The sequence below is a fragment of the Podarcis raffonei genome, chromosome 17 (assembly GCF_027172205.1).
Source record: "Podarcis raffonei isolate rPodRaf1 chromosome 17, rPodRaf1.pri, whole genome shotgun sequence".
NCBI classification, from domain to species: Eukaryota; Metazoa; Chordata; class Lepidosauria; order Squamata; family Lacertidae; genus Podarcis; species Podarcis raffonei.
In genome coordinates this window covers 28,885,265-28,943,200 of record NC_070618.1, presented here as the reverse complement: position 1 = coordinate 28,943,200, position 57,936 = coordinate 28,885,265, and the positions used below count along the sequence as shown (strand labels likewise).

Sequence of the window (57,936 nt, the reverse complement as noted above, 5' to 3'; positions counted from 1 at the left end):
GCCTGGAGTGCCTTCCATCAGCTTCATCTGGTGTTCCAGCTGCGCCCCAATCTGGACAGGGACAGACTAACTTCTGTTGTCTATGCTCTGGTAACTCTAGGTTAGATTACTGCAGTGCATTGTACACAGGGCTGCCTCTGAAGACGGTTCGGAAACTTCAGCTAATACAGAATTCGGCAGCCAGGCTGCTCACCTGGGCAAGCTGGTTTGAGCATACAGAATTAAATATACTCGGAGCGGCGTAGTGATTTCATGCTTTTTATTGCAGCTCGTAAAAGCCTCAGCGCCTATTGCTTGCCGATCTAAAGGTCGGCGGTTCGAATCCCCGCTGTGGGGTGCGCTCCCGCTGCTCGGTCCCAGCGCCTGCCAACCTAGCAGTTCGAAAGCACCCCCGGGTGCAAGTAGATAAATAGGGACCGCTTACTGGCGGGAAGGTAAACGCCGTTTCCATGTGCTGCGCTGGCTCACCAGATGCAGCTTTGTCACGCTGGCCACGTGACCTGGAAGTGTCTCCGGACAGCGCTGGCCCTCGGCCTCTTGAGTGAGATGGGCGCACAACCCCAGAGTCTGTCAAGACTGGCCCGTACGGGCAGGGGTACCTTTACCTTTACCTTTACTAAAACAGTGAATGAATCCCCCCCCCCACAACCCTCAGGCTTTATATACATTATTTACACAACGAGTTGCGTTTAATTGGCTGATTCTGCTTCCCTCCTGGAGCCTGAATGGTTGTTGCATTCTAGGACCCTACCTGCCTATTGTTCTAGGATCCAAGCTTAATACATAACACTGCACTAACTGAGCCCAGCTGCACGGGCTACCGATTCGTTTGCCGGTGCAATTCAAAGTGCTGGTTTTGACCTGTAAAGCCTTAAATGGCTAAGGACCACAATACCTCAAGGACCACCTCTTTCCATATGGTCCTACCCAGACCCTGAGATCATCATCTGAGGCCCTTCTTCATGTGTCTTCTCTGTGAGAGATATGGAGGGTGGCAACACAGAAAGGGGCCTTTTCTGTGGTGGCTCCCCATTTGTGTGATGTTCTCCCCAGGGAGGCTTGCCTGACGCCTTCATTCCATATCTGAAGGTGCCAGATGCTTCTCCCAGGCCTTTGACTAATATAACCATCTGTGGCCTTTTAAACTGGGGAGTGGGGTGGTTTTATTATTTTTGTTACTATGCTGTGTGTTTTTATATTGTAAACTGCCTTGTGATCCTTAGACAAATGGTGATATAGATATTTAATTAATTTATGATAAAATAGTGCTGTCTGTAAGCAATTTTGTTCAGCCAGGTCAGTCCGTTTGCTCAATTGCTGCCCCCTGCCCCTGATTTATGGAGACCCACATGATCCACTAAAGAAAGAGAGAAAATGTTATGTACTGAGTTGAATAGGATTCAGAATGCAGCAGTCTGATTGGCCCTAGAACAATAGGATTCAGAATGCAGCAGTCTGATTGGCCCTAGAACAATAGGATTCAGAATGCAGCAGTCTGATTGGCCCTAGAACAATAGGATTCAGAATGCAGCAGTCTGATTGGTACTAGAACAATAGGGTCCAGACTGCAGCAGTCTGATTGGTCCACAGGAGCCACCCAATCCAGCTCTAGGTGGAAGTGAATCCGCAACCTGATTGGCCTGCAGGAGAATCCCGGAAGTAGCCAATCACGTGGGGCCCATTGTGTAAATAATGTATATAAAGCAGATATTGTGGGGGAACTTCCATTCCTCCTCACCACTATGAGCTGAATAAAGAGCATGAAATCCATTCTCGACTCTGAGTATATTTCAGAAAAGTACGCGTCTAAGATAGAAACCAATTTGAAGGAGTGGAAAACATTTACTGAGCTATTATTTCAATGCACAAAATAACTCCTCCAGCCCCAGCCCTCTTAGTTTTCGCTGTTGCAGACTCTTCTGCCCAGGTCCTCATCTGGATGAAACAGAACTTCTTTTTGGTGCTACAGACCAACATTTTCGGGTTCCGCATAGCCCATGTGTTTGTGGAAAGACAAACAAAGAACCCTAAGGGTATTTACAAAAGGGGTGGGTGGGCATTTTCCTTTCTGTGTTTCATAATAGGATGGTGGCTCTTAACTGTGCAAAAAATGCCACACTCCATTTTATAAGGAGGCTCTCTCTAACCATCTTGTTTTCAGGAGGGATTCTGCCCTAACTAATGAACTGCGAAGAGAGGGGGGGGATTGCTTCTCCCTCTTAATTTGTTGTGCTGACTGTAAAGTTCAATTACATTAATGGTTTGCAGTGTTTCTGAGATCTGAAGTACTCCAGCTAATTAATCACCCTGGAGTTATATTGTGCACAGTGCAATGAAACACTTAATAGGTTGATGAGACCCAACATAGTCTTTTGCACTTGGCGGAATGAATGTGGTGAGATGAATGAATCGGGGGAGGGGATCTCAAAATCTCTCTGCCTTTGAGGAGTGGTAAAAAAAATAGTGAGATAATAAGGACGATTATGGCAGGGAATTCAGTGTCTGTATTGTGATTTAGAGTGCTCCAAGTACTTTTGCATATGTTTTCTTTTGCAGAATTGCCTTACCCCAAAAGAGCACACTCAATTGCATCAATTTGCAAAACTGGCACTGTTACGGGTGCACAAAATGTAGGCTTGAGCTTTTTCTGGCAAAGTTGTTGAGCTTTTTAGTCAAAATCTCCATTAAAAAATGAAGTTTCCCCCTATTTCTTAGGGAAATCACCCCAAAAATCAACACTTCCTATACGGGCTGCCATATGCCTGGGTTTCCCCGCACATTTTTGCTGCTTTTCAGAAATTCTGCCAGGATGCCATTTGTGACACCTACGCCTGGGAAATTCTGGACATAGGGCAGCCCTAACATAATGCTTGTTCCTTACTTGTAAGAAATTAGTATTTTAGTCTGACAGCAATTACCCTTTGGAACTCCCTACCTGTTGACACCAGGCAGGTGCCTTCGCTGTACTTTGCTGTTCCAGACATGTGGAAGTTGCATGGGTGTTCTTTCTTCCTTTTTTTTTACTGTTGATTGTAATAATCTTTTGTTGTTATCAGTTGTTGTTATCAATAATTTCAGTGTTTTGTTTCCTATTTTTGTAAACCGTTAGATGGTTACAATCTAGCGATATGTTGTTGTTGTTTAGTCGTTTAGTCGTGTCCAACTCTTCGTGACCCCATGGACCAGAGCACGCCAGGCACTCCTGTCTTCCACTGCCTCCCGCAGCTTGGTCAAATTCATGCTGGTAGCTTCGAGAACACTGTCCAACCATCTCGTCCTTTGTCGTCCCTTTGTGCCCTCCATCTTTCCCAACATCAGGGCCTTTTCCAGGGAGTCTTCTCTTCTCATGAGGTGGCCAAAGTATTGGAGCCTCAGCTTCAGGATCTGTCCTTCCAGTGAGCACTCAGGGCTGATTTCCTTCAGAATGGAGAGGTTTGATCTTCTTGCAGTCCATGGGACTCTCAAGAGTCTCCTCCAGCACCACAATTCAAAAGCATCAATTCTTCGGCGATCAGCCTTCTTTATGGTCCAGCTCTCACTTCCATACATCACTACTGGCTAATGATATGTAAAGTAACGGGCCAGTCTTGACAGACTCTAGGGTTGTGCGCCCATCTCACTCAAGAGGCCGGGGGCCAGCGCTGTCCGGAGACACTTCCGGGTCACGTGGCCAGCGTGACATCGCTGCTCTGGCGAGCCAGAGCCGCACACGGAAACGCCGTTTACCTTCCCGCTAGTAAGCGGTCCCTATTTATCTACTTGCACCCAGGGGTGCTTTCGAACTGCTAGGTTGGCAGGCGCTGGGACCGAGCAACGGGAGCGCACCCCTCCGCGGGGATTCGAACCGCCGACCTTTCGATCAGCAAGCCCTAGGCGCTGAGGCTTTTACCCACAGCGCCACCCGCGTTCCTTCGGCTAATGATATGTACATTTTGTTAAATAAAAACAAAATCTTCACAACCTCGTAAGGCAGATCGGGATTATTATCTGCATGCTGAAGCTGGTGGGGCTGAGTTGCAACAGATTTCCATGAAAGTGCATAAAGAATTGAAGGCAGAAGCAAGACGGGGGGTTTCCTGTCTCAGCGGGTGTTCATTCTGCACTGGACCATAAATGGAAGTCATGCCACATTCAGTGGGGCTTAGTCCTAGTTAAGCATGCAAAGAGTTGCAGCCTTAGTCACCGTGCTACACTATGGCTGAGTGTGACGGGTGTAACAATAAACCATAGTTTGTTGTGAGAAGCCTAGCCTCTCTTGGGGTTCATATGTGGAAAGGCAAAAGGTGGAGTTCAGAAGCTTCCATTTTTGCTTCCATTTTTGGTTAGTTGTAGCTTGTCATGTCACCCAACCTAGAAAGCGGAGGTTAGCATGTAACTATAAATCGAGCCAACTTCAAGCTGCAGTATAGAAAGCTGGCTTGTTTCACAAAATACAGTGGTACCTTGGGTTAAGAACTTAATTCATTCCGGAGGTCCGTTCTTAACCTGAAACTGTTCTTAACCTGAATAATGATAATAATGATAATAATAATAATAATAATAATAATAATAATAATAATAATAATAATAATAATTTATTATTTGTACCTCACCCATCTGGCTGGGTTTCCCCAGCCACTCTGGGCGGCTTCCACAAAGACCAAAAATACACTAAGATGTCACACATTAAAAACATTAAAAACTTCCCTGAACAGGGCTGCCTTAAGATGTCTTCTGAATGTCAGGTAGTTGTTTATCTCTTTGACATCTGATGGGAGAGCGTTCCACAGGGCGGGCGCCACTACCGAGAAGGCCCTCTGCCTGGTTCCCTATAGTTTTACTTCTCACATTGAGGGAACCGCCAGAAGGCCCTCGGCGCTGCACCTCAGCGTCCGGGCAGAACAATGGGGGTGGAGACGCTCCTTCAGGTATACTGGGCTGAGGCCGTTTAGGGCTTTAAATGGCTTTGAAGCACCAATTTAGCTAATGGGGTCTCCCGCTGCCACTGTGCCACTGCTGCACGATTTCTGTTCTCATCCTGAAGCAAAGTTCTTCACCCGAGGTATTATTTCTGGGTTAGCGGAGTCTGTAACCTGAAGCGTCTGTAACCTGAAGGATCTGTAACCCGAGGTACCACTGTATGGTCAAGCTCAACCACATTAAATGGTTCAGATGTAATGTTAACTGAAAGCAAAAGCTGACAGCAGGAGGGAGTTAGGCTTGTTCCTGTCACAATGAACCACAGCTCATCTTTGCAGCCACATGTCCACTGCCCTAATATCACAGAACGATCACTCCAATCCTTACTCCCACATCACAAAGTTGCATTGTAACTTTCAAATTAATATTTAAATAATAATAATAATAGGGACACAGGTGGCGCTGTGGGTTAAACCACAGAGCCTAGGACTTGCCAATCAGAAGGTTGTCAGTTCGAATCCCCGTGACGGGATAAGCTGCCGTTGCTCGGTCCCTGCTCCTGCCAACCTAGCAGTGCGAAAGCACGTCAAAGTGCAAGTAGATAAATAGGTACCGCTCCAGCAGGAAGGTAAACGGCGTTTCCGTGTGCTGCTCTGGTTTGCCAGAAGCGGCTTAGTCATGCTGTCCACATGACCCGGAAGCTGTACGCCGGCTCCCTCGGCCAATAAAGCGAGATGAGCGCCGCAACCCCAGAGTCGGTCATGACTGGACCTAATGGTCAGGGGTCCCTTTACCTAATAATAATAATAATAATAAACCATTCCAACTATAAGCAGCCCCTCCCTACAACTCCCAGAACCATAGGTGGCAGATCAGGGGAAAGCGTTCCGATCAAATACTGTAGAGTGATTGATCACAAGAGGTAGCTCACAGACACCCCATTGAAATGGCAGTGCCCATCAACGGGGGGGGGGGGCGCCTCGGTCTCCTCAAATATTTTATTGCGGGAGCGAAGGGTCCTTGGGTTCTATGGCTCAGGTCTGCCTCTGCTTCTGCTCGCGTGTATTCAGATATCTTCTTTCTTAGAACCACGCCCCCTCTTTAAACTGTCTATTTCCCATTTGAACATTTGAATAATTGTTTGCGCGTGTAGAATGGACATTTGTGATGGTGCATTCTCAGAGACCAAATCCCTCTCACTTTTCAGCCATCATCCCCCCCACCGCAACTTATTATGGAAAACTGCCATGATTTTGACCAGTACTTGGCATTCGTTATTGGCATGATATGCACAGACTATAGTAAGAGCACCTTGCTGTGCAATAGGTTTAATACCAGAGCTGTACAAATATTTATTTATGTCTCCAGCAGCACCAGAGTACGACCTTTAAACGGATTGATGGTTGACTGCAATGCTTTAAGGATAAGTAATAATGCTCTCACTTGTCAATATTTGCTCCATGACAAGTTATAGCTAACAGGGGTGAGGAAGGGTTCAGACGGGCTGTGCTGAAACATCAACATTAGCTAATAACAATAATCCTTGCAGAGGTTTTGGAACGTATATCGCGTCCAAAAGTTCTGCAAGCTATTTTTAGCTTATGTTAACCATCCTTTTAACGCTGCTTGTGTTTGGCAGGCCAGGTCTATTCACTAAATATATCTTCCCAAGTTTTTCATGCTGCTCCAGGAGCAGTGCGTTCTGTTTCACTGAGGCGAAACAGGAAGTGCCACCTGCTGCTGCCACTGCTGCCATACTTGCTGGCATTGGCCCTGGCACCAGTGCCAATTTCAGGCAACACGTCACCCAATTTGGGCAAGATCCTGTGCAATTTGGGGTGTGAATTTGGCCCAAATCTGTGCTGGAAGCTGCAGGGCTGCCGCCTTGGGAGCTTTTGCCACCTGAAGCAGCTGCCTCGGCCGGCCAGCTGTGGGCTACCCCTGTTTAACCACACATTCCTCCAGGTATTGGCATCTAATGTGTGTTTAAATCCTCTTGGCAGCTAATAGCACTGATGACTCAACTCCCATGGCCCAACAGAGCTCGACCTGGAGCAGAGTTGGCTTTCTGGGCTCTTTGCATCCTGATAGGTGGCAAGGAGAATTTCACAGGTGCAGGCAGCAGTTACCTGTGTCAGAGTCGGGGCACCTCGGGCCTCTCTGGGTGGGCTTTGGGACCCCACCTGGGAAAGTCAAGTAGCATCCAACATATGCTGACTTAGGAACAAATAGGCTGCAGATTACATTTTCCAGTGGCAGCTTGAAAACAGGGGCAGAGCAAGGTGGGGGCGGTGAGTGCAGACTGCCCTGGGTGCCATTTCCTTTTTTTAAAAAAATACATTTTTATTAATTTTGACATACAATTTATAAAACGTACCAGACAAATTATTACAAATACAGTCTTTTTGGACTTCCCTCAGCACCTCCGTCTTAATCTCTTTTTATGCATTACTTAATTTTATATTGTCTTTACCTCTCTTAACATATCATCTCCCCTTCTCCAATTTTACAATATTTCTAACAATACTCCTCACAGAACCTCTTGCAAACCTACAAACATCGTTTGATCATCACAAATACTTTTCATATAGTTCATAAATTTACTCCAGTCTTCGGTAAATTTCTGGTCCCGTCGGTTTCGGATCCTTCCTGTTAGTTTATCTAATTCTGCATAGTCTATCAACTTCATTCTCCATTCTTCGATCGTCGGCAATTCTTCTTGCTTCCATTTCTGGGCTAATAATATTCTAGTTGCTGTTACTGCATATTAAAAAAAGTTTACATTCTTTTCTGTTTATATCACTTCCCACCATTCCCAGTCGGAATGCTTCTGGTTTCTTTATAAATGTATATTTCAACATTTTTTTCAACTCATTGTATATCACCTTCCAGAAACATTTCACCTTTTTGCATTCCTGCCACATATGATTGAATGTTCCCTCTTTTTCTTTACATTTCCAACATTTACTGCTAGATTTATACATTTTCGCTAAATTAACCGGAGTGATACACCATCTATACATCATTTTCATTACATTTCCTGGGTGTCATTTCCGAGGGGCGTGACATTCAGCGATCCACCCGCCCGTGACTCCCTGCTACCCCAAGCCATCGGGGGAAGAGGGGGAGCTGCGCCGCTTTGCTGGCAGCCTTCCCCTCTTCAGTTTGACAGCCCCACGCTCCTGGGCTGCTGGAGGAGGTAGGTGGGGAGTGGACGGGAAGGAGGCAGGTGAGCAGACAAGCAGATGGTGGAGGGAAGGAGAGAAGCAGAAGCTTCCTCTACTCAGGACCCAAACCCTGCAACCCCAAAAAAGCTCAACAACTTTGGCCAACCCCCTCCCCTGAACAACTCCTGGCAATGACAATGGGTAGATCACAGCCAGTCATTTTATACTGTGAGTAGATCACAGTCTCTTGGGAGTCCAGCTAGATTTCAATGAGTGTGTGTGTGGGGGGGGATGACAAGAAATTTTCCGCCCCGGGTAACACCTGACCTTGCTACGCCACTGCTTGAAAAAGCAAGCGATGCCCAAAGTGAGGTCTAAACCGCTTGGAAAACTGCCTGGTCCTGCAAGGCCACTAAATGCCCTTTCTCTTCGCCAGCCAGTGAGCGGTCTGTTCTGCTGTCTCTGTCTTCCCATCACTATGCTCCCCTGGCATGTCTTGCCTCTTTCTACTCTAGCCATCACTCCACCAAGATGTTTCTATGGCAACGCTGTTGAGCCGCGGATGAGACATTTTTATTTAAACCCGAAAGATAACAGGAGACCATGCCAGACAAATTACCTCCAGGCAAGCTGCATCGCCTTGTCAGACGAGGAGGGCTTCCTCCCTTACGCCAGGGCTTTGCACACACCACACGCTGAAAGCATGTGACTTCTCCCGCAAAGAATCCTGGGACATGTAGTTGACACCTCAGCTCTGCAATTCCCAGCACCCTTAAGAAATGACAGTTTGCGAGAACAAGAAATATAACAGGTGATAACATAGTATTATGTACAAAGAGCAGAATGTAACATTTGATGTAATAAACCAGAAATGGAAGTTGGGCGAAGTTAACAGGGAGGGGGGAAATTGGAAAATGAATGTTAATGAGGCAAGAGTATTGTTAGCCGCCCAGAAATGGAAACAAGAAGAAATTCCGATGAAAGAAGAATGGCAGACGAAATTAATGGACTATGCAGAATTGGACAAAATGACAGGAAGGATTCGAAACCTGCGGGACCAGAGATTTACAGAAGATTGGAAGAAGTGTGTGAATTATTTGAAGAGCAACTGTAATCAACAAATTACGCTAGTAGGACTACAAGAAGTTTTGTAAGGAGTAATATACGAAGTGTTACAAAGTAGAAAAAGATAGAGATATTGGTTATGAGTTTGAAATGTAATAGGGAAGATAAGAAATGCATACTGAGAGATTAGGTTGGAAAATTTTCAGACAGGATTGATGGAAGTCAAAAATTTGAATAAGATGTAAAAGCATGTTTAGTTACTGTTGAAAATGATATGTTTAAAAAAACTAATAAGAAATTATATTTTAAAAAAAGGAAAATGAATGTTAAGTAATGATATTGGATATTTGTTCTGAGAAAAGAAAATCAATAAAAAATATTTTTAAAAAAGAAATGACAGTTCGCAGGATGCTTGAACTGGGCTTTAAATGTACAGTGTTGTTGCTTTCTTTAGTTTACAAATGTTGATTTTTGTGTGTTGTGTATTGTTATTTTTAGATATCTTTCATGTTGTTGTTGTGTGGAAAATACTAATAATTTTTTTTTTATTATTATAAAAAATGTACAGTGTTTATCAGCCCAAGTGCAGAGAGGTGGGAAACAGGGCTGGGCTACCCATGGAGACTGGGTGAAGCAGCCGCCTCAGGTGGCAGAAGCCGAAGAGGCAGTAAAGTCATGCCCACCCAGGGGCAGAGGAAGGGGGTGCGGTGGGGCCAGGCCACCCCAAGTGCCATCTCTGAGAGGGGTGACAAAATGCCCAGCGGCACTCACCGTGGGACACTCACCGTGGGACCTGAAGTGCGCCTGAGCCACGCATCTCTCCTGGGAGTGACGCGGTGGCTTGGGCACCTGCAGGCTCCATGCTGCCCCTTACGCTCCGCCCACCACCTCCCCTCAGCTGTATGGTGGCTGAGTGGGATGAGGAAGGCGAGTCTGCGGAGACCCCACATCTTGCCCTGGCTGACCCTGCCCCAGACGCCTGATCAGCTTGCTCCGCTGCTGCCCCCACTTGCCCCACCTGGCAGAGAAGAGGCACCAGCAGCACCACTGGTTTCTGGCAAGATTTCACTGGTGCGGCTTTGTGAGTGCCACCACACAACCCAGATAAGGGAGGCTCAAACTCGGCTCCGGTTTGTAAAATGGGGGAAAGCAGCAGAAACTAGCATGCAAAGGTCATCACTGGCACGGCTGATTGAAATTGCTACACGAACAGGATAAGTAAATTATTAGACTGTGTATAAGTACAGGATTATCTTTTGCTCCAGCTGTGTATGCACAGGGCTGCTTGGAAAGCACAGCTCGGATTGTGAAAAATATCTTTCTTCAGCTGGTCTTCACCCACCAGGGATAGAAATGGCATATTGTATTTTAATATTTTGTTGGAAGCTGCCCATCTGGCTGGGGAAACCCAGCCAGATGGGCGGGGTATAAATAATAAACTATTATTATTATTATTATTATTTGTTGAAGGTGTGCCTAATGCAAAGCTACTGTTTATGTATATAGTGAAAAATTCTGAAAATAAAAAAAAATAGATTTTATTTGTAATTAGTCATGACTAAACTTAAACTTTAATCCACTGAATATTGTCCTTAGCTTTTGCATGGAACAGAACAAAAAGAACAAAAGTTGATCCAGAATTTATTAATGGAAAGAATCAAAATTTGGAAACTTGCCAAGACAAACCAAACTAAATGAAACCCAGTCAGATGGGTAGGGAATAAATAATTTATTATTATTATTATTATTATTATTAATAATAATAATAAATTAAGCAAATCCTGAAAGAAAGAGCAAATCCTAAAAAACCCCCCACCTTGGCTTCCATTTATTCATTTTATGAATCTGAAATTCAACTTGGATGTTAATATAAATGTAATCTTTGATCTACTGTTCTAATTGTTTTGCTTTAAATAAAAAGAAGTACATTTCGTTTAGCTTCCCAGTGAATAAAGAACCTTCAAGCTAAATAAACTTGCTTATACGCTGCCCCATTTCTCAACTATACTGGAAGAGATTAAGAAACCTATATTCAGTGTTCTATAGGGAGTGATTTGGGGAAAAAACCTTAAAGTGTACTGAGAAATCCAGAAATCAGCTTGTGATTAGTGCTGTCTTCCATTGATTCCATTGATTAAATCTGAGATGCTAGAACAATAAACCAGAACAGCATTTTCAGCCTTGGAGGGCAACCCCTATGCCTCTTCCCCATGATTCCATCCCTGTTCTTCCAAGTCACTAACATCTCAAATGACATCTTTGTTTTCAGTGCCTTCAGGCAGATGGAAATTTCCTTCCTTCCTTTGAGAGTCAGTAGAGTAGGAGACTCCTCATCTCGGAATTGTGGGTTCAGCCCCACGTTGGGCAAAAGATTCCTGCACTGGACCAGATGACCTTCATGATCTCTTCCAACGCTACAATTCTATGAAATTCTAGGGAAATTTTATGTATGGTTCAGCTTTATAGATAAGGGCCTTAAAGCTTCAGTGATTTCCTAAACTCCTTTAATTGGTGCAAAAACCTATCAAATCAAGCAGATTAAATGGTTAGGCAATGAGCCTGATGTTCTCCAGACCTTTTAGAGTTGAATCTAGAATTGCCTGTTGTACAAGGTTGCATTGTACCCCACGCAGAACACTCAACCAAATTTCTTATAATTAAACAAGACAGGAAGTGCATGCTGTAAAATTTAAGTGACATTTTAATGACTCACTTTATAATATGAGGGAACAAAGAAGTCTATTCCAGAGGTCATGAGGATCTCATTTACATAATATAGCTCTTGTAGAAATTAAAGTATTACACAGCCCTTATATTACAGCAACACTAGAATGGTTCAAACTACATGGGGTGCGTTTAAAAAAAGTAATACTCTCTTCTAAGAAATACAATGGAATTACAAGCTGAATCTCAAAAGTCTATTTTGTGCAATTCACAACAATCACAGCAGAAATTAAACCTGGGAGCTGTTTCACATATTGCATTAAAAAAAATGCACACCTAAAAATTTATGTATAGATCTAAACCTATAAATTAGGTAAAGGTAAAGGGACCCCTGACCATTAGGTCCAGTCGTGGCCGACTCTGGGGTTGTGGCACTCATCTCGTTTTATTGGCCGAGGGAGCCGGCATACAGCTTCTGGGTCATGTGGCCAGCATGACTAAGCCGCTTCTGACGAACCAGAGCAGCGCACGGAAACGTCATTTACCTTCCCGCCGCAGCGGTACCTATTTATCTACTTGCACTTTGACGTGCTTTTGAACTGCTAGGTGGGCAGGAGTAGGGACCGAGCAACGGGAGCTCACCCCATCACGGGGATTCGAACTGCCAACCTTCTGATCGGCAAGTCCTAGGCTCTGTGGTTTAACCCACAGCACCACCCGTGTCCCTTCTTCTGCTTCTTACTGGACCACAATTCTGAGTCTTTGTTTTTTTAAGTGCTGCATACTCTAAAAAGCAAAGGTTGAGAGCTGCTATAGAGCCATCGCTGTGCACTTCTGTGAGTTTACAGAGGCACAAACAGAGGCATTTTGAAGAAAATGTGTGAAGGGAGAAAGGTCAGAGGGCAGCAATGAGATGGAGAGAGAGGAAGTGTCAATGATGATTGTGGAGGCTTCTTATAACAGATCAATGCTTTGGCCGAGATCCAAGAAACACGTGGACCCATCACATGGGAAGGAGATTGTCTTCAGGTTCTAAAACAAGAAACGAGCACAGCAAGGCATCCGAGACAGGAGACAGGAGACATGCTGAAAGATGAATGCAATACCTGCCAGTCAAAAGCTCTCAATATTTAATGCCAGCCTCTATTCCTCGTGATTTTAGAGCCCAAAGGAAGCCCAAGGCCAAGACTCTGTTGGCAGCTGCCGTCTTTGTCCAGCATGAGTATTTTGGTTGCCAACTAGGCTTCTCTTGAAGACTGAGGGAATGTCAGAAGATGCTTGATTTGGGCAGCAAAGCTTAAAATACAGCAAATACAGGTGACACTCGGAAAAGTAGAATATCGTTGAGAAGTTCATTTATTTTAGTAATTCAACTTAAAAGGTGAAACTAATATATGAGATAGACCCATGACTTGCAAAGCGAGATATGTCAAGCCTTTATTTGTTATAATTGTGATGATCATGGCGTACAGCTGATGACATGGCTCCCCAAATCTCTTTTCTGATGAGAGCAGCTTTTGCATCTCACTTGGAAACGAAGGACCCAGAGTCTGGAGGAAGAATGGGGAGGCACACAATGCCCGATGCTTGAAGTCCAGTGTGAAGTTTCCACAGTCTGTGTTGATTTGGGGAGCCATGTCATCAGCTGATGTTGGTCCACTGTGCTTCACTGAGTCCAGGGTCAACACAGCCGTCTACCAGGAGATTTTGGAGCACTTCATGCTTCCTTCCACAGACGAGATTTATGGGGATGCTGACTTCATTTTCCAGCAGGACTATGGCACCTGCCCACACTGCCAAAAGTATCAAAACCTGGTTCAGTGCCCATGGGATTACTGTGCTTGATTGGCCAGCAAACTCGCCTGACCTGAACCCCATAGAGAATCTATGGGGCATTGCCTAGAGACAGATGAGAGACATGAGACAGAGCAATGCCTTTCCAAGTTTCACCTGTAAGTTAGAATAATAGAGTTGTAAGGGACCCTGAGCACCATCCAGTCCAACCCCTTCCATGCAGAAATATGCAACTGTCGCATACAAGGTTTGAACCTGCAACCTTGGTAATATCAGCACCACACTCTGACCAACTGAGCTTGGGAGAATCATTTTTTAAAATGTAGTGAGCCTAACAACATTGCTTGTTCACTTAGATTCTTCGTTTTCATTGAAACCTTGTCTTACCAAGGGGTGAGGAATCATTTTTTGCTTCTCACTTTTAAAAGTTGTTCTTGTTTCTCATTAGATATTTTTCTCCTGCTGTTCCTACTTAACTTCCACCTTCCTTGACCATTGGTCCATGATGACTGGGGATGATGGGAGTCCAATGGGGCCATAGGTTCCCTATTGAAAGAAAAGGGGCCACTGGGTCCAGTCTCTTTCCCTGTGCACTCGCTAAATATATTCTGGCTTTTCTCAAACTCTACAAAGTGTGTGTGTGTGTGTGTGTGTGTGTGTGTGTGTGTGTGTGTAGGGATAGGCACACTTCTCTCTTCTCTTTAAGTTACTGGGTTGGTGAAAAACAGTGAGAAACAGTTTCTATCCAAATGCTATTTTGGTTTTAAACGCAGTGTAAGGAGTCTCTCCAGTAGTGATGTATGGAAGTGAGAGCTGGACCATAAAGAAGGCTGATCACCGAAGAATTGATGCTTTTGAATTATGATGCTGGAGGAGACTCTTGAGAGTCCCATGGACTGCAAGAAGATCAAACCTATCCATTCTGAAGGAAATCAGCCCTGAGTGCTCACTGGAAGGACAGATCCTGAAGTTGAGGCTCCAATACTTTGGCCACCTCATGAGAAGAGAAGACGCCCTGGAAAAGATCCTGATGTTGGGAAAGATGGAGGGCGCAAGGAGAAGGGGACGACAGAGGACAAGATGGTTGGACAGTGTTCTTGAAGCTACCAGCATGAGTTTGACCAAACTGCAGGAGGCAGTGGAAGACAGGAGTGCCTGGCGTGCTCTGGTCCATGGGGTCACAAAGAGTCAGACACGACTAAACGACTAAACAACAACAACAAGGAGTCTCTATGGGTGTATATTATATTTTTAAAATGGGGTATCAGAGTTTTTAGGGGGCTAACCAGGTTGGGATAGCTGGGATAGCAGGCTTGTTGGTTTTGAATGTCTTATGTAGATTTTTTTTTCAATTTTGTTGTTCTGTATGGGACAATGACAATAAAGATTATTGTATCGTATCGAGTAACAGCAGGTTCTCCAAGGTCAGAGCTAGCAGTCTTTCCCGTCATCTGTGATCAAAATTGGGGTGCAAAGCTCCACAAGTGAGCTCTGGCCCCCTACCCTAGTGCAACACAGTTTCTTTAAAAAACCCAACTGCCTTAAGAGTGCAGAATGCTGAATATTTTCTTGACGATTCCTTGCTGTTTCTTAGATCCTTAATGATTCACCCACGTTCATCGGAAATCTTAGAGACCTGCTGAAATGGTGCCGCTTGGGGGGATGGGAGGAAGGGAGCAGAAGAACCATGCAGGAAGAAACGATGAGCAGCTAAGAAGCAAAGCATGCCAGTGGGCTTATTTTAAAAAATAAAAGGGAAGTCTGCCAGGCAGCAGCAACCCTGTGGCTTCAGTCACTAGAGCGGCTCATGCAGGAAAAGGCGGCTATATTTAGCACAGCACCACAACCTTCTCAAGCCCAAATCCAGGCACGTCGTCAGCAACACAGCATTAGCAAAAGCCTGACAAATTCCTGCTGGTTTTAAAATACTGTCGCGCACTGTTTTCCTCCCCCCCCCCCAACCCGGTGGCAGATTTTGCTCTTTGCAGCCTCTTTTAATGTGGCAACAGATGGTCAGGTCGGTACAGTACATCCAGATTCAGTGCTGGCCTCCCTCTCTGTAAGTCGGCAAAGAGGTTCAGCCGGGTCTTGCTGCCCGCGGGATTTTACCAGGCACAAGGTCTGGGATGACAAAGGAACTGATTAGCCAGCACAGATTTCTGACCTCTGGAGGCTTCTGGGCACGAAGGATCACCCCTGCAATTGCTGGGGAGTTTCTGGATAGGCCCCCCAGAATTACCGTATTTTTCGCTCCAAAAGGCGCACCAGACCATAAGACTCACCTAGTTTTTAGAGAGGGAAATCAAGAAAAAAATATTATACGCAGCCTGTCCGCTTCTCCCAGAGCTTCTGGGGCTGCCAGAGGAAGCCCGGGTCCCCCCCCCCAGCCCCAAAGAGCAAAGAAGCCAAGACAGCGAGCAGGATCCACCCCCAAAGAGCAAAGAAGCCATAGCCGCATGCAGCCTCTCCCGGCCAGAGGGGCTGCGCGTGGCTATGGCAATACCCTCACCTCCTGCAAAAGCCCACAGGAGCTGCGCACCCTTTCAGGAGTGCACGGCTCCTGCAGGCTTTTCTACGAGAAGGGAGAAGGGACTGACTGGCCGCGTCAGTCCCTTCTCCCTCTTGGGGGCTTTTCCTGCCTGCCTCCCGCCTGCATTCGCTCCATAAGACGCACACAAATTTCCCCTTACTTTTTAGGAGGGAAGAAGTGTGTCTTATGGAGCAAAAAATACGGTACTTGGGCAAATCTCGCTACTTATCTGTGCTTTGTGACGCAGAAGGACCCCACATGTCACAAAGGCCTTGAGTGTGGAAACAGAGGGAGCTATGCAGTCCTTTGGATCTGCCAGTTTGTCTAATAAGGGCATTTTTGTGTGTGTTGAGTGCCCTATGGTACACTAAGGACGACTGTGGGTCTTTATGGGTCCTGCTGCTGAAATCCGAAAGTTCACTGCCGCAATATTCTGCTCCCAATGAAGGCATTTTTTGTTTTGTTTTGCTGCAGCAGCAGTGGCAACAACTTCCTGGCTGCTGCTGCCTAATGGCAGAATTAAAATGGTAGTTTCAAAAAGTACTACATATAGTGCTATTTTACCCTGCAGTCTGTTTTCCAAGGCCAAAATCCTTTTATTGTTCACTCGCAAATCCCATTTAACTAAGCCCCCCTGCAATGCTAATTAGTAGCTTTCTTATAGATTCTGCCCATTATTATTTTTTTGCTTTTAATTTAGTGCATTTGGGGGATTTATAATTTACCGCCCCTTAGTCAGCATCTGTTGCCAACATGCAGCTTTTATTACTTGCTTTCTCTTCCCCATCAATTTTTATTTGATAGCATTTCCCCCCCTCTTATAGCAAAATAAAACTTATCTGAAAGGAAACCAGTAACCAAAGCCACTTCTCCAATGAGGAACTCAAGTTGACTGACCAAGGAGCAATTGATCACTAATTCCTCAGCTGCATTGAACAAGAGAAAGCAGTAAAGAGGGAAGAGTGGGCAAGGAAGAAGCTTTTATCTAATCAAATTACAACTTTAATTTAAGTAGCCTTGAAAAGCCTCAGAGCACTGCCCATGTTGGAAAGGCAGGCACTGTAATGGCATTTTATTACTGAAAAATAGACATAAATCAGCTATTAAACATGACAGGAGACCACGCCAGAAAACCAGTGGATTGCAAACATTTGGCCACATCACCAGGATTCTCAGGAAAGTGGAGAAAGAATGACAGGGTCAAGGAAGACAGCTAGTCTTATAAAGAACACAAGTAATTTATTGCAATAGTGCTAGGATAATTCAGATAATAAATCTATCCTCCCCCAGCTGATTTTAACCGCACCATTTTCACCGACTGTAGAAGGTGCCATTGAAGTATGTGATGTTACATTAAATATGGACAAAGAACAGTGAGCATCTGGGCTTGGTTTTTAGGTTCAGGAATTGGACAAGAACCACAAACTGGTAGCCGGCCAGCCCTAAATCAATGCCCCCAGCAAGTTTAAGAAAACCACCACATCCATCTATGGAAGAAAAGACGAGTTGCAACTAGAGTCCACTACAAGGAAAAATAACCTAGGAGCAGATATGTCTTCTGTATAATAGCTACCAAGAACTTTATAAAATGAGCTGCAGAATGGAAAAAAAGTAGTAGTTTTAACCAATAAAGAAACTTGTATCAAAGTGAGTCAGTGAGACTGCATGCGAGAGAAGCAAACAGAAGCAATTTTTTGCAAAGAGGAAAGGATTTCCATTCTCAGAGCACACTGTGGACCGGGGTGTTTTGTTCCCTTGGACACTTGCACGTTTCAGAATATTCCTGGACCAGACATGTTCGTTTAAATGGGAAAGAATGAATTCCAGACATTGCCATACAACAGAGCAGGGCAGAACGCTGTCCTTCTCGATGAGAATACGTTTGATTAATAGTGAAGAGTGTGTGTCCATATGGTGCTCAATATCACTTGCCCTAGAACAGCTGTTTGTGAGATGCCACTTTACTCAGCCTCCTGCAGCTCAGAAGCCAGCAAGAGGCAGCGAGGTATTTTATTTCTGCTCTGCAGCACATCAGTATTGTTGAACGGATATCCATGAAATGCCAAAACAGAAATTCTCATGTTCTATGGAGTTATAGTTCCCCAAAAACAGATGGTGCCAACGTTTCAAATTAAATATCCCCCTAGACTACCCAGAAGAATTGTGGCAGTCTTTTTTTAAAAAAAAAACAACCATAAAAATATGTATGTCCCAAGCCTTTAATCTGCTGTTATTGCCCCCATTTCAGGAGGAATCTAAAATAATCCTCAATTCGGTCTGATGTTTTACTCTTCCATTATGCTGCACTTCACAATGCTGACCACAATGATGATTTTCTTCAGGTTAAAACCCAAGGAAAAATCTGTACCAGCTGCCTTGCGAAATATCGTTGGGAGAAGAAAAGGCTAAATCCTACACAGAGCAGAGTCCCTAAGGCAGTTTGATGGCACCTTGTAAGCCTCCTTCCCGCAGCCAAGCGGGTGCAGAACGTTTTGCTCTGCTTTCCTTTGGACCACGTCAGCAAGGCTGAGAGGAGGTCTTGTCATCTGGGCAGCTGAGGACCTCCAGACACACTGCCCAGACTTGCGCTCCAGAAAGGTCCCTTCAGGAAAAGCAATGCAGGAGGCAGCAGTTATGAGTTACCAGTCTCTGCAGCCACAGCAGGTGCTGTGATTCTCCAGCAGTTTGACTTCACCCTTGGAGGCGCACTCCATTGTCTCTCGAGACAGGCAGATGCCAACAAATGGTGATCTTCTACACAACATGAGATAATAGTCAAGTGTGTTCAAATCTCTGGTTTTAATTCTTTAGGTAGCCAAGCACATTGTTAATTTAAAAGTGCATAGCAATATCTTAATTTTAAGGCCTCTGACGTCGAAGCGCTGCAAGCATGTTGCCCCACCTACAGGAAATGAGAGTTACATTTTCTCTGCTGGAGACAAGAGTTCTCTTTGCCAGGGCGGAGGGGCACGTATCAGTTGGTAAGGGCAGCAAGCATGCCTTGCCAGTGTGCAACTGGGAGTGCGTTTGCTCCTGATTTTGTGTGAGCTGTCCTCTCTCCACAGACCCATCGATACCACGCATGATGCAAAGGTGGGAGGAAACGGCTTCATGGGATAAAAGTTCCCTTCCCTTGCTTGGTTCTGTACATATACTTAAACACCAAATAAAATAGCCAGCCCCCTCTACTGCAGAGCCCACCACTCCCAGAACTGTTTGCTAGGGGAAAGCAACAAACCCAAGGTGTGTTTTCTTTTCATTACAGCCTCCATGTTTCTAACCCATGCAAGTTAGAATACAGATTGCTATATGGTACTACTAAACACATATTTATGGAGGCAGCTGAGGCAGGTTTTGCTTCCAATATCTACATCTAACTAATCACTGTGCTTGGAGACAACACTTCCCTCTATCACATCAGATCGACTCTCAATGTCTTTTGCATCTTCTACATAGCTTTGGCTCAGCTGTTTTAAGCTTTTTAGGTTTGGCACAGGGCTCTCTTTGCAGTCGGCTTACAGAAGCCAAGATTCTGGAGGAAGACCCATTTATAAAGGCTTGACCAAGAACAATCCACTCTTAACACAAAGGAAATGTTGTCTGCCTACATCCTAACCCTAATAAAACACTTTCAACCATAAGGCTGCATTTTAATGTGTTGCAAACAACTTCTGTTATGGGCAATTCTTTGTTTACCTTGGTTGGCAAGATGTCAACAGATCAAGTATCAGGAGAGGGTGAAAGCATGTGTATCCCTCTGAAATTCGGCACTGGATAGAAAAAACTATTCCCTAAGGGGATGAGAAATTGCCACACTTGGCTCATAGCAGATGGCAAAAAGGCATTTGGAAACTAAGGAGGATAGAGGATACAACATGGAAGCAAGCGTCACAAAGACGTGCCAATATCATAACTGTGTCAGGCTGGTCATAATTCCCTTACAATTATAGAAGCTTTTGCAATGACAACAGGAAGGAGATTCTGCTGACTCAGAACATTGGTGATTTGTAGACATCTTTTGAGAGCAAAGTGAATTGAGAGCTTTCTTTTAGACATAGAATTGTGGGAAAAGGAGGGCAGTCTGGATTTAAAGCAGCAGAAAGGGCACTTCTGATACCTGATCTCAGTTGAGGAGAGTACTGTAGGAAATGGGGGATGGATCCTGCCAAACTTTAGACTGACAGGAGCAGGTGGAACTTGCACTCCTGCGATTGTGGGCAATTTGGATGAAAATGGCATACCTAGAGGTTGCCTGGTTCCTGATGTATCCCTTGAACACCCCTTCCAAAAACACCGTGACCAGAGAGCACTGGCAAGTTGTTTCCTGCCATAAGAAATCAGGACTTATCACAAGAGACAGCCTCTCCCTGGTGTTTTGCTTATGTGGAGGTGCTGTGCGGTAGAGAGAGACATTATTCCCAGACATGCTGCATCACCCACTAAAACCCACGTTCAGTCCTGTTGGGCAGATATACCAGCAGAAGCAGCTCATCCTTTGCTTCAATATCAGGTGTGACTAGGTTAGCCGTATCACTGCAACCCAGTCCCTCCCTTTGGAGCAGGGATTGGGACCCCAGGACCCTCCAGGCATTGCTGACCTACCGCCCCCATCATGCCTGACCACCAGCTGTGCTGGTTGGGACTGATGGGGAGTCGGAGTCCAACGATAGCTGGAGGGTCACGGGATTCAAAACAACACATCTAACAGGCAACTTGGGTTGTGGTGGGCCTACTGCTTAGAAGGAAAAGGGGCCACCACCCCAAACAAAAGTGGTTTCCACATACTGGGAGGAGGGGGTGGGTGGAACTGTATTATGTGCATGAAGGAGTGTCCCCAACCATATCGTTCTGCCTGGACGCTGAGGTCCAGCTCTGAGGGCCTTCTCGCGGTTCCCTCCCTGAGAGAAGTGAAGTTGCAGGGAACCAGGCAGAGGGCCTTCTCAGTGGTGGCACCCACCCTGTGGAATGCCCTCCCACCAGATGTCAAAGAAATAAGCAACTATCTGACTTTCAGAAGACATCTGAAGGCAGCCCTGTTTAGGGAAGCTTTTAATATTTGATGGATTATTGTATTTTAATATTTTGCTGGAAGCTGCAGAGAGTGGCTGGGGAAGCCTAGCCAGATGGATGGGGTATAAATAAAAAAATATTTATTATTATTATATTCAGCTGCTTATAAATCAAGTACTCAATTGGCACCGTAAGCACCTCTGACATCCAAGGACTGCCTCTTGAGAGTAGCTGAGAGAGAAATTGAAGGCATCGGGCAGACTCAGCAAAGCAACAGCTGAAGCCAAGTGTTAGGATATTAACTGGGGGAGAGAGAAGTGAGGGCTGTGTGAACTGGGCTGTCCAACCCTGCAGAGCTTCTGACAAGAGCTACACCATTCGCATGCAGCCCTGCCGTTCAGATTTCCGTGTGCTCCCTTCATTCCAAGCAAAGTTCTGGAGCTCTTCCCCCAGCGAATTCAGCTGGTGCCCAGAATGTGTCGGCAGTGGGATCAAGCAAACGGCACGTCCAGCCCTGTCTATAGCTTTGCTTCTCTTTAATGTCATTTCAGTGTCGAAATTTACAGTGGTTTTCTGATACAGAGCAATTGTCCTCTGCACACCCCTGTAGGTGGTTCGGGGAGGACAAATTCACAATTCATACAAAAGTTAAATTTTACAAATTTTTGGCAATTAGACTGAGTAACCCGTTTTCTCCTGTTGCCATTGCCCAACCATTGAAAAAAAAGTTATACAATAATTTACATTGAAATGTGTTTCTTCTCCAAAGTGCTTGATAGACTATCCTCAGGAAAATTTACAGGGGCCTGTACAATTATTTACAGGAAGTACTTCTTGCAGCGCTTGTTCCTTCCCTATGGCTTCTTGGAAAGTGCTTTATACAGGGCCAGCGGTGGCAATACTTATTAAAAGGGTTACAGGTAACCAGTGACTTAAAAGCTGAATTGCTGTGGACAGATGTTGACAAGCTTCATATGAAAATGGTTTGTGAGCTTGTGCCATCTTCATTCTCCCATGACAGGAAGGAAAACCGTCCAGCCACTGGCTTCTGTCCAAATGGTGTAAAACAAAAGTAGACTAGGAGATGGCTGCTTTCATGATAAGTCATCGTCTGTGCTGACGACTGATATCTGTTCGGAGGAGAAACAAGGATTAGTGACAATGCAATCCCTCCTGTTTCATGCAGTGAAGTTTTTGCAGCACGTGGTTTGCGTTTAACACAAGATGCTCCTGGCTTTCAACTTTGTATGACAGGAATAGCACACAATACTTACCCTGCTTTACTTAGCCGCAGAGCCAACAGAGCTTCCTAGCCAGTAGCTGCCACAACTTTAGCAGCTAATGCAAAGTCATCTCCTCAAACATGACTTAGGTGGGTGCTAAGACAGAAACAGTTCCAAGAACCCAATACCCTTGGGTAAAGGGTATCAGTGGTGCCCTGGTCACCTCCCATTGCTCATTCTTTCCCCCACAGATAAAACTTAAGATGACTCCTGAGATAAAGATTAAAAGAGGGGGAGAAGTCTACACTGGAGTCAAAGGAGAAATCCACAAAGGGACCTCCCATTTTCTGCCTCCTTCCACCTGCTTGCTTTGCAAGTGATCCTATGCAGGCCACCTGCAAGTGAGCCTCACTGAGCCCAGCGGGTCTCCCTTCAGAGGAAACCAGCCGAGAACCAGCGAGGGCCCCTTCTGAGCTCCTGGATTCCCAGGCAGTGCTTGGCCCATGGATGGATCGGCAGCCGCGTCCAAAGTTCTGCTATGCAGTTACCAAAGCTAGTTTGAGATTTAAGCCTTAAGAACCAATCTGGATTAAGGGCTTGAAACAAATTCTGATTTTTCAAGAGTTGCTGGGATCCATTTAAAGCAGTCACTATACAGTAGTACCTCTGGTTACGAACATAATTTGTTCTGGAGGTCCGTTCTTAACCTTAAACGGTTCTTAACCTGAGGTACCACTTTAGCTAATGGGGCCTCCTGCTGCTGCGCTGCCGCTGCGCGATTTCTGTTCTCATCCTGAGGTAAAGTTCTTAACCTGAGGTACTACTTCCGGGTTAGCGGAGTCTGTAACCCGAGGTACCACTAGTGCCTTGCATTCCCATAATCCCTGACCTCTGGGCCACACAGACTGGGGATGATGCGTGTCACGATCTAACACGTCAGGAGGACAACACATTGATTGCACCACTGCTTCAGATATGACAGGGAAGTGATGCAATATTCTGCTATACCATTCTAGGAGTACTTATTTCTGGTGCCTAATATTTACTATCTTCTGCAGTTCCACCCCCTTCACTTACAGCTGGATACGTGTGGCCCACTGAAGCGCTGTGTCTTCCGATGTCTATAGAGAGGTCTTCTTCCGTCGTTTTCAAGTACACTGGATTGTCAAAATTCATGCTTTTCATGTTCTTGTGTTGCCAGTTGCGCCACATGAAGTAGCTGCCTGCCGCCGCCATGGTCAACAACACTGAAAGAAATGACAATGTGACGTTCCTCTGGAGCATCTTAGCCCAGCTCAGACTGCTGAATAGCCTTTGGTGGCCTAAGTTGAATGCAGCCATCATAAGGAGCAAGTGTGCCACCTTGCTCCCACGACTGAGGGGGCTGAGGCTGCGTGGCTTCAGTGGAGCATGCGTGCATCATGTCAGCATGTGGACATGTCATGCGCACACCCCGTGGCTTGTGCATGTGACATAAGCACAATCCATGGAATGCACACAAGGCTGCCAAGGAATTTTAAGGGGGCCCAGCCCTCTCCCTGAACATAGGGGTGGGCCCTTGACCCCTTGATCAGGAGGGAGGTACAGTGGAAATACCTCGCACGATTTCAGGGCAACGTCTTCTACTTACATACGGGAAGAATGGCCCATGCTGCTGAAGAACTTCTGGATGAAGAAAGCTCTTCTGAAACTGGACTGCTTAGATTTTGTCCTAGGAAGAAAGAAGCAGCCATTTCATTCACTCCCAAGTGCAACCCCAGTTAAGTGTTTTAAAAGGTTCCCACATCTGGTAGAAAGCTTTGTCTACTAAACAGTTTAAATGCTAGGGGAGGCAGAAAAGTTGCCTGAACTTTGGTGGAGGAAATTGTTGGAAATTCCATTCCACCCTTGCTGCAGATATGTGAGATTGTTACATGTCACATGTCTGTTTACATTCCAGCACAGATTGCTGGAGTCCTGTGAGCAGAACATCCGCTCTGTATTGCTTTTGTTTTTTCTCTCTCTCCGAGAAGAACGACAAGGAGAAAGGCCATGTTTTTCTGTGTCCTGATTTATGTATAATAAATGCGTAGTTTAGTATAGTATCCCTGCCTCAAGCCTGATCTGTTGTTTGTTTACTCTGCTGAGTAATGTGTGCTCTTGCATGCACAGCAGAATGAGTCGCGGATGCTCGTCAGAGAAGGATGACTGATTGATCTTTGCAGCAGCAAGACTGAGAAGGGAGATGTTCCAGCTGGGGCCAAGCCAGCTGGCTTTCCATCCCAAAGTTCCGACAGAAATGAGCTGCTTGCCAAGCTGGTTCCCACTCAAAAAATTGAGGTGCGCTGCCACAAATCCCCTTGTTTTAAGATATTGGCCAATGCATCATGGCATCACTACCTGGTGCAATAGCTCTGCTGGCCAGAGTCAGAAGGGGATATTCCAGTTGAGGTAAGAGAAGGATCAACTCTGAAGGCTCCAAGGCCTACCCAATGGGCATTACAGTTCTGAGTGGGAAATGGTAGCATGAAGCTTAGGACAGAAAAGACCAAGTTACTGTTGCTTGGGAGGGGGGTGTCTAGAGGCCTCTAGAGGCACACTCTCCCTTGAGGTCTGTAGCTTGGGGGTAATCCTAAATTATTCTTACACTGTAGCAATTGCTAGGAATAATGCCTGTTTTTAGCTGTTTCCTTATCAAGGAAAGGAAGTCAATTCAGACCATAGATTCAGGTAGATAGCCGTGTTGATCTGACGCAGACGAAATAAATAATAAATAAATAAAAAAAGTCCAGTAGCACCTTAGAGACCAACTAAGTTAGTTCTGGGTATCTGAAGAAGTGTGCATGCACAGGAAAGCTTATACCCAGAACTACTTAGTTGGTCTCTAAGGTGCCAATGTGTTTGCATTACAGTCGACTCTCGGGTTGCGAACGTGATCCATGTGGGATGCACGTTTGCAACCCGCAGCATTTGCAACCCGTGTCTGTGCATGCGTGGGTTGCGATTCGGTGCTTCTGCACATGCACGACGGCCGAAACCCTTCTTAATTGTATTTCACTATTAATATACTTCTTAATTGTATTTCAGTTCAATTACTTTGATAAAATACATATTTTGTTATGTGCAAATGGCTTGAGATACCTATGAGGTCAATAAATTAACATATAGCATCTATGCAACATAAAAAACAGTGACAATTTGTTGTGGACAATGGACAGCTGGACATATAAAGGGCCCCCCCATTACATTCAGGAGCTTAGGGCCTCATCAAACCTAAATCCAGCCCTGAGCTTAGCCCAGTGCTCCTTTGAATAACCCAAACACGCAAGGTCTGCAAAAAGACCTCTGTGCCCCCCCCTTGCGCTGAGCAGAAGTGGTGTGATCCTTCACTTATCCTGCTCCACCACCAGCACGCTGCATTAGGACCAATACCTCCAGAAAGTGGTCCAGGTGGTTTTTCTGTTCTGCTGTTCTCTTTTGCCTCAGCAGCTCCTGTACCTGAAATTATAGATCAGCAACTTTGAAGCCCAGGGTTGACTGGGTCCTTGTTCTGTGGAGGTGGCGCATCTACAGATGAGCATGTTCATGCATGTCTCAAATTAGCTGTGGATTGCAAGATGTCAGCCGTCTGCTGCAGCTTCGTAACGCAGTAGATCTGTCATCAGATCAGCTCTTAAATGCTTAGAAAGTCAGGCTCAAGTTATCTAGCTCTTGGCCAATTAAGCCATTTTTAATTTTTTGCATTTTTAAAATAAGAGAAGAAGAAGAAGAGTTTGGATTTGATATCCCGCCTTTCACTCCCTTTAAGGAGTCTCAAAGCGGCTAACATTCTCCTTTCCCTTCCTCCCCCACAACAAACACTCTGTGAGGTGAGGCTGAGAGACTTCACAGAAGTGTGACTAGCCCAAGGTCACCCAGCAGCTGCATGTGGAGGAGCGGAGACGCGAACCCGGTTCCCCAGATTACGAGACTACCGTCCTTAACCACTACACCACACTGGCTCTAGAGGTCAAATGTATTTCAAAACTATGCTGGAAAATAAAAGCCAAGGCTGAAGTCTGAGCTATGTTATGCTTAGAAGCAAGCTGCAGGACCAGTTGAACACATTGCTCTAAGGAATGCCAATTATCCAACACTCCAAGAGATGCTATAGTAGGTTGATATGTGAGGTTTCATACTTCAACTAGCAAACCTTTCCCACCTAGAACTAGCATTCTGAATTAACAGAGCTTGCTTTTTCAAGGCACTTTGCCTCCCAGTAGGTCGTATTGTCAGCATACATCCCACTGCAGAGATTATCTTTTGTCCAATGCCGTCTCAAATTCGTGGCAGAAAAGGAGATTGAGGCAGCTCACAATGCATTACTGCAATTATTATCAGGGCGACATCTGAATTTAACAGATGCCTACTATAGCTTGTGAAATCCATGAGCATGTAGATGCCAGCCAGAATATGCCACTGAATGACCACATCAAAGCATTTTGGACAGTATTAATGCACAAGATGGATGGGGCAAAGACTCATGAGACGCAACTCCAAGGAGCATGCAAGTGTACCTCTGCATCTTAAGCCGTTATCTTGCAACGTGTCGCCATTGGGACAAATGCAAGTATACTTTGGCGAACGGTCATTGATCTGTGGAGCAGGCAAGCACAGATATTCGCAGCCTCCGTTTGTCATGTTCTCATCTTCACACCAGTTCTTTCCTGCGGAGAGAAATTTCCAAGCATGTTCATCTCGTATCATAACGTAAACTTCCATCAAGATGGCAAAGGCTGTGATCAGTTTACTAGGTGAGCCATCGCAACGTTTGGCCTGCAGTCAAGGCTTTACTCAACATGGTGTTCATCTTCCTATAATGGGAGTGTCTTCCAAGAGAAAATGCGAGAACAGAGAGTCTTTCTAGCATAGGATGCCATTTGTCCCTTGACTTTTGCCAAAGTAAACGATGGACCAAGAGCAAGTTACAGTCAGAACTTGGATGACTGAAGGCAGAATTTGGGCCAACCATTCACTTCCCTCTCAGATGCACTGTGGCAAGTTTAAACAGATTCATTTCTGGAAGTATTTTTATATCACTGTACCATAAATACACAGGATGTGGGTGGCGCTGTGGGTTAAACCTCAGAGCCTAGGACTTGCCGATCAGAAGGTCGGCTGTTCGAATCCCCACAACGGGGTGAGCTCCCGTTGCTCGGTCCCAGCTCCTGCCAACCTAGCAGTTCGAAAGCACAAAGTGCAAATAAATAGGTACAGCTCCAGCGGGAAGGTAAACAGCATTTCCGTGCGCTGCTCTGGTTCGCCAGAAGCAGCTTAGTCATGCTGGCCACATGACCTGGAAGCTGTACTCCGGCTCCCTCGGCCAATAAAGCGAGATGAGCGTCGCAACCCCAGAGTCGGCCATGACTGAACCTAATGGTCAGGGGTCCCTTTACCTTTACCTATCATAAATATATATCACAGCAGTTTACAACAATATAAAACCATGAAGATTAGAAAAAAAGTTAAAAACAAGTAGTAAGCAATGAAAGGGAAGGGATCATCTAGTCTAGGCAGTTTTGTAATAAAAACAGGCGGCAGGCAGCAGTTTCAATATTAGCAGACCTATGTGACTCTCAGACCTTGGCTGCAAATGCGAGCCAAGGAATGCCATCAGGTAATGTCAGGCTTCCTCAACCACAGCCCTCCAGCTGTTTTGGGACTACAACTCCCATCATCCCTAGCTAACAGGACCAGTGGTCAGGGATGATGGGAATTATAGTCCCAAAACAGCTGGAGGGCTGAGTTTGGAGATGCCTGATCAAGTCCAACTGGCTGCAATGTATTGTGGGAGATGTACCCTTCATTGCCTGCCCAGACCTGGTGGAAGAGAAGTTCTCAGCTTGCATTTAAAAGTTGGCCCGGAAAGCTTCTTGAAAGCTTTCTTGCACTGCACCTGACGACTCCTGTTACCTGGTTGCTGTACAAGTTCATGATACACAATGATGTCCCGAGCATCATACAAGTTGTTGACTACGGTTTCCAGCTCAGCGCCCGTAAACTTATTCGCACCGTACACAGCTTCGTTTTCACCATCTGTCCAGTAAATGGTGTCCTGGGGGCAGGGGGAAAGGTGGTTATATCAAACTGAAGGATTATTCTTTGAACTGCTGAAGTTAAAAAGAATGCAAGTGAGGAACAGACATGTTTTCCACCAAATTCCACAAGCCAAGTTAAATGGAGCAACCTTTCAGCAGCAATTTAGTTCACTAGCCACCTGGCCCAGCTCCCTTATCACGGAAGGTAACCGTATTTCTGCAGCTCAAATGACCCGTCACCACTCTTAGCTTGCTAATTTATTTCTCACATTCACAGACCACCTTTTCTTCCAAGAAGCTCAATGTGGCGTACATGGTTCTTTTCCCTCCCCAGTTCATCCTTCTCAACAGCCCTGTGAGGTTGGTTAGACTGAGTGACTGACTGTCCCAAGGTTAGCCGGCGAGCTTCATGGCCCAGTGGGAATTTGAACCCTGGTCTCCCAGGTCACAACCTGACACTCTACCCATTAAGTCACGCTGCCTCTCACTGAGACCTTGGTTCTTACCTCAAATATCGTCAGAGCAAGGGGATGAGCAAGGAATTCATGCGATTCCAACACGATCCTTCGGTCGTGCCCATTCAGATCGACACTGGACAGCTTGTGCAGCTTAGAATCAACCCAGTAGAGACGATTCTTCACACGATCTGAAGAGAAAACATCTCAGAATGCAGCCAAGTTTTGACAAGAGCTTGCCTAAATGCACTTCTAAGCCTAGATTTCTAAGGAGGTTTTGCAGTAGCGTCCTTGGCTATGCAATGGGAAATTAAGGCACCACAAAATGCAGATTACAGGATTTTGAAGTCAATGGCAATGATCATAGAGAGAAGCCATGGAAGCATGTTAAATACCCCCCAAGGCTGGGTATTGGCTTGATTTGGGGTGGGGAAAGGTCTCATCATGTTCTGGCCCAAAGCAGTTCATCCCAGAAGACTACTTGCTTTCACACCCTTAAGGCACTCCTCCCAATTAATGCAACTCCAAGAATTCCTTCAACAAGGAATTCCAGCACGGTAGGAAGAACATTTATATACCTAGTGCAATCCCATTAGGCCTCTCAATATCTGTTGTCACAAGTTGTTGCCTGTCAAGTCCATTCATCCCTGCTTTCTCAATTTTGGCTGGTTCACCCCAATCAGACCAATACATGAAGCTGTAAGAGAAACCAGGTAAAAACTGTCAGGAGTCGACTCGGCTGCCTAGATCATTTTGCATGTTTCTTCCTCAGCAGTTGCACTCACTAGAGTTTCGCCTCAAAACTTTGGCTGATTTTGGCTAACGGGCCTTTTTATGCATCAGTTCCTGGCAAGGCCCAGGCAATGTCTTGTCTAAAACCGGTTTAAAGTTAAAAATTGCAAGAACAAGTTTGGAATTTCTGATCAGGCAACGGATCACAAATCCCTGCTCACCTCACTAGCAGTGAGCCTTGCACCCTGCAGTCGGGTCGCCTGGTCCACCTGCTCCCTCTGCACCCCAGCCACCTGCCTCGCAAGTGGGACTTTCCTGCCCACCACCCGTGCCTTTGTTCCTTTCCCTGGCTGTGGGAGCGCTAGCAGGCAGCGTCCTCCCTCTGTCCTTCCTCGTGCCGAGTGGAACGGTGCCTTCTGGTGGCCAAGAGAGACTCCGGTCAGAGGGAGCCACGGCTAGCAGTTCCGGGGAAGCTGGTGGCTCCACAGTGCCCAGCAGTGCCCCAGCTGATGCACTCTGCCTGGGGCAGCACCACACGCCCAGCCTCACCAGCAAGAGGTAGAAGCTACACACGGTGACGCCAATCATCTACTCAGCTGGCAACTGCTTTCTTCCTCCCTTCCAACATCATAATATACCGCCATATCGCGAAGTTTAGCTGGCAATCTATTACAAGGTTGGAAAGCAAGTATCGCCCACCCCTAGTTCCTGTTTGTACCAAATTACAGAAAGGACAGGTATCTTCCCTCAGGGTCATTATTTTGTTGCGCAAATGCACCAAAGCATATAGATCAAGCCTAGAAAAACAGTTCCTTCTCAACCGGGGTGGGCAAATACAGGCATAGGCAAACTCCGGCCCTCCAGATGTTTGGGACTACAATTCCCATCATCCCTGGCTAACAGGACCAGTGGTCAGGGATGATGGGAATTGTAGTCCAAAAAATATCTGGAGGGCTGGAGTTTGCCTATGCCTGGGTAAGTATCGTGGGCAGCTACTCTGGCATGAAGTTACTAGCAATTCTTCCAGTACCACTTCCTGTCTATTCAACATAGATGTGCTTACACTGGCAAAGATATAAAAGTTTATGAAGCAAGTTATTGCTGTCTTTTCTGGATTCCCCAATGGAATCCTCAATAATGTTCTCTCAAATTGCGGGTTTCCTCTCTCTCTCTCTCCTGCAAGCGCTGCTACACGTCTTGGAATGCTACACCCATGTGAGGATAGGTTATATGAGAGAGCCTCAAAAATCATCAAGGTTTATTCAGTTAAGATCATCTCAGACATCTAAACATTGTTTACCCAGTAAGGGGATCCACAGCAAGAGAGGCGGGCTCTTTTAAGTCTGTGTTGAAGAGGACCTTCCTTTTAGCACCGTTCAGGCTGGCCACAGAAATGGACTTGAGAGAAGAATCCGTCCAGTAGATGTTCTTGTATATCCAGTCAAAAGCAATTCCTGCAGGATTCTGCACATTCTCTATGATCCGGCGGTGCTGTAGTGGCTTGTTATTAGAAGTGATTGAGGTGCTGGGAAGAAAGATCTCATTAAGTTGAGTCCCCAATGGATACACGTCCCAGACTGCCCCAAACCCAGTGTGTGGGGCTCCAAGTTAATCCTAGACTCAGATTTAGCTAGAACAAGCTTGCAGTTTAAGGGGTAAATTTTCCTCATAGACAACCTACTGAGAGCTACATGCAGGGAATGTTCACATGTGCAGTCGGCTGTTTTCCAACCATGCAAAAGCTGGAGATCCTCACACAACACATTTTCCACCAAGTCAGGCGAGAGGCAGCCCAGTTCCACAATACAGTGGTACCTCAGGATGCGGACGGGATCTGTTCCGGAGCCCCGTTCACATCCTGAATAGAACGTAAGAAGCGACTGCGCATCTGCACGTGTCGCCGCTTCCGCGCATGATGTCATTTTGACTGCGCATGCATGAGCGGCGAAACCCGGAAGTAACACGCTCCGTTGCTTCTGGGTTGCCGCGGAGCGCAACCTGAAAATACTTATCCTGAAGCACATTTATCCCGAGGTATGACTGTACATTCAAACTAAGGAGAAGCTGTGGAGCATGCAGATCAGAAACATGGCCTGAGAAGAATTCCCAGGGCTGGAGGCACCTTTGGCCCATTGGCTGGAGATTACTAAGCCCCTGATCTACAAGTTGAGACTCTGAGATGGTGGCTACTTAACACCCCAAGGCCACCCATCTAAGGGAATTGATTTTGGCCATCAGACTTGCCATCTAGTATGTTTTGGCAGCCACACACAGTAAAGTTTCAGCCGGGCTTCCCTCCCGGGTCTGTGTGCCTGGTACCAAGCAAAAACAGGTGCCCAGGACTTTTAGTTTGCTCACGTATCTGCTCAGCTGCATTTGAAACTCAACTGTGTTAGTGACATCTTGCTAATTTGATAGCCATTTTTAAACTGGGTACAGTGGTACCTTGGTTCTCAAACTTAATCCATTCCGGAAGTCCGTTCCAAAACCAAGGTGCGCTTTCTCATAGAAAGTAATGCAAAACAGATTAATCCGTTCCAGACTTTTAAAAACAACCCCTAAAACAGCAATTTAACATGAATTTTACTATCTGCAGCCTTTCTCAACCTGTGGGTCCCCAGATGATGTTGAACTACAACTCCCATCATCCCTAGGCTAGCAAGGCCAGAGCTCAGGGATGATGGGAGTTGTAGTCCAACACCATCTGGGGACCCACAGGTTGAGAGCCACTGATTCTAACGAGACCATTGATCCATAAAATGAAAGCAATGAACAATGTACTGTAGTCACACAATCAATCAATCAATCAATCAATCAGTAGCTGAACTGAGTTCCACACAGTCACAAAAACAAAACAAAAAGAGTCAAAAAAGTAAAATAAATTGCAAAGAGAGACAGACCTCAGCGTAACACTCAAAATGGAAGTGTGGAACCCAAATTGGAAGCATAACACTCAAAATGGAGCACGTTCAGCATCCAAAAAAAGTTTGCAAACTGGAACACTTACTTCCGGGTTCGCAGTGTTTGGGTTCCAAGTTGTTTGAGTACCAAGGTGTTTGAGAACCAAGGTACCACTGTACAGGTATAGTAGCTCAACACCTTAAGGGAGCCCTCATTATTAGAAGGTTCTCTCCGAGTACAACATTTTGCACAGCGCTGTTTAGTAGATTGTGCTTTATGGTAGCAGCCAGCACTGGAGAGCTTAGTTGTTTAGGGCCTGGTGCTGATAACATCAAGGTTGCAGGTTCAATCCCTGTATAGGACAGCTGCATATTCCTGCATTGCAGGGGGGGGGGGGAACCAGGCAATCCTCAGCGTCCCTCTCCAACTCTAATTCTATTATTCTATTCCTCTATACTTCCCCCAAAAGAAATCCAAGGGTCTGTTCTTCAGCTGGACCTGTGTGTCGGGTGACCTGAAAGGCCTACGCTGGGCTGTTGATCATCCATTATCAAGTTGAGGCCAAGAGTAGAGTACAAGACATTGTCTTCACCAAAAAAATAAGCTGCATAGTCTTAAGGGGAGACTACCGGTGATCTACTGCAAGTCAGCCAAGTCAAAAGTTGCTACTCTTTAGGTAGGTGTGCAAGCAGCTCTGCAGTTCCGTCACCTGCATGGAAAAAGCTTACCTGAGGAGAGCATTTGGGCCAATGTCCGCCCAAAAGATGGCATGCTCAGCCATGTCCGCATCCAAAGCCACCACGTTCCTCAAGTCTCCGATGAGCTGGGTATAGTCCTGTCTTTCCAGGGCAAACTGCCTGATGTTCCAGCGATTCGTAAAAAGCAGGCTTGGTTCTCCACCTGCAATAATAGATTAATAGGTGAAGTGTGCAGCCAGATGGTGCAGAAATAGGTTTTTACCCTGAGCGCCCACTTTCAAACAAGTTCCTCCCTGGACCTTTTCCCCCCCCATCTGCAGGCTCTGCTCAGCCATTCATGTCTCCTCAATTCCCATTATGCATTTCAGGAATTCAGATCCCAACTGATTCGGCTTCAGAGGCAACCAGGGGCACAGTAGTCCTCCTGGGACATTTTGCAAGGTGGACAACTTTCATTCATCTCTCTGGGACACAAGGAGTTCGCGATTGTTTTACATCCTCAAGAGGAAAATTATGGACACCAGAATGAAGAGTTGCTTAGTGCCAGAACCCCTCAAGCTGCTTACCGATTGCCTTACATACTAGAGTTTGTGGGTCCATCCGGTAGCCCCGGCTACATTCGCATTTGTACCCCAACTTTGTATTGATGCAGATTTGGCTGCAGATACCTGGGTTCAGGCATTCATCAATGTCTGGAAGAGAAAAGCTACTTAGCATTGCACTACGATAGGAATGCAAGTTTCAGGAATACCATCTTGCCACAGAATGCTCACCTCCACACGTTTTTCTGTCTATCAGCTCAAAACCAGCAGGACAATCACATTCATAGCCTATAACCAGGTCCCTGCAGATATGAGAGCAGCCTCCGTTGTTCACGAGGCACTCGTTGACATCTGGAAGAAATGAGAAGGGCCACTCAGTCATTTGTGAGATTTGCTTCATGTGCTTAGAACATGGGTAGGCAAATTAAGGCCCGGGGGCTGGATCTGGCCCAATCGCCTTCTAAACCCGGCCCACGGGCAGTCCAGGAATCAGCATGTTTTTACATGAGTAGAATGTATCCTTTTATTTAAAATGCATCTCTGGGTTATTTGTGGGGCATAGGAATTCGTTCATAATTCCCCATCAAAATATAGTCCGGCCCCCGCAAGGTCTGAGGGACAGTGGACCGGCCCCCTGCTGAAAAAGTTTGCTGACCCCTGGCTTAGAAGCAATACCTTTTAGAGATGTCTGTTGCAACAGAGAGAGAATTGGAGACCGAGTTGTTGAATTAGCACATGACCCATTAGAGCTGTGTGACACTTGACTGCTCTAGTGGAGAAATTGCTTTACTCGTGGAGAAATTGCTTTACAGGTAGCAAGGAGCAATGCCTTGCTGGCTTCAAAAAGGACACGGAACGCATGTTGCTGTTGAATGTGGTTCAGCTACGTTTAAAGTTCCAACCTTGAAAGGAAGGTGGTTTGTTTGTTTGATAGATCTCAGAAGACACAGACCTATTCAGGTGTCCCGGGTGCCAACAATCCACGCTACGCTACCTCCAACTTACTGCATTCTTTGAGAGGTTCATCACTCCAGTCTTTGCAGTCCTGCTTCTGGTTGCAAACTTTGCTGGACTCGATGCACTCGCCACTTCTGCACCTGAACTTGCCAGGTCCGGTGCACTGATTCACTGGAGGTCACAGAGAAGAGACGGACCACGTTAAACAGCTGTCATCCCAAGCTCAAAATGCTGTGGCTGTTGTCAACAAACTGTTATTGGTGTCGACTTAATACATATTCTACCATTTAAAGTATGCCACCTTCCCACGATTGCTTATACTATGCAGAAGCACTTAAAAACTACACAACATCTAGACTAATAAAAATATGAGCAGCAACACCTTAAGCTCCCTTTTTCAATTCACTGTCGAGATATTGCCCTTTGATGATATTGAGGATATTGATATGGGCATACAACTAAGGACACGGGTGGTGCTGTGGGTTAAACCACAGAGCCTAGGACTTGCCGATCAGAAGGTCGGCGGTTCAAATCCCTGTGACGGGGTGAGCTCCCGTTGCTCGGTCCCTGCTCCTGCCAACCTAGCAGTTCGAAAGCACATCAAAGTGCAAGTAGATAAATAGGTACCGCTCCGGCGGGAAGGTAAATGGCGTTTTGTGCTCTGCTCTGGTTCGCCAGAAGCGGCTTAGTCATGCTGGCCACATGACCCAGAAGCTGAACGGTGGCTCCCTTGGCCAATAAAGCAAGATGAGCACTGCAACCCCAGAGTTGGCCACAACTGGACCTAATGGTCAGGGGTCCCTTTACCTTTACGGGCCTACAAGAGCCTTCAATAGGAAGGTCACCAGAGCCATCACCAAGTTCATTCCAGATTGCATTTTGCGTAGCATTTCTTGAGGTTTCAGGTCTCAGCCCATCATCTTCCCTGCTCCGTGAGGCTCCCCACTTACCTACTTGGCAGTTCACTTCATCTGATCCATCTATGCAGTCCCTCACACCATTGCACTGCCTGGTTCCATGGACGCAGTTCCCATCCTCACATCTGAACTGGTCGGGTCTGCATGTCTGGAAAGCTGGGGGGGAGGAGAAGGTGTTCAAGAACACAGCTTACAGCTGAAGGAGCCCAGGAGCCACTTTCTGCCATCCTCGGACCAACGGTCTGCTACTTACAGCAGTTGATCTCATCGCTGCCGTCTTTGCAGTCCGTGTCACCGTCACAGCGCCACTTCTTGTGGAAACATTCGTCTCCCGAGTCACAAAGCATTTCGCTCTCCCCGCATTTCACGGTCCGGACTGGCTGGTGGCCGCACTGCTCCGAAGACTCGTCTGACCAGTCGGTACAGTCTGGTTCGCCATCGCACACCCAGTTCACTGGGATGCAAGTGTCGCTCTCGCTTTTGCACTGGAACTCACCGACTCGACAAGTGGGCGCAGCGCAGCCGACCTCGTCGCTGCCGTCGCTGCAGTCTTCGTGCCCGTTGCAAGCGAAGTCTTTGGAGATGCACTGGCCATTGGAACACGTGAACTCTTCTGGGTTGCAAGTTATGTTGGCTAAGGGGAAGAAGGCACAACACGGCTTTTAATTTTATTTACTGGGCACAGCCGCTTGACAGGAAGTCACCGTGGGGAACTGCCAACCAACGAAATATTACACTGATCAGGTTAATTTTGCACACCAAGGGAACTCTAGTACATGTTTTGATTTACACTGTACAGTGGTACCTCAGGTTACATACACTTCAGGTTACATACGCTTCAGGCTACACACTCCGCTAACCCAGAAATAGTGCTTCAGGTTAAGAACTTTGCTTCAGGATGAGAACAGAAATCGGGCTCCGGTGGCGTGGCAGCTGCAGGAGGCCCCATTAGCTAAAGTGGTGCTTCAGGTTAAGAACAGTTTCAGTTTAAGTACGGACCTCCAGAATGAATTAAGTACTTAACCTGAGGTACCACTGTAGTATACAGTCATACCTTGATTTTCGAACAGCTTAGTTCTCCAATGTTTTGGCTCCCGAACACTGCAAACCGGAAGTGACTGTTCTGGTTTGCGAATTATTTTTGGAAGCCGAACATCTGATGGGCTTCCAATTGGCCGCAGGAACTTTCTGCAGCCAATCAGAAGCCGCACTTTGGTTTCCAAAAGTTTTGGCAGGCGAATGGACTTCCAGAACAGATTCCGTTCATCTTCCAAGGTACGACTGTATTTAGCACTAGCAGGATGGGTTTAACAGTTAAGTTTCAACTTCATCTAGGACCTAAATTAATGAGCATTTTAGCCCGTAGCAACCGAGTTATTTATGAAGGCTACATTTTGAAACTTAAGCAATTGGTGAATAGCAAAATTCATGCTGAAAGAAGAACATCTCCTATCTTCACTGCAGTCATGAAGTTGCCATCTACATGTTTTAATATAAAACGGCAGTTTGCAAATACAGAGATTTTAATTTGGATCATTGTCTCTTCTCGGTACTTTACAGTTTGCTGCTTTGAACAAGTGCCACCCCTGCCTGAGATTCAACACCAGGGCTGTGCTCTGGATTCAGCTAAGGTGTGAGTCAAACTGGGCCTATTCCCAGGGACTCTGGCATTGGATGAGTTGGGTTCAGGCAGCCATGGATCATGACAGGTCTGACAGGATGGCCCAGAATGATCCACGGTTGTCAGGGGGCAGGACATCAGGGCAGGAAGGAGAGGCAGGAAGGAGGGGAAACCTGCTTGCCTGCCTGATGGCCTCCTCCACTCAAAAGCTGGCATGTGGGCAATGTGAGGGTGACATAAGTCTTGCAGAGCACCACCCTTCCACCCAGATTGAAGAAGAAGAAGAAGAAGAGTTTGGATTTGATATCCCGCCTTTCACTCCCATTAAGGAGTCTCAAAGTGGCTAACATTCTCCTTTCCCTTCCACCCTCACAACAAACACTCTGTGTGGTGAGTGGGGCTGAGAGACTTCAGAGAAGTGTGACTGGCCCAAGGTCACCCAGCAGTTGCATGTGGAGGAGCAGAGACTTGAACCCGGTTCCCCAGATTACGAGACTACCGCTCTTAACCACTACACCACACTGGCTCTAAAACTCTATGGTAACATGAAGGGAACTGAAGGGTCATCTAAATCTGACCCCCTTGCAATGCAGGGATCTTTTGACCAACATGGGGCTCAAACCCACAACCCTGAATGAAGGTACATTCTTTCACCTTTGGTGGACGTGCCCAAAGATTAAGGCTTTCTGGGAAATGATATATAATGAATTGAAAAAGGTATTTAAATATACCTTCGTGAAGAAACCAGAGGCCTTTCTCTTGGGCATGGTCGGCCAATTGGTGCTAAAGAAGGATAGAATTTTCTTTATGTACGCTACAACAGCAGCAAGAATACTCATTGCAAAGTATTGGAAGACGCAAGATCTACCGACTCTGGAAGAATGGCAGATGAAACTGATTGACTGTATGGGATTGGCAGAAATGACGAGCAGAATCCGTGACCAGGGAGAAGAGTCGGCAGAAGAAGATTGGAAAAAATTTAAGGACTATTTACAGAAATATTGTAAAATTAAGGAATGTTGATGGTGTTGGATTGAAACTGAGTGGTTTCTAGCTGTAAGGTTATAAATGAATATAGATGGGAAAAAAGGGTTTGAAAAATAAGGTAATAATATAAGCTGTAATGCTTTAAATGAAGGATTTGCTGAACAAATAATTTTAATTGGAATACAAGGAGGAGAAGTATGGGGAGGTCTGAGAAATTTGTTATGGAAAAGTACGTTTTATGAACTATATGCCTTTTTTAATGTTTTTGTTTGTTCTGTTTTTGTTTGTTTAAAAAATTGGAAAATTTAATAAATATTTAAAAAAAAACAAAAAACAAACAAACCCACAACCCTGAAATTCAGAGTCTCATGCTCTACCAACTGAGCTATCATCATTTATCATCATTTCCTCCTTTGCTCAACTGTGGAGATGGGAGGGTGATCCGAGGGGAGGTGGCGGAGCTGGAGGTCTCTTTCCCCAGCCCCTGGCCTGCCTTGCACTTATTTAGGAACAGGTCCAAGGTGGGCTGGGGGTGGTCCCCAGGCAGAGTGAATCCAGTGCCCCCAAGACTGGAGCCATGGGGCAGGTCTGGGCGCTGTGCCCGACTCAACTACCCCTGGAAAATGTTACTGGGGGATTTGCTCAAGTCCCTTTTGTGAGATGTATTATTACAAGAGCAGCCAAGTCCAACATTTTCCCTTTGCCTAGAATGGACACACCGGGGAATGTTGCTCCAGGCAGGAAGGACTTCCTGTCACACCTGCTCTGGAGCTTCCTCCCTCTGTGTGTGACCAGATAGATGGGCATGATCCTAGCAGACCAGATCAAAGGGCTGCCCACGCAACCATCTCTCTCTTGGTCTCTTGCTCTCCTGGCTCTTAGCCAGCAAATGGCTCAACCTTCACAGAGGATGGAGCCCAAAAGCAGAAAGTCTGAGATGTAGCTCAGACTTCTTTTCACTGTAACCACAAGATAAAGCCTGCCTTTAGATTACTGCTGGGAACTGAATGTGAGTAAAACTTTTTTCTCACTTTTAAAGAAGACTGTGTTGTCTAATTATTATTTTAAAAAGATAAAGGACCTCTGACAGTTAAGTCCAGTCGCGGGGATTCGAACCGGCGACCTTCTGATCAGCAAGCCCTAGGCTCAGTGGTTTAGACCACAGTGCCACCCGCGCCCCTATTTATTATTATTTTAAGAGGGAAATAAAAGGGGAAACTGGTCAGGAACAATCCAGGCTGGACAATCCAGACTGGATTGCTTAATTAAAGGATTCAAACTAATCATCAACTCCAACAAGTTGCAAAGGGAATGTGCTCTGCTGTTTGCTTAGCGTAAGGAGGGATAATCTCAAAACAATATATCCTCTCCTGCCTTCCTTAACATTCCCACACCTTTAAGTAGAGACGAGAAACCACAACCACCATTTTACTGAAGCTTTGCTCAACTGGATACAGGAACTGATGCTTGCATATCAAGATGCTAAATCAGCTGCAAACACTGCCTCAAGTGTGCATTTGCGTGACTGGATACTAATACAATTCCTGTGTGTTATGGGGTGTGATGCGGCCAAGTCACCCACACAGCCCTGAGGAACTTACCACAATCGTCTTCGTCCTCAGCAGCATCGCAGTCGCTCTCTCCATCGCATTTCCAGGAAATGGGGATGCAGCGACTTGACTGAGGGCCACAGCTGACTTCCCCTATATCACACTTCCTTGTGTCTATTGAGAAGCGATCAAGAGTTCACTTAAAATAATAATAAAAATAATAGCCGGAATACTGAAAAAGCTCCCATGCAAGTCAGTGCAGGTACCAGTCAAGTGAGGCTTGGTCTATGCCCTGCTCAGGGGTCTCCAATCCTGCAGAGGGAAGCCAATTCTCCCTTTCAGTATCTTAGGCAAGACCTGAGCAGCTTAACCTTTTGCGGGGGAGAGCGTGGAAGAGAATCTTGCATTTTTAATATTTCATAGATTTGGCTTGATGTTTGTTTACACATTTAAAACAAATACCAAACGCTGCCACAACACAATAACGCCATTTGGGGGTAATAATGCATTGGCTTATGCCAAGCTATTTGCCAATATATAGCTAATGGTTGGTTTAACGCTAAGAAGTTTTACTTAATTGTAGAGAAAGGGGCTAAGGCCCCAGCATGGCTTCCCCCAGAAATCCGGAAGCCTAGCCTTGTAGCGAAAGTAGATGAAGGTTTGGATTGTAGGCCAGACATGGGCGATCTGAATTCGAATTCCCCCCTGCCTGTCTCCTGCCCAGTGGCTTAAGAGCATGTCTGCAACTTAAGTGCAAGAGGTTCTTTGCCTCAGCCATATAGAAAAAGCATGGAAGCAGTCTGCCCTGGGCACAACTTGGCTCCAGCTCTAAGGGAAGGTGGCACAGTTGCCTTGTGGCGTTAAGGACCCGGCTACTCACAGCAAAGTTCAGATCGCTCGTCCGACGCATCTTCACAATCGGGGTCCCCATCGCACTGCCATCGGTTCGGTATACACTGCCCACTTAGGCACACGAAATCGGATGCGGCACACGTCTTCTTCACTGCAAGGAAGTAGCATTTTGCTCAATTTGTCAGGGAAAAGACCATCGCTTGCTTTCAACTGCTCCGATCAACAAGTGCCCTAGCCCAGCTAATGTGATAGTTGGTGCCAAGTGTCCTCCACAGGACCAGTGCGCAGGATTTCATGCTCCTTGGAGCTGCCCTGTTGCAGAAGTCACAGCACAGCTATGAAACCCTAGTTAGGATTCTGGCCACTTCCTCAACACAAAGAACACAGGAAGCAAAATGCCAAAGGATATGTATGGAACAAATTTGGTAGGGGTGCTAAGTGTGTGTGTGCTGGACCTCAAAGAAAATGTGGTAGCAACCTCTAGCAGGATATTTTGAGGTGCAGCTATAGTACAAGTTGGCAGAATGACATAGTCGCCCTGTTGCTCCAAGAGATGCAGGCATGCGCCACTTCAACATTTGGAGGAGGAATTTTCTGTTTCCCAAGAGGTCTTTCAACAAGAGTTCCCAACCCCAGGGTGGACGGTCAACGTATTTCAATCCTGTGTCGTTCATATCTTTATGAAACCAACCCCATTTCATCCAATTCACGGGCAGGTTTGTTTTTAAGGGAAAATCCTAAAAAATAAAAATACCACCCAGTTTTATGAACAAACAAAAGCAACACTTATATGAGGTGGTTCAAGAGCTGCCCATTTCTCCTTTGAGATTTTACAGCTGCTTAGAGCAGCTCTGTGGCTGCATTGTAAGATTTGTTTTAAAATGCTCTCACAACATGCAGTCAAGGAATTGTATGAAGAGAAGACAGCTGCTGCCATGGGCCTATGAGTGACGCCATCTTTCCCCCATACAATTCCACCCCATCATTCAGTCCAGACCCCGAGGTCCTCTTCCAAGAGTCTTCTGGCAGTTCCCTCACTGCAAGAAGTGAGGTTACAGGGAACCAGGCAGAGGGCCTTCTCCGTGGTGGCGCCCGCCCTGTGGAATGGCCTCCCATCAGATGTCAAGGAAATAAACAACTATCTGACATTTAGAAGACATCTGAAGGCAGCCCTGCATAGGGAAGTTTTAAATATTTGAGGTTTTATTATGTTTTGGTATATGCTGTAAGCCACCCAGAGTGGCTGGGGAAACCCAGACAGACAGAGAGGGAATAAAGAAAATTAATAATAAGGCATGGACCTATTGTGCACAGAGGTTCACTGACTGTGTGGTCTAATCTGTAGCCATCAAGGTGTCTGAGGTGAGCACATTAGGAAGACTCGCTTCAATATGCAGACGGAACTGCAATTGTCCCCATCTCTTTATAACACTAAATTGAATACTGTATCACTAAAAGCTGTTTTTAAAGCATTTTCATCTACACGGGTACTAGAGCAGGATATAAGAAAGGCATGAATAAAACCAAGTATACAATACACTAAAAACAATAATGCATATGGAGGTCATAGAATACAAGCAGAGCAGATGAAAGGTTGGTTAAAAACCGCAATAAAAGTCCCCGGGCAAATTATTAAGTTTTGATCTTGTGTTGAAGTAAACATTGCAGCATGACTGCTGTCAATAAGAAGGCTATTGCACAGACAGAGCCACCACCAAAGGATGCTCATACACTTCACTGCCTGTTATTTTATTACCTCTCCGTCACCCCAAGGTCTCAGGGCAGGTTTCAATGATTTAAAATACAGTTTTAAAAAACACAATCATGAAAAACAGGGTCTTGAAAATCTAACGTTCCCAGGTGTCAAAGGCGAAAGGGGTGCAACTACAGCATTTGCCCCAAACTGTATAATGAAGCTGCAATACACAGCTCTGTGGGAAGGGAGTCCCCCAACTTAGGGGCTGCCACAGAGAAGACCCTCTCTTGGCCTATTGGCACCCAAGCTCCTGAGGGTGGCAGAATCTCCAAGAGACTACAAGTTGTTTATCTATGTATTGACCGTTACCAAATAAACAAGGGAGCAACTTAGAAGAGTCAGGCAAGCCAACACTTAAGGTTCAGGTTGAGCTAAGTCAGAGGGCGCAAAGCACAGAGTTCTGAGCACAGCCTTAAGAAAAAGAAGTAACTGGGCCTGGGAAAAGGCATATAAAGATTTGAAGAAAATGTGGAAAATGATTGTTGTTAAAAAAAATGAAGTTATGATACTGAGATGTACAGGACTTGATGGATTGTTTGAGCAAAAGACTTTGTTCCAACACATGAGCCTGTATGCCAGGCCAAGTCCAACTGGCCCCTATAGAAGAAAGAAGCCCTGGCCAAAGAAGATAAGAAAAAGAAGAAGACTTGGCAAAATAAATTACTGAACTGTGCAGGACAAATTATTATTAAAAAGGGCAACTGTTTAATGCATATTTTTTAAGCTTTGTGTATAGATTTTTACATCAGTATAACTTTTAAAAGTCACTTGCAATAAGATGAAGGAGGTTTTAAAATTGGATTGTTAAGGATATAATATTTCATGGACGTGCATGAGGAAGTATATTATAATGGAACCTAGAGGGGGAGTGGAGGGAAGTCAACCAAAAATTATGGTTTAATTTGGTTATGATTTTTTTCTCTGTCCCGCCCCCCCCCCATTTTGTTATTTTTGGAAAATCAAAAAACGGTTATCAAAAAAAGGGAAAAAAATAAAATAATAATTGCCCAATTGCCTTAGTCAAAACCAGTGGCCCATTCCACATGCAACCAAGGAACTGACTCCCTTGATAGGGATGCATGCTTTGATAAGTCTGAAGTGAACCTCTAACTGCAGTCATTTTGCTCTTCATGGTTTGCTGCCAGCTACCCAAGCTCAAAGCATGTCAGAGGCAGGCCAAAGGACCTGCTGAGCTACTTTGCTACTCAACTACGGGCTCAGTGGCCGTGCAAGACCTTCCTTACCACAGGACAGTTCATCACTGCCATCGGTGCAGTCTGGATCTCCGTCACATCTCCATAGCAGCGTTATGCAGCGGCCGTTGTGACACTGGAACTGAGAGTCGTCACAAGTCACTCTTGTACCTTGAATTAAGAAACAAGCCTGTTAGATGCAGAAGCAGTAATTCAGAGTTAACCGATCCAATGCATTCTTTCACAGGGACAAGGCTTCTTTGCTTTTAGTCTCAGCGTTCGGCATCGTCCTCTGTTCAGCTGTCACGGGAAGCTCCTTCTAAACATGGCAAAGGGAGGATCCCATGATCTCCAACGTACAAACTCCTTAATTCACACAGCTCAAGTCCTATCACTCTTCTGGGATATGACTAGCAGCTACCTTTGATTTATTCTGTGCTCAGCAAAAAGAGATTAGCAACCAGCCGTGTTAGTAAAGTAAGGCCACAAACATTGCTAGCCTGCAATACTTACCAGTCTGCTAAGAGGCTAGTTTTAAAATGGTCTTTTAGCAGGAAAGCTGGCGAAAGAGGACTGGTAGATTCAGTCCCTCCTTCCACTGGACTGCTCTCCCATTTGCACAGAATCCCATGTCACCTGTAGCTACAAGGGGAGCCCTTAAACCACAGGTCCACTTTAGCAGCAAGTAGACCCCATGGGTAATGATCTTGCCATGGAATTTCACTCTCAATCACAACCTGAAAGAGGATTAATATGGCTTTCTAGTCCATGAAAGTCAGACTATTTTACTTTTGTTTTATAGAGCATTTTAACTATACTGAGCCACTTAAAAGACCAAGATACATGTACATCTATCTTGAAAAAGTTAATACAGTGGTACCTCAGGTTACAGATGCTTCAGGTTACATACACTTCAGGTTACAGACTCCACTAACCCAGAAATAGTACCTCGGGTTAAGAACTTTGCTTCAGGATGAGAACAGAAATCTTGCTCTGGTGGCATGGCAGCAGCAGGAGGCCCCATTAGCTAAAGTGGTGCTTCAATTTAAGAACAGACCTCCGGAATGAATTACCGTATTTTTCGCCCCATAGGACGCACTTTTTCCCCTCCAAAAATGAAGGGGAAATGTGTGTGCATCCTATGGGGCAAATGCAGGCTTTGGCTGAAGCCTGGAGAGCGAGAGGGGTCGGTGCGCACCGACCCCTCTCACTATCCAGGTTTCGCGCAGATCTCCGCAAGCCGTGGGAGCCAGCGCCGGGCTCTCACGGCTTGCGGAGAGTTGCTTGTTCTGGGGGCTGGGGTCAGGGGAAGCTCGGGCTTCCCCCGCCCCAGCCCCGCGCCTGGAGGAAAAATAATTCCCCCCCCCCTTTATTTCCCCCCAAAAAAACCTAGGTGTGCCTTATGGGATGGTGCGTCCTATAGGGCGAAAAATACGGTAAGTACTTAACTCGAAGTACCACTGTATGGCCTAGCTCAGCTGTTCAGGTTTCAGGTGACAACAGATGCGTCAAGCAGATGCTGAGATGCACAGTTCTATCACTGATGCAAGTTTTGCTGTCATCTTGGGAGAAAGCCGCACTGAATATTTGAGGAGCCTATGCTTTTGAATTATGGTGCTGGAGGAGACTCTCGAGAGTCCCATGGACTGCAAGAAGATCAAACCTATCCATTCTGGAGGAACTCAGCCCTGAGTGCTCACTGGAAGGACAGATCATGAAGCTGAGGCTCCAATACTTTGGCCACCTCATGAGAAGAGAAGACTCCCTGGAAAAGACCCTGATGTTGGGAAAGACTGAGGGCACAAGGAGAAGGGGATGACAGAGGACGAGATGTTTGGACAGTGTTCTCGAAGCTACCAGCATGAGTTTGACCAAACTGTGGGAGGCAGTGGAAGACAGGGGTGCCTGGCGTGCTCTGGTCCATGGGGTCACGAAGAGTCGGACACAACTAAATGACTAAACAACAATACTTTTGCCAAACCACCAAGCACTAAACATAGATTATAACACCGCCTGGACAGATAGTTTTATCTAAGAGAAGATAAGGCACACACTATATAGCTGAGCAAATTCTGAGTCGACGAAGCAGGGAGCAATGGCCAGTATTAAGAAATGAGTCACCCTGAAAAGACTTTGCAAGCATGCATTCGAAGAGTGGGATGATTGAGAACAGACTGACAACAGAGCAGACATGCAGGCAGAGTTCAAGAGCAGTTCAAGACTGGAGGGGGGCAAGTAATATTGTAATTAGGGTTTCTTTAAGGAAGATTTTTAGTTCCAAAATGCTAAAATAAAGCCTACACATATAAACCAACATGTATACTACACAAAAGGGACGCGGGTGGCGCTGTGGGTAGAAGCCTCAGCGCCTAGGGCTTGCCGATCGAAAGGTCGGCGGTTTGAATCCCCGCGGCGGGGTGCGCTCCCGCTGCTCGGTCCCAGCGCCTGCCAACCTAGCAGTTCGAAAGCACCCCCGGGTGCAAGTAGATAAATAGGGACCGCTTACCAGCGGGAAGGTAAACGGCATTTCTGTGTGCAGCTCTGGCTCGCCAGAGCAGCGATGTCATGCTGGCCACGTGACCCGGAAGTGTCTCTGGACAGCGCTGGCCCCCGGCCTCTTGAGTGAGATGGGCGCACAACCCCAGAGTCTGTCAAGACTGGCCCGTACGGGCAGGGGTACCTTTACCTTTTATACTACACAAACATGCAGAAGAGTATACAGAATGTGAACACTACCAGGAATTTTTACTTGTGAAGCGACTTTTATTGGAGGTTAAGTGTGCCAGATCAGCCTCCTATAATAAAATAATAATAATAATAATAATAATTTATTATTTGTACCCCGCCCATCTGGCTGGGCTTCCCCAGCCACTCTGGGCGGCTTCCAAAAAAATATTAACATCCTCTCATACATCAAACATTAAAAGCTTCCCTAAATAGGGCTGCCTTCAGATGTCTTCTAAAAGTCTGATAGTTGTTGTTCTCTTTGACATCTGCTGGGAGGGCGTTCCACAGGGAGGGCGCCACTACCGAGAAGGTAGACTCATATGTGCAAACACACGCCATATAAATCACCATGGACGAAGCAGACTGAGTGCCATGTGCCAAAACTTATGCTCCTTATGTTAGTTGTCTTGATATGCTCTGAGACGTCTTTGTGAGGTTCCTTTGGGGTCTCAACTCAAAGTTCATAGGATCAACTAATTCTAGGAAGATGTTCATCACCCCCTGAAGGCTAAGTGGAATTTCAGCACTTGCAGATACCATTTTTATTATGTAACACTCCCCCCCCCCCAGATGATAGCAGGGGTGGGGGAAATGGAGCAAAGTCAGGAATCCTGCGATGGAAGTTTCCAGTTCCAGTACACAGAAAAGTAAAAGTTTAACTTAACTAGCTTTGAAAACTAAAATAAAACAAATTCAACAAATAAATAATAAAACTGATCAATGCAACTGAGCCAACAACTAGAAACGAAGAGAACCAAGAATTCATCCCATGACTACAGCAAAGAATCACATTTCAAGAAAGTGTTATCCCTGGTCTTTCAAGTCAGGGGATCTTGAACCTGCAAAGGGAAAGAGAGATCCTGTGTCTCGCCTGCAAGATGCATCAACTTGAATATTTGGCTTGAACACATTCTGAATGCTTGTATTGTAACTGGGAAAAGAATTCTCCATGGCCTGCAAAACATTGCTGATTTTGAAACAGGGGTGCATTTAAGAGAGGGCTCAGATGGGTAAGGACATAAGGGGAAGCACAAGACAAACAGTCACCATTTAAAATGCAGTACTGAAACTATGATTGGTAGCAGAGGCTTAGCCATGGCACAACGGCATAGCTGCCTGTTATTGACCCAAACTCCATTATTTGATATTAAGGTGACATCTAGCACATGAAACCACTACTCAAGGCTAACCAGCCATACACAGAAGCACAGAAAGCTGCTGTGCTTTCAGACTATTGGTCCTTCTAGCCAAGACCAGCATCTCTCCAGGATTTCAGTGTTTCCTAGCACCACCTGACGTGCCTGGGATAAAATGGCAACCTTCCACATGCAGAGCATATGTTACAACCATCCTCACATACAATTTAGAAGCTTATAAACTATAAGCAGGTTGGTGTGGGGGACTCCCTGGTCCTGAATGGGGTAACCGTGCCCCCAAAGGACCAGGTGTGCAGCCTGGGAGTCTTTTTGGACTCACAGCTGACCATGGAGGCACAGGTCAACACTATGTCCAGGGCAGCTGTCTACCAGCTCCATCTGGTATGCAGGCTGAGACCCTTCCTGCCCACAGACTGTCTCGCCAGAGTGGTGCATGCTCTAGTTATCTCCCACTTGGACTACTGCCATGCACTCTACGTGGGGCTGGCGACCAGGAAATTACAACTAATCCAGAATGTGGCAGCTAGACTGGTGACTGGGAGCGGCCGCCGAGACCATATGACACCGGTCCTAAAGGATCTTCCCTGGCTCCCAGTACGTTTCTGAGCACAATTCAAAGTGTTGGTGCTGGCCTTTAAAGCCCTAAACGGCCTCGGCCCAGCATACCTGAAGGAGCGTCTCCACCCCATTGTTCAACCCAGACACACAGGTCCAGCGCCAAGGGTCTTCTGGTGGTTCCCTCACTGTGAGAAGTGAAGTTACAGGGAACCAGGCAGAGGGCCTTCTCGGCAGTGGCACTTGCCCTCCCATCAAGGAGATAAATAAGACATGTGAAGGCAATCCTGTATAGGGAAGTTTTAATGTTGTATTATATTTTTTTATATATGTTGGAAGCTGCCCCGAGAGGCTGGTACAACCTAGCCAGATGGGTGGTGTATAAATATTGCAGCATTATTATTACTACAGTGGTACCTCAGGTTGAGTACTTAATTCGTTCCAGAGGTCCGTACTTAACCTGAAACTGTTCTTAACCTGAAGCACTACTTTAGCTAATGGGGCGTCCTGCTGCTGCTGCGCTGCCGGAGCCCGATTTCTGTTCTCATCCTGAAGCAAAGTTCTTAACCTGAAGCACTATTTCTGGGTTAGCGGAGTCTGTAACCTGAAGCGTATGTAACCTGAAGTGTATGTAACCCGAGGTACCAGTGTATTTATTATTATTATTATTATTATTATTATTATTATTATTATTACAACAACAACAACAACAACAATACATCAGCAGGTCTTCCTTTTGCAAGTATCACTGCAGTAAGGAAAGTGCTGCCTGACATGCAAAGGAATCAGAATAGCTGACTTTTATCTAGTACCATATTCCAGTTTTTGAACTTATTACTTCCAGAAGCGAGGAATTGTGCTCCTCCTCCCAGCACGTACTCCCAAGCCGATCTGAAGGACAAGAATAAATTCTCTTCTGCGCAGGCTCTAGTCAGGCTCATCTGTCTAGAAGCAGAGTGAAACATGATCCAGGCATTGTAAAGGCCAAGGAAGTGCAGCATGATGCAAGACTCTTCTTAATTTGTTGCATCATTTCCATGTTTACTTTTGCCACCTGAAGGTTAGTAGAGAGCATTTATTTTAGTCCTCACTAAAACAGCAAGTGGTGATCTAAGTCAATTCCCCCTAGCAGAGCTCGCCAGTATAATGTACAGTCAGTACTCAGAAATAAACTTCTGGCTGGAAGTGGCATTTCCTGATTAGATACCTAGAAGTGAAGACTTAGGAAAGGGGTGATATGTGCAGGGTCCCAGCTATAAATCCTTATGTTTTAGGACAGCCTCGGGCATGACAAACTTTTAAAGACATTACCACCACCAACGAAAGCTCCATCTTCCTATTTGGATAGTTGATGAACTAGCCTGGTAGTAAAGGTAAAGGTAAAGGGACCCCTGACCATTAGGTCCAGTTGTGACGGACTCTGGGGTTGCGGCGCTCATCTCACTCTATAGGCCCAGGGAGCCGGTGTTTGTCTGCAGACAGCTTCCGGGTCATGTGGCCAGCAGGACTAAGCCGCTTCTGGCGAACCAGAGCAGCACACGGAAACGCCGTTTATCTTCCCGCCGGAGTGGTACCTATTTATCTACTTGCACTTTGACGTGCTTTCAAACTGCTAGGTTGGCAGGAACAGGGACTGAACAACAGGAGCTCACCCTGTTGCGGGGATTCGAACTGCTGTCCTTCTGATCAGCAAGTCCTAGGCTCTGCGGTTTAACCCACAGCGCCACCCGCATCCCTCAGCCTGGTAGTAGGCCAATGCTAAATTGAACTACATAGAAGTGACAAGCATTCACCACCTGATTGGAGAATGCATTAGCCGGTGACCCAGTTTAATGCAGAGCCAACACATTTAAGGCCTCGTGAATTAGAATCTCAAAGTAATTGCTTTGAAGTTGGTTTGTTCTATGCACAATCGAGGAGCACCTCTGTTTTATGAAACAAAAATATATAAAATAAAGTTTCAGGGACTATATTTATATTCCTAAGAGAGGACCTCTTCTAAAAGTTGTCACGTGCCCAAATTAAGCAGGATTTATTTAAGTGCCAGTGACTTGGTATCTGAATGGCTCGTATCCCTGCCCCACCAGGGATAGCTAACAGCCCCCTCCCTGCCCAGACAACCCTCCCCAGCCATAGCTTTCTCTCCGGGACTTCACCCTGAATTAGTCAAACTAATGCATCTATAGGTGCATCTATAGGTGTTCTCAAGAGTGTAGCCCCCCAAGAGGGTTGGCTGGTCGTAACAATGTTATCCTTAAGCCAAGAAAGCCTTAGCCATGCCCCTTTAGGAGGACCAGCTGCAAGGAGATCCTTAGGACAAGAAGGTCCTTATTATACCAAGTTCAGAGTTTACAGCACACATTTTAACTACACAAAGTACTTCTGAAGAATTCAGGTATCCAGTCACTTTTTGAGTCTTTGCGACAACTATTAGACTCCCACCTTTATGGGATTAAGAGGCAAAGACCAAGCAAATGAAACAAGTAAGGAAGAGACAGTTAAAATACTGTAGCAAATATGGCCAACTGCAACAGTAGCAACCATAAAGTTCAGGTGAACTTCTCTCAACTACCGTTTTCATTAGCAGAAATTCAGAATTTAGGTTTGGGGTCATGGCAGATTTTGTCTGCTGGTCCCCTGCTCAGCCCTACAGCAAAATTTATTATTTATTAATTATTATTATTATTATTATTATTATTATTATTATTATTAATGTGCTGTCCATCTGACTTGGTTGCTCCAGCCACTGTGGGCGGCTCCCACCAAAATATTAAAAACACAATTAAACATCAGCCATTAAAAACTTCTCCAAACAGGGCTGCCTTCAGATGTCTGTAAATGTATGGCAATACTTAGAATCGTAGAACTGCAAACTGAGACCTGCGGGTTTAGGGCCTTATACAAATATAATAATGGAGAGGGGAAGGGACCCCGAGGGACATCTAGTCCAACCCCGTGCAGTGCAGGAATCTCAAAGCACCCCTGACAGACAGACATCCAACCTCTGCTGCAAAAGTCCACCATCTCCAAAGGGAGTTTGTTCCACTGTGAAACAGCTCTTATGGTCAGAAAACTTCCTAATACAGTACTTATTCAGAATCTCCTTCCTTGCAGTTTGAATTCACTGCTGCACCTTTCTGGCCTAGAAGGGCCAGTTATAGCCTATTCTGGCCTACTTAAACAGGATAGCCATCAGCATCAAGTAATTTCAAGATTTCCCTTTAACACCAATGGCCTTCATTGGAGTTGTCTGGTGCGGCTCTTCTCGAAGCTGTTACTCAAAGTCTCATTTAACTCTCCAGTTGCTCCCCGTTTATCTTCAAGCCACACACACTTCAGGTTAGCAAAGCAAATTTTGAAAAAGTGTCATTTTAGGGAGCGGCTGGTTCATAGTTTAACTACTCAAACAAACGCTTCTGTCCCAGGTGTTACTTATAAACCTTTGCAGAGCCACTGCTTAAAGAGCAGAGAGCAGTTGCCACCAGAGGAGACCCAAATGTCAGCCCAAATTGCGCAGAAAACACGGGGGTTTGTTCACAGGCCACGAGCAAAGGAGGCACTCCAAGAAGCTTCACTCCCCCCCCCCCAAGTCCCCCTGTTTCATTCGAGTCCCATTCCGGTATCTTACGGACGGAGCTCCGGACCACCAAACAGTTCACCTGATCCATAAAGGCAGCCAGAGCAATTAGTTGGACTATGGAGTTTGGAGAGCCTTTCAGAGAATCTGAAAGCGGGGTCTTGAAATGGGTAAAACGCGCCTGGGATGGACCCTGCAAGCAACAGGGGAGCAGCAAGAGAGAAGCCAGCTGCTCTCTCTCTGCCATGGAAATCTCCTCCCAGGGCGAAATGGGGGAAAGATCCCAGGTGATCTCTTCACCGGCGGAGTGGAGGCGGCAGCAGCAGCCCTGGAAACAAAGAGCCTCTGCCTGCCCCCCTCCTCCCGAGGCCTGCCGGCTTCTTCGGCCGTGGCACGGAAAGGGGATCCCGTCCATCCCTCGCCAGGGCTTCCCTCGACGCCCCCCGCGAAGCTACGCCCCCCCTCGGGTGCCCAGAAGCAGCCCGCGGCTGCGGCTGCTCCGGCGCGTCGGGCTGCGTTTCTCGGGCTGCTTTTCCGAGGGGGGACTTTATTCCACCCGGAGACCCCCCGGCGGAGGGAGCGCCCACCCAGACGCACCCCTTCCTCACCCACGGGAACCCCCAAGCCTCTTCCCGGCGCGCGGTGCCTCCACGTCGTCCTCCCGCTCCTCCGCCCACGGCGCTTCCCCGCACCCGCGTGGAAAAGGCCCCGCGCCCCGTCTCGCTGCCGGTTACTCACCGCGCGCCGCGGGCAGGCGAGCCGAGGCCAGCAGCAGAGGCAGCCAGACAAGAGCCCAGCCGGGCAGCGCGCCCATCGTGCGGCGCCTCCTCGCGCAGCTCCGCGGAGCCAAAGCAGGAGCGGGGCACTGGCAAGAAGCAGCAGCGGTGGCGACGACCGAGTCCGTCCTTCTTTCCACCCGCGCGGCTCCTGTTTGGAAAGCGGAGCCGGCAGACTCCGGGACGAGGCAGGCGGCGCAAGGACGGACGAGGCGCGTCTCCGGGAGGCCCCCTGGCTTGCGCGCACCCGCGTCCGGCGGCGCGGGCGAGGTTGACGGGGCGAGCAGGCGGGGAGGGCGGGCTGCGCGTCTCCGGGCGCTCTTATAGAGGCGCCGCGCTGCCTCCGCGGCCGCGTGCGGGCGCCTGGCTGGGCGGCGTCTGCGGGGCTCCTGCCCGCGCCTCCAATCGCCAGCGCCGCCGCTGCCCTGATTTCCTGATGCGCCCAACCTGGCGCCGCAGCTGCGCCGGGCGCGCGCCCGACGCGCGCAGCCGCGATCCCGCGCGCGCCGCCCAGCTGCGAAGGAGCGAGCAGGCGCGCAAGGGAGGCTCTTGGGCGCCCGCGCCGCCGCCTGCGCGCAGAGGAGCCGCGCGCGCCCCGCACCTCCGCGCAGTAAGTTGCGCCTTGCCCGGCGGGGGTGGCGGAGGAGCGGGAGGAAATCCACGCGCGGAGAGGCCTGGGTGATGCAGGATTGTCCCACATTTCAGTGTGATGCAGTTTCGTCCTGTGTTTCAAGTCTTCTCTCTCTCTCTCTGCCAAGTTAGGAAAAGGTGTGGCAAAGACCCCAGGAATCCTAGGCTTGGAGGGGACCTCGTGGTTCATCTAGTCCAACCTCTTGCAATACGGGAACCTTTTGCTCCACATGGGGCTGGAACCCACCACCTGGAGGCAAAGAGGCTCACGCTCCACCGACCGAGCCCTGGGTGGCCAAACATAGACGGGGGTATAAATTCGTGTTTATGCGCGTGGGCACGTGCGTGCGTGAGGAATTCGAGAGGGGCCGCAAGAGATTGGAACGGATTGCTCTGAAGTTACTTTTGGGGGGACGGAACCAAAGGGACCCCTGCCCCTCAGTTGGTCCTAATGAAGGCATGTCCCAGATATGGGGATCCTAACCATGTCTACTTGGAAGTAAGTCCCATTGCTGAGTAAGTGCCTGTAGGATTGCAGCCTTCGAATGAGACTCTTAAAGCTCCAATACTCACTTTACTGGAAAGAAGTCGCACTGAATTCAGTGGGATTTACTTAGGAGTAGATATGTATAGGATTGCTCTGCTTTGCTTTGAGCAGTCTGTGATATTCAGAAGTAATATTTGGAAGTGTCACTTATTGATGATTCCAATCTCCATTATTTAAAGCACTCAGCTCCCATGAACAACCAGAGTTCAGTCCCGGCTCCAAGTGGCTGCTCTCATATGACAGAGGGTTGCAAATCATCTCTCCCCACCCTTGGCAGGCTTCCTCTTGTGTCTTTTAACTGCTGCAGAGCAGGCAGGAATATAACAGGTGCAGCTCTTTGCATTGCACTGCACATCCATGCATTCAAATGCAGCGCTCATTGAATTTTTGCCCAACATGCAGCTGTCAACCTTCTGAATGCAAAGTGAATGATAGCCCAGCCATCTTTACAATGCATGGAAATGCAGGATCTGATAAGGTAAAAGTAAAGGGACCCCTGACCATTAGGTCCAGTCGTGACCGACTCTGGGGTTCCGGTGCTCATCTCGCTTTATTGGCCGAGGGAGCCGGTGTACAGCTTCCGGGTCATGTGGCCAGCATGACTAAGCCGCTTCTGGCGAACCAGAGCAGCGCACGGAAACACTGTTTACCTTCCCGCAGGAGCGGTACCTATTTATCTACTTGCACTTTGAGGTGCTTTCAAACTGCTAGGTTGGCAGGAGCAGGGACCGAACAACGGGAGCTCACCCCGTCGTGGGGATTCGAACCGCCGACCTTCTGATCGGCAAGTCCTAGGCTCTGTGGTTTAACCCACAGCGACACCCGCGTCCCTCGAGGATCTGATAGTGACCTTAATAAAGGGTTGCACTTATTTTGATGCACAGATGTTGCAATAAACAGCTTATCCTCAAACATGTAATGTGGAACTAACTTCCGCGGCACAAGACTGATGGGCATTTTACGCAGCAGTGTTTGCTTAGAGCTACGCTGGCATTGGAGCGTCTTTTTCATGCAATAAATGCATATTGGCTAAATGGAAGGCAGATGATGTACTTCCTTAAAGAATCGAGGAAGCTGATTGGCTGCTGTTCCCCAACATGCCTGTTAAGGGATGCCTAGCTGTCTTGGTAGGCTACCTCTTTATTACCAGAAGCATCACTGAACAGCAGGGCATCTGCTCCCAACATGATTTGTGAAGCACCTTTTAAGGTAAAGGTAAAGGTACCCCTGCCCGTACAGGCCAGTCTTGCCAGACTCTAGGGTTGTGCACTCATCTCACTCTATAGGCCGGGAGCCAGCGCTGTCCGCAGACACTTCCGGGTCACGTGGCGAGCGTGACAAGCTGCATCTGGTGAGCCAGCGCAGCACACGGAACGCCGTTTACCTTCCCGCTGGTAAGCGGTCCCTATTTATCTACTTGCACCTGAAGGTGCTTTCGAACTGCTAGGTTGGCAGGCGGAAGCACCTTTTACTTCCACATAATTCCACAGCTATTGGTACGGCACAGTCTTGGAGTTGGGGGGCTTGTGAGCCTCAAGTGGATCAGTTTTAGGTCAAGTTCACCGCATGTACTCTGTTAAAGGAAAATATCAAGTCCTCAGATCAAACAATGTCTGAAATTAAGGGAACTTTAGGGGTCTCTTTTTCAAATAACGAAAAAGTTCCATGGTGCTCGGACGCGGAAGCTCATAAGCACACTGAAAGTAATTATTTGCATTTTGGCCAATATATTAGGATTATGGTACAAACAGCACCATTTGTTTTACTTATAAAATTTATAGTTTCCCCCTTTGTCAGTAGTCTTAAAAAAAACTAAGGAGAAGTCAGAGTATGTAAAATATTTACACTATTATCCAATACAGTGGTACCTTGGGTTACAGATGCTTCAGGTTACAGACTCCGCTAACCCAGAAATAGTACCTTGGGCTAAGAACTTTGCTTCAGGATGAGAACAGAAATCGGGCTCCGGCGGCGCAGCAGCAGCAGGACGCCCCATTAGCTAAAGTGGTGCTTCAGGTTAAGAACAGTTTCAGGTTAAGTATGGACCTCCAGAACGAATTAAGTACTTAACCCGAGGTACCACTTTACCTGTTTTAAAATTTACCATAGATTTTTTTTTTCCATTTCAATTTTCAAAACAGAGGTAACTGCTATTCTTCATAGGCCTGGCAAAGGTTACCAGCCAGGCAACAGGAAGGAAGTAGAATAAAGCAGGCTGAGAAACCCCACAATTTGCTATGTTCATGGTATATTTTTTTTAGAACTGGTAAATCTGCAATCCTGAAACAAATGGAAAATTCTTAAGGGTCATTGTCTTCAGTGGTAGTTATTCACTGCAAGCAGATTCAGATTAAGTACTTGGTTTTTCTATCCAATACTGCAGTAAGCTTGTTTATTTCTATCATATATACCCAAACCTGTTTTGATGTAAGGTGAACTGAAAGAGGATAAGGAATGCAGCTAGTTATGTTTTCCCTCTCACCTCCAACAACAGGGTGAAATGTTGCTAAGTGAAAGTTTGCAAATACACATTTATGGAGAAGTGCTTGCAAAACTACTGGGGGTGTGAACATTTTGAATGAGAAAGGATTCCATAGCTCCTCCTTCAGTGATGTGTCATATCACCCAAAAAGTAAATAAATAAAATTAGTTTCCTGTTTTTTCACCTTTCCACAATAAGGTGTAAATAAAGTCATGCCCACTTTTCAAATGACAAAACACTGCATTGGGAAGTTTGGGACAGAAAGCAGTTTACAAAATATACCATCATTCAATAAATTCAAATAAGACAAAAATCAACCGTTTATGAAGCATCATCAAATAAATCAATACTGTATTGCAAAAGAAATAATCTAGACTTGAATACATACCAAGAAAGATGTTAAATTATTTTTGTATGCTACAACTGCTGCTCGAATTTTACTAGCCAAAAAGTGGAAAATGCAAGAATTACCAATGGTGGAAGAATGGCAGATGAAGATGATGGATTTTTCAGAGCTAGCCGACCTAACTGGAAGAGTCTGCGACCAGAAGGAGGAGGAGTATCAGGAAGACTGGATTAAATTTAATGATTATTTAGTTATATATGCTATGTTAAATTAATTGGAAATAGCTTGTAGATACTTAATTGTCTTAGGATTTTACTTAAGTTAAGTGATGAATTAATATGTTTAATTTCAAAAGGAAAAGATCTAAGGATGTTAATGTTCAACTTAAACTTTATAAGAACTGTGATTTGGAAACCGTTAAAAGGACATGCAATGAAATTCAACCAAGGGGAAGCAAGGAAGTCACTTAACAATGTTAATAAGTATAATTTTTAAATAAGGTTATGAATTATGTTTGTTTGTTTTATGTGTTTGTTTATAATTTTGTGAAAACCAATAAAAAATTTTTTTTGGGAAAAAAGACTTAAATACATAAGTGCAAAGCCACAAGAAAGAACACGAGGGCAGCTGGCTGTTGGTTCAGACCTTCTGACACTTGCAGGCCCCCTTGCTCAGAGCAGGAGGGGCCTTCTCTCCAGGCTAGATTACTTGCAGCTGGCTCCCACATCTCTCCTCCAGAGGAGACTTACAGAAGCACAAGGGAAACGCTGCGGAGGGCAATGATGCTGAGGGTCCTTCTTCACCTTCCTGGAAGTTGCAGCGGCTGCACTTGTAGGTCTTCCTCACTAAGAGCAGGCTCCATGGTGGGCGAAGCTGAGCAAGGATACCGTACAGGGGATGCTGCTAATAAAATTGCATGTAGCATGAAGCAAGCAATTCAAGAAAGGCAACAGGGAGATAAACAGACAAGTTAGAAGAGGGAATAAAGCTGTAAGCTCACAGGAGGTAATGCTACAAACTGCCTTGTGGGTCAGTGAGTGTGGATGATGCGCTGGGAAGCAGAAGATGGGGGACTGAGCCCCACCTGGGAAGATGCACATGGAGCCTCCATATGGTCCAGCTAACCTCGGGGATCCTGCTGACCACCATCATTGCATATTAAAGATGGAGTTGCAGGAGTAGGATTGCTCCCGGTCTGTCTACACACTTTCTTTCTTTCTTTCTTTCTTTCTTTTTTTTTTTTGCTGCCATTCAGGTCATTCAGAAATACTCTGGGAGGTTTCTTCATAAACACCAGAAGAACGTTTTGTGTGTGTGGCAGGGAGTGCATAGAAATCTCACCAGCATTACTTAAGTCTCTCTTGCCAGGAAAAGAGGTGTTTTTCTGCCAGCCTTCCTCTCTGTGGCACTTCTCCTATGCACTTGTACGTGATGAGAGAGGGAAATACTCATTCTTCCGTGTCATCTTGAGACTCTTCTGGGCTCTAGCCAGAAAGGAGTCTCCTTGTTCCAGGTTAGGAAAGAATCAACTTCCTTCTCTGGAGAGAAGACAGAGGCTGGAATTTATGGA

The 57,936-nt window shown here is 46.3% G+C and overlaps 1 protein-coding gene across 2 annotated transcripts; it reads right to left on the bottom strand.

Moving 5' to 3' along the window:
- Positions 1-21,648: 21,648 nt before the first annotated feature.
- Positions 21,649-52,441, bottom strand: VLDLR (very low density lipoprotein receptor). Of its 2 annotated transcripts, XM_053371167.1 has the most exons (19): positions 52,324-52,441; positions 43,621-43,740; positions 40,649-40,771; positions 39,820-39,942; positions 35,864-36,244; positions 35,644-35,766; positions 34,742-34,864; positions 33,968-34,087; positions 33,761-33,886; positions 33,225-33,396; positions 30,896-31,120; positions 29,442-29,560; positions 28,915-29,054; positions 28,284-28,425; positions 26,888-27,037; positions 25,764-25,829; positions 23,983-24,063; positions 23,430-23,599; positions 21,649-22,259 (listed from the first exon to the last, which is right to left on the bottom strand). In XM_053371167.1, the coding sequence occupies exons 1-19, from the start codon at positions 52,397-52,399 to the stop codon at positions 22,224-22,226; spliced, it is 2,616 nt and encodes an 871-aa protein (XP_053227142.1). In that variant the 5' UTR covers positions 52,400-52,441; the 3' UTR covers positions 21,649-22,223. The 2 variants fall into 2 exon arrangements, with proteins under 2 accessions (XP_053227142.1, XP_053227144.1); XM_053371169.1 differs by lacking the exon at positions 25,764-25,829.
- Positions 52,442-57,936: the final 5,495 nt, after the last annotated feature.

Excerpts from the sequence above, each read along its gene's own strand:
- VLDLR (XM_053371167.1), bottom strand. The coding sequence starts at position 52,399 with ATGGGCGCGCTGCCCGGCTGGGCTCTTGTCTGGCTGCCTCTGCTGCTG. Across the intron at positions 34,865-35,643 it reads TGAAGTGAACTGCCAAGTAG|TGAATCAGTGCACCGGACCT; the intron begins GTAAGTGGGGAG and ends TGTGACCTCCAG. Across the intron at positions 31,121-33,224 it reads GGCCCAAATGCTCTCCTCAG|CACCTCAATCACTTCTAATA; the intron begins GTAAGCTTTTTC and ends CTTTCTTCCCAG.